The 71,516-nt window shown below is 43.0% G+C and overlaps 2 protein-coding genes, 1 long non-coding RNA gene and 1 pseudogene across 5 annotated transcripts; 1 reads left to right on the plus strand and 3 right to left on the minus strand.

Moving 5' to 3' along the window:
- Positions 1–4,337: 4,337 nt before the first annotated feature.
- LOC107306139 (uncharacterized) lies at positions 4,338–6,452 on the minus strand. 2 transcript variants are annotated; one of them, XM_015849002.3, is made up of 3 exons: positions 6,290–6,452; positions 5,556–5,607; positions 4,338–5,387 (listed from the first exon to the last, which is right to left on the minus strand). In XM_015849002.3, the coding sequence occupies exons 1-3, from the start codon at positions 6,407–6,409 to the stop codon at positions 4,501–4,503; spliced, it is 1,059 nt and encodes a 352-aa protein (XP_015704488.1). In that variant the 5' UTR covers positions 6,410–6,452; the 3' UTR covers positions 4,338–4,500. The 2 variants fall into 2 exon arrangements, with proteins under 2 accessions (XP_015704488.1, XP_015704487.1); XM_015849001.3 differs by having other exon boundaries at positions 5,556–5,610.
- A 7,793-nt stretch (positions 6,453–14,245) lies between these two features.
- Positions 14,246–20,558, minus strand: LOC146753957 (uncharacterized). 2 transcript variants are annotated; one of them, XR_014939119.1, is made up of 3 exons: positions 19,589–20,558; positions 15,102–19,224; positions 14,246–14,433 (listed from the first exon to the last, which is right to left on the minus strand). It is a non-coding gene; the product is annotated as an uncharacterized LOC146753957 (long non-coding RNA). The 2 variants fall into 2 exon arrangements; XR_014939117.1 differs by having other exon boundaries at positions 14,552–19,224.
- Positions 20,559–20,587: 29 nt separating this feature from the next.
- Positions 20,588–21,860, plus strand: LOC146753958 (uncharacterized; annotated as a pseudogene).
- Positions 21,861–23,977: 2,117 nt separating this feature from the next.
- Positions 23,978–27,464, minus strand: LOC107306153 (uncharacterized). Its single transcript, XM_085528913.1, has 3 exons — positions 25,506–27,464; positions 25,327–25,387; positions 23,978–24,962 (listed from the first exon to the last, which is right to left on the minus strand). The coding sequence occupies exons 1-3, from the start codon at positions 25,692–25,694 to the stop codon at positions 24,172–24,174; spliced, it is 1,041 nt and encodes a 346-aa protein (XP_085385039.1). The 5' UTR covers positions 25,695–27,464; the 3' UTR covers positions 23,978–24,171.
- Between the last annotated feature and the right edge of the window lie 44,052 nt (positions 27,465–71,516).

A 71,516-nucleotide genomic window follows, 5' to 3' on the forward strand; every position in this document is an offset into this window, starting at 1 on the left:
TTCTGCTAAAGGCAGCAGACTCTGTGAATTTCTGGACACTTTAATAAATGTTCTTATGACATAAGCAATCTAATTAGCAGGACTGCTGTCTTCATTTGTAATTGGAGTACACACTAGCCATCTCTGCCCCAAGTGCATAATCCAAAGAGAGGTCAGAAAGGGGAAAAATATACACAAGGATTTTGTTTATAAATATATACATCTAGGTTTCATCGAATCATAGAATCATAGAATGGTTTGGGTGGGAAAGAATCTTTAAGATCATCTAGCTCCAGCTCCCCCTGCTACAGGCAGGGACACCTCCCTCTAGACCAGGTTGCTTAAAACCCCATCCAGCCTGGCCTTGAATGCCTCCAGGGAGGGGGCATCCACAAACTCTCTGGACAACCTGTTCCAGTGTCTCACCAACCTCACTGCAAATAATTTCTTTCTAGTATCTAGCCTAAATCTACCATCTTCCATTTTAAAGCCATTTCCCCTCATTCTGGCACTACACACCTTTACAAAAAGTCCCTCTCCAGCTTTCCCGTAGGCCCCTTTCAGATACTGGAAAGTCACTATAATGTCCCCTGCTATCTTCTCCACGCTGAAAAGCTACAGCTCTCTGATCTTCTTTGTGGCCCTCCTCAGGATTGACTCCAACAGCTTGATGACTTTCTTGTGCTGAGTCCCCAGAACAGGATGCAGTACTCCAGTTGTATTCTGGTGGCCAGAGTGTTTTCTCCATGTACTTTTTTGACCATTCTAAAGGAAGAACATTCTCCTTTCCCTTCCATATATGAAGTGTCTCACAAATATGACTGACAGTGACTCTGGAGTTCCAAATGCATGAGAATATAGCTAAAACATAAAACCAGCCACAAAAAAAAAATAAATAAATAAAAATTAGTTCAAGACTTGAAGTACAAAGTCTGCACTTTTCCACATCATGTGATACAGCTTATGAATTAAAGAAAAAAGGAGACACCATTAACCTTAGATATACAGACATGAATAAACACGAAATACCCCTCTGGTGTCTCATTGAATTTATTGGGAAATTGTTTTTACAGTGCCTGGTAAATTTAGCAGCCTCTGTCCCCAGTTCCTGGCTTACTTTTATATTACTTCCTCAATGCATTTTGTCTGGAGCTAACTAAGTTCACAGATCCCAGATCTGCAAGAGTTTTTGTCCATACCTTGATAAAGACTCTAAAACTCTAAAAACTGAGCAATGAAACTGAGTAGAATACAAATTTTATTTGCTTATATCATGCTTCCATTTTGTTATCCTGAAGTACAAGATGAGAGAATGGATCTTTACTCTTTAAAAGTATGGACAACGTGCTGAAGGCCTGTTGAAAAGGAGGTATATGGTAGAACCCTGTTAAGCTTTTATGGTGGTATTGCTTCCACATAGGCACAGATAGAAGTGAGATGGTTCTGGTAGTGCTGTACATTTTGAAGGTAAATGGTGTTAAATCCAAAAAGAAAAAGAAAATAAGTTAAAAAGAATAAAATTTAAAAAGAAAAAAAAAAAAGAAGAAGAAGAAGAAGAAGAAAGCAAAAAAGACAAGTAATTAATTTTATTATTCCCCAATCTAATTTAAAGATTAAATAAATAAATAAATAGTTTTTTAAAAAAGAGGGTAAAAAACCTTTAACTATTTAATCATGTGGAGGAGGTGGAGGAAAAAGGGAGTGGAAAATATATTTACTTTGTATTGATTAATCCTTTTTTTTGGTCCCAAATACACATTGCTGTGCTAGTAAAAAAGTGCATCAGCAGAGGTGTCTTACTACAGATGTCACCACTGCCAAAACATACCGCCCACTGCCTCACTGTGCTCATCTCCACTATTTGGTCTCAATAAATGTTCAGTAATTGTCAGTGAATATCAGTGGGTGCCATTTATTCCACATGGAGGAATTCAATTCCACACCTTTACTCCACCCACACTTCCATGTCAGATTTCATTCTGTTACATTGCCTATATGCTGCCATCTGTCACATGGCAGTAAAATGTAATGGAATATTGATGGGAAGGTTCATCCCCAACTGGCAGACCACTAACATCCGCCTCTGACATTGTGAGTCAACATAATAACATGGGAGGCTTTTGGAGCAGCTGTCATATATACATATTCTATAAATATATACATTATATACATACACATGCATATATGTGTATATGAAACTGCCCCAGGGCTGGAATAACAGGCCTACCATTTAACACATTTAATTTAATCCAAGCTGCCCTGGAACTGAGGGAAGCTTCTGATCATCTGCAATACATTGATGACACCATAATGTTGGGAAAAACAGCAGAGAAAGTTTTTGAGAAAGGGAAGAATATAATCCAAATCCATCTGAAAGCCAGTTTTGCCATAAAGTCAAAGGGCCTGCAAAAGAGATCCAGTTTCTGAGCAAAAAATGTCAAAATGAATGTCTTCAAATCTAAATAGAAGTGATCAGTAAAAATCTTGAATACCTAGAAGAGGTGGAGATGTCAAAGTATCATGTAATCATGGAGTTAAAGGGATCAGAAGGAACATCTAGAGATCTTCTAGTCCAATCCCCAAGCTAAAAGCTTTCTACAGTAGGTCACTCAGGAAGTCATCCAGACAGGTCTTGAATATCTTCAGAGAAAGAGACTCCACAACCTCCTTGAGCAGCCTGTTTCAATGCTGTCACTCTCACATTCTTCCTTGCATTGCCATGGAACCTCCTGAGTTCCAGTTTCTGCCTGTTGCACCTCATTTTGCTGCATGCCACCAAAAAGAATTCCCCCTCCTTCTCCTACCCCCCTTCCCACCCCTCCTCCCATCCAATTTGACTCCCACACTTCAGATATTCATAAGCAGCATTTAGATCCCTTCTCCTCTCCAGACTGAGCAGTCCCAGATATCTCATCCTTTCCTGTGCACTTGCACAGGACACAAATCATTTTTATGGTCTTCCCCTGGACTCTTTGTAGAAAATACTTTTCTTTTTTGAAATCAGGAGTCCAGAACTGGACACAATATTCCAGATGTCAACTCATCAGTGTAGAGAAGGATCACCTCCTTTGACTGGATGTCCATGCTCCTTTTAATGCCTAATCATAGGCCTTCTTGGCCACAAGGACACTGTGCTGGATCGTGGACAACTTGTTGTCCACCTTCCCTGCAGACCTCCTTTCCAGTAGGTCATCCCCTAACCTGTACTGATGCATACAGTTATTCTCCCTACAGTGCAAGATAGTACAGTTGCCCCTGTTATGTTCATCAAAGTCTTCTCTTCCCAGCTCTCTAGTGTGTCCAGGTCTCACTGAATGGTAGCACAGTCTTGTGATGCGTCAGTCACCCATCTACAAGCTTGATGAGGGTGAACTCTGTCCTTTTATCCAAGTAGATGATGAAGATGTGGAACAAGACCAGATCCAACACCAGCCTCAGGGGAACACCACTTGTTACAAGCCTCCAACGGGTCTGTGCCACCAGTGATGATCCTCTGAGCTCTGACAGTCAGCCAGTTCTCAGTCCACCTCATTGCATATCTATCCCATGCTCTTAAGTTTCATGACAGGGATATTAAGGGACACAGCATCAAATGCCTTGCTGAAGGTAAACAGTATTCACTGCTCTTCTCCTATCTACTCAGATTTAATTAATTGCCAGATTTATTTCTAAGTGAGCCTTAAGCTTCCTGGTTGCATCCCTGCAGGCCTGAGAACATTCCAATTTTCTCCCATAGTGAATGGACCTTTTTTTCACGTTTCGTTAACTTTCTTCTTTTCTTTGAGTTCATGCATGAGTCTCTTGCTCATTATTACACTTTGTGCTCAACTTCTTACCCTTAGAGATGCACAAATTCTAAGCATAGCAGAAGCGATTCTTCAATTTTGACCAGCACTCATAGGTCACCTTTTCTTCCAACTTTCTAGCCCATGGAATACCTCTAACCTGGTCACTGAACAGGACAAAGTTGGCTCTCTTGAAGTCCAGGGCTTCAGTCCTACTCATTGCCTTGCTTCTTCCATACAAGACCTTGAACTCAACTCCACTATCTTGAGATCAGTGCATCCCAGACTTCACCAGCTCTGACCAGTCCTTTGTTGTTTGGAAGAACAAGGTCCAGCAGCACATCTTTCCTTACTGCTCTACCTCCTCTACAACCTGTGTGAGAAAGTTACCTTCAACAAATTGCAGGAGTCTCCTAGACTGTGTATGTCTGGAACATGTCCAACAAATCCAGGATGGTTTAAGTCCCTTATGAGAAATAATGCCTGTAATTGTGAGGCTAATTTCAGCTATGTGTAGAAGGCCTCATCAGCTTTCTCATCCTAGGCTGGTGGCCTGTAATAAACACCCACATATGAGAAGAATGACTTTAATATTTTTAATAGGAATAGGAAAAGTCAGGGAAGCCTCTACTTTAACACTGCAGGCAGCAGGAGTTGGTTTCTATCGGACACCTTACCAAGTACTCAGACCCAGACGCCAAAAGTGGGAATGGATGTGGAGTGCTGCATACTGCAGTCATGGGGATGCTTGCTGTACCTGAGGCTTTGTCAGCAAGCTCCCAGGCAAGCCCCACTTGTGGTGCAGTTTCTTCTCACGGATGTGGAGCTCCAGGGCCTCCTGCACTTCTTCCTTCAGGAACAGAGCCTCCAGTGAACAGAAGAAAATGGGGGCAGTGCTGGAGTGGTGTGGTGTGCGAGCTGTGCGGACTGCTATCCTCTGTGTGTACATCCTGTGTGACTGCTGCACAATGGTGGGGAAGGCCCTCAGCTTGGTCTCTATGGACTTCCTCAGCATATGCATCTTCAGAAGCTTCCAGAAGTCCAGTTCTTGTTCTAGCCTTGACACACAATGAGAATCCATGCCAGGGGGAAGATTGCCACGCTTATTAGAAGTGGAAACCGTAACAGGGAGTGATCTGGTCTTGTGGCAAACATCACTCATTGGCTGCACGGGATCTGTATCAGTAAGTTGGCTGGCCTGGCTGAGAAGTCCAGGATCAAAGGTGATTGTGCCATCTGGTCCCAGAATTGCCAGTATTTTTTGGTTTATTGTTGTGTGCTTGAGATGAAGTTTCCTCTGTTTTCTTAACTTTGTCTCTGGCTGACATGAGAGTTCAAAAGAGGTTAGGTAAGTTTGGGTGGCCGAATTCCTCCTGGCCGAGGAATGGGATGAACTGTCTGTGTTCACATCCCTGCAGGAGGTAATGGAGTTTGAAGATGAAGAGGAGTGCAGATTGTAGGAGGCCCTCATTCTGGCCCATTTGTCATTGTTCCGTAATAGCCTCTTCCTGATGGCCTGGTAGCAGTGCTTGCACTTAGGGTTATAACACAAGAACTGGCACAGTGGCATGCCATCCAGGTAGAGCAGACCAAGCTTACTTAGGTTTGTGTTCACCTTGCCACCTGTAAAAGATGAGGATGTGTGGCTCCATGAACAAGTGCATACCAGGCCTCCAGCCTTAAGCCTATGTCTGGTGGCCAGATGATAGCTGAAGACTGGGCCATGATGCCTCCAGTGTGCATGTGGCCAAGCCTGGGGGCCCCAGTACCCAGGGCCAAGCAAAATTTTACCTGATTTCTGTGTGTTCGTGCACCCTGCCCTGTGCTGGCTCCTCACAGAGACCTGCTAGAAGAGAGCAGCACTCATAGAATTATAGAATCAAAGAGTCATAGAGTGGCTTATCTTGAAATGAACCTTGAAGATTATACATTTCCAACACTCTGCATTGCACAAGGATGTCACCTACCAGATCAGGCTACCACTTATCCAGACAAAACAATACCAGCTCCCTCAGCTTTTCTCTGTAGGAGAGATGCTCTAGCCCTACGATCTTCTGTATGTGAGCTGCACTCCCTTACAACAACTTCATGTCTTTCTTGTGCTGAGGCCCCCAGGCCTGGAGGCATTACTCCTGGTGAGGCCCCACAAGGGGAAAGAAGATTGGGAATAACCACCTCCCTTGCTCTGCTGACCATTCTTTCAAGGTAGACCAAGATAAGCTGGGCATTCTGGTCTGCAAGGGCACACTGCTGCCTCATGTCATGCTTTTTGTTCACCAGAACACCCAAGTCCTTCTCCATAGGGCTACTCTCAGTAACTTTTCTTAGTCTGTACACGTATCTGGGATTGTCCTGACCTACGTGCAGCACCTTGCACTCAGCTCTGCTGAACCTCATTATGATTCCATTGATCCTGGCCCCAGCTGAGCCCACCAAGAGGCTCATGCCCCATTCAGTGGTGCACATGAGTCCCCACCTGCTTCCCAGCTCCCTGGGATGGGCTGAGCCTGGAGCCTTTCTCCTACCTGGTAACATTTTTCAGAGAAGCTGATACAACACAGGGCAGTCCACACCACCAGGAATGTGAGGAGGCAAGAGCCAAAGCACGGCCAGTCATGCAGTGCGAGTCTTATGGCATTCAGCATGCTGGGATCGGAGCCAAGCACATCCTTACACCACCCCCTGGAGATGCAGATCAGGCATCTGCTGCTGTCACTAAGGGAGCTGTGAAGTCACTGTCAGCTCCATGACATCCTCAGGCACACCAGAGACCCCAGGAAGAAGGGCACAGACCAAGGAACGGAGAAGACCACCCAACTAGGCCAGTGGTTGTGGCTTCTTCAGGGGGACCCTGGGAAAGAGATTTGGGTAAGCCAGGGCTTTCTGGGCAGAAAAAGCCATTCTCAGCTGACAGAAGAGGACACTAATATTAAGAAAACAGCATGCTTTAGTGTGCTGAAGGCTCATAAAGAAGTAGTCAAACACTCCTTTGAACCGAAGCTCCCATCTTCCACAGTGTTTCTAACACTTTCAAGTTCCCTCAACAGAACTACTTTAGGCATTTATCATTCTGCTCTTCCTAAGAGCTGGGAGGTTCTGGAGAGTTTATGAGATTGTTTCACTGGATGATCTCTATCACTATGAAGGCACTGAAATGCAACACAGTGACTCACCCAGGATGATCTCTGCCATGCTGTAGCCTTGAGTGACCCTGTAACCAGTGCCATATGTCAAGCACGGTGGACACGGATAAGCAGCCAGATGCCAGGGCCCAGTAGAAATTTGCTGTCACTCACCATCCAGAGGTCAGCACAGACTCACTGGAAGATGTGACATGAGGATGCTTGACTTATGGGGATACAGTGATTAGAGTACAAGCCTGTGAGGGGAGAAACCATGCAGAGTCCCATGGCCACAGACTGCAAGATCTGGCAATCCTGAAAGCCTTTCCCAACCTATGATTCTGTGATTCCAAATTTCACTAAGAACTGCAGGCTAGAGTTAGATTAGACAGTAGGAAAAAATCTTTTACCACAAGAGTGGTGAGGAACAGCTTGTATAAAGCTACTCCATTTTCAAGAGTACTCAAAACTAGAATGGATGCAGCTTTGGGCAACCTGATCTACAAGAGCTGCTCTGAAAGCAATGCCTCTTGTTTTATTATGTCAGTGCACAACACCAGAGGCAGATGTTGGTGATAAGGCAATAGAGGTTGAACCTTCCTGCCAATATCCTGTTACGTTTTATTGCCATTAGACAGCTGGGAGCAGAGGGGAGTCTGACAATGAAGCACATTTATTCCAGAATTGGAATTGACATCCACCAACACTTAAGTAAATAGGTGACATTACTTTCAGAGCAATCTATTTAGCATAAGGTATCGTTGTTAATGGCAAAGACATTGAAATGTATGATCTTTAGTGGTCCCTACCCAAAATATTTTATTCTTCAATGGTTCTATGATTTATTACACAAATTCCACCACTGCCCCATGATGAGAGGAAGAGCAAAACTTAGAGAACTGATAAACCTATGGGCTTACTTCACCAGTAACTTCTGTGTTTTGAAGGATAAACTTCTACTACTCATGATTTCAATGAATTTGTGACCTCTTTTCAAAACTCTTGTCTAGCTGAGTGTCAGCTGAATCTTCCCCCTCAAGGTGGTCACAGAAATGGCTTTTGTCACATCTTCTGACAATCCCATGATTTGGGAAAGGACTGGATCAACTGTTACATTTATCCTGTTATGATCACTTACCCTTCAGACACTGAGACAATGTTCCCAAGCTGACACCAATACCAGTCAGCTTGTCTTTCCTTCTTGCTGAACATTGGCCTTACTTTTCCCAGTATGTGAATGGCGGACCACACTGACAAGAAAATACCAGTTCTTGGTGTAAAAGCCTCTGCATAGGGGTGTTTCCTTTCTCTGGCATGCTGAGAACTTTCTCCCTCACTTCTACTGAACCCCTGGTGCCAAAAGAACTGTTTCTCACATTTGAATTCCCCGCTCCTTATTCGTTTAGAAGCATTATTCCTTTTCACAGAAGGGCCACCAGCTGTATTGATGGACTCAGCTGTCATCTGTGCAGGTGCTGTGGTGAAGCTGTTTGAGACAGGCAGAAATTGGCTGAGAGTGTTTGGCACAAGAGCTGGCCCAGCCCAATCAAAACTCTTAATTTACTGTATGAGATATTCTAAGTGCAGTACACATTAAATACATTCTGGGCACGGCAGTCTGTGTGATTCCTTCTTCAGAAAATGTAAGCCCATAAGTAAGATTATTTTTCCTTAGAGACATGGATGCATATGATGAGTAATATGGCAGAAGAGAGTGGCCCAGAGTGTACTTCAGGGTGATTTGATATTGGGTAAGGATAGCCAATAACTTGAATTGTATAATGGTAATTGAATATCATCATTTCTATGATTGCTATATACCTTTATCAATAGTATTACAGTAAGTATCACCTAGATCTAAGAAAAATCACAGTCACAGAACTTTGGGGATTGGAAGAGACCTGTAGAGATTGTCTAGTCCAACCCCCCTGCCAAAGCAGGCTCCAGGTTGCACAGGTAGGCATCCAGGTGGGTCTGGGATATCTCCAGAGAAAGAGACTCAACAACTGCCCTGGGTACCCGTTCCAGCTCTCCATCAGTCTTATTGTGAAGAAGTACTTTTGTAAGTTTGTGCAGAAATTCCTATGCTCCATAATGAATGAATTCTGGTGGAGCCAAAACTGATTTCAACACACAACAATCAAATAATATGTATCAAACACCCTGCCCTGAAGCTTTGTTATGACAGGTGGAGTCCAAAGTCAAGGACTAAACGAACTTCATGGGCAATTTAGAGGGATGGCCAATAGACTACAGGAATGGTATCTGTGTGTATTAATCAATAGGTATAACAGCTGATGGTAGTTCACAGGGATGTACAGCAAATGTGGGGACCTGAGCATGATGTAAATGCAAATGAAAGAATAGGTGGGTACTGTCCTGATTTCAGCTGAAACACTGTTCATTTTCTACATAGTGGTTCATATCTTGCTATATTTTGGCTTTTGGAGAAAGAGTTGTTAATGTATCAGTGTTTTGGTGGTTGTTGAGCAAGTGCTACACAGAGCAAAGGATGGTTCAGTTTCTCATACTGTCCTGCCAGCAAGGGCGCAAGGAGGGAACAGAATAAGGACAGCTGACGTAAGCTGGCCAAAGTGGTATTACATACCATATGACATCATCAAAAAACTATAAAGCAGGGGAGAGTTAGCCAAGGATGGGCAGATGCTACTCAGGGATTTGCTGGCCACTGGTCAGTGAGTGGTGAGCAATTGTATTCTGTACCACTTGTTTTGCAAATATATATGTATATACATATTATTATTACTGTTATTCTTCCTTCTGTCTTGGTAGATGACTTTTATTTCAAATATTTAATGAAGGAAGCATAGTCACAGTTTTAGATTGTCACGGGTTACTTAGATTTACCTATGCCCGTGACAGGGGAAGCCACCCCGTGGCCTGCCCCCCTTCCCCCACCTCCCCCCCCCCCGGGGCCCGGAAAGGAGGGGGAAAAGGGGAAGGGGATAAAAACAGAGGCAATCTAAGGAAGAAAAACTTATTTTACTAAATATGATATCGAAATACAAGATAACACAATATAATATAATTGAGGCTAACAAAACGAACAAAACAGAGAGAGAGAGTCCCCGAAAACCGAGAGGCCTACTGTGAACTCTAGGCGACACGGCTGGAACGCTTCCCACTCTCCGAGAAGTTTGAGAGAAGAAGAAGGAGGGTACTCCAGCCTGGGAACGAGATTATATAGCATCCTGGTCCCGTGACTTATCATTACCCCTGTTGTTCTGTGGGATATGTAGTCATCTTCTGTGGACTGCACATTCAATAGAAGTATCCATACTTTACATGATGTTATGATGTGGAATACTGATAGCAAAATTACAAAATTACAAAACCATGACATAGATAAAATCTGGTAATAGGACTTCTGAAATGCACAGTTTGATCTGGTGTAAAGGACAGAACTGTTTTTCTTTTATTGTCTCAAAGCTTGCTTTGTGAGGCCTTTCTGATGATAAGACTCTGACTGGCGACTGCTAGCTATCTAGGAGGGTGAATGGTGGGTGTCATCGTGACACAGCACCTCTGCTCATGATTGCAAGCAGGACAGTCAGTCTTTCTCAGGGGTGAAGCTTGGAGGAGCTGACCACTGCGAAAGGTGATAATGCTTGTGCCTGGCAACAAAGGCACCACTCCCTTCTGGCTTATCTGTTGGGCCAGGTATGTCACACTAAACTAAGGAGAAAAACAACCCCACAGAAATGGAGGATAATGGGCCCTTGCTAAAATTGGGACTTTGGAGACAAACTCCCAAAGACACCTTTGACAAAGAATTCCCTGAGGGGAAAACCTCGTCGGAAGAACCCCCGGGACCAGCTTGCTGCAGAGCTCCCTGGCTGTCTCCCGTCCCCTGCAGTGATGGAGATCCTGAAATCATCGGACCTACTGTGTACATCGCTGGACCCACGATGGTGACTATCTCTTTTGCTCTCTGCAGAGACTCCTTGCTTGTATTTCCTACTTTTTCTATCACCTACCTTCCCTTCCCCATCTCCCTAAAAATGGCTAGGACTTTAATAAACTGGTTGAACCAACATTTGAACCATTGCTTCTTAATCTCACGATGGGTATATACACATATCAAAGAACCTTTCCTCCCTCCTGTAAATTGGAGCGAGACAGACACCAAATTGGGAGGTAGTTTTGGTCTGCTTGAAGGTAAGGTAGGCCCTTCAGAAGGTTCTAGATAAGCTGGATCGCTGGACTGAGGTGAATGGGATGAGGTTCAACAGGGCCATGTGCTGGGTCCTGCACTCTGGCCACAATAACCCCATGCAGCGCTATAGGCCTGGGGCTGAGTGGCCGGATGACTGTGAAGAGGAAAGGGACCTGGCCAGCAGGATCAGGGAGGTAATCATCCCCCTGTTCTCAGCCCTGGTGAGGCCGCATCACAAGTACTGTGTTCAGTTTTGGGCCCCTCACTGCAAGAAAGACATTGAGGCCCTGGAACATGTCCAGAGAAGGGCAATGAAGCTGGTGACGGGTCTGGAGAACAAGTCTTATGAGGAGCAGCTGAGGGAGCTGGGATTATTTAGTCTGGATAACACAGTCTGGAGGAGACTTAGGGGAGACTTGTTGCACTCCACAACTTCCTGAAGGGAGGTTGTGATGAGGAGGGGTTTGGCCTCTTCTCCCAGACAACAAACAGAACCCAAGGAAATGGCCGCAAGTTGTGCCAGAGGAGGTTGAAATTAGACATAAAACTTTTTCTCTCAGAGAGTGGTCAGGCACTAGAATGGCTGCCCAGGGCGTTGGTGGAATCGCCATCCCTGGCATTGTTTAAGAGGTGTCTGGATGACGAACTATGAGGTACCGTTTAGAGGCCCGTGGTAGCAATTGTAATTTGGTTAGACTAGATGATCTTGCAGGTCCCTTCCAACCTTGTGATTCCATGATTCTATGATTCAAATTTGTCTCAGCATTGCTCAGCCTCTAAGACAGCAGCCTCCTGTTTGGGCCCTCAGAGCAGCTCCCAGGAACAATGTGGGTGAGTAGTGCTGGCAGGTGAAGAGTCCACAGCTCCCATCTTTGTGTCAAAGCAGAGTGACCAGCTGTATCTGCACATACTGGAGAGTTGGCAACTGGTCCGTAAGAGAACAGAAGTTACTGTCAGATTACTGGGAGTGACTGGAGGCTGCTTCCAAAATGTGAGAACTGCGTTCTTCATATGTGCATTGTTTAGCCAGTGCAAGGGAGAATTTGGGCAACAGAAGCCATTCTGCAGCCTTGCCTGCTGCTTCATGCTACCTTTCTCATCCCTATCCCCACAGACCAGACAGGGCTGACTCCTGGATCGCAAGCCAAGGTGAGCCAAAGGACTTACCTGAGCTACCTCAAGCCTGCCTGCCTGTAGAAGGAGCTGATGGCCAGTTCCTGGTGCCGTGGGAGCCTGAAGTCCCCTTGCATCAGCTATGAGGTGGTGCAGGACTCGCTTCTGTGGCTCCAGATGTGTCACAAAGCCCCAGGCTGCTCCCAAGGCATAGCCATTATGAAGAAGCAGCTCCAGCCAATTGGCACTGGCTTATCCTAATCTCTGTGTCCTCCTATGGGACAGCGTATCTTCCCTGGTACTCCTGAGCCCATCTCCCCCCTCGATCCCCAGGGAGGCTCCCATAGACAAAGCTCTTCAGCATAAGTAAATAAACTTATTTATTTTGAAAAATAAAGAATTTTTTTTAAAGAGAAGGGGCAATGCTGAGAGTGGCCCTTCCTCTCCTTACAGGCAGTTTGGATGGGCTTAGAGACAGAGATACTTGTTGTCTAGGGCATCCATCACATCTCCCATCAGACTGTGCGGACCTTCTTCTCAGTTGGTATGGCTGCCGCATCCTGGGCATGGTGCAAGTGGCATGATTTCTTGGAGCCATGGACAGGGTCACTGCAGGGCTGTGACGATGAGCTGCTGTATGTGGTGGTGTTCTCTTGTGCTCTACAGAATGTGTTGGTGCTCAGTCGAGTTAGAGAGCTCTCTTACTTTCTTGTAGCATCAGAATAGTCCTCTTTACTGTTTTTAACATACATCTTATATGCCATTCACTTACAAGCAAGACATTCCTGTTCCTTTAACAGTTCTTGTAATCTCCTAATTGGTTCTAACTTCTCCCAGACAACAGTGATAAAGGATGAAAGCTTTATTGAAAGTAACAGCATTAACAGTGCATATAAAAAGATACTGCTGTCCACATTTGGATGCAAACAGACAATGCTTGCCCTTTGTCTCATGCTCTGGTCTTCCGGGGCTTCACAGTGATAAGGTGTACCAAACAGTCTGATAAGGTCTTTGCTGACTTGTTCATGGTTACATCTTCCCCTACGATGTTAAACTGGCAGGTGGGGGGCTGCTGCACTCTGCATGGGTGCTCCAGACCCTCTTGAGTCCCCTCGGGCACGTCTTCCACCAGGGCCACCACCTGTGTCTTTTGGGGCCTGCCTCAGTACAATCTTCCTTGGTCCAGTCCTCAGACGGTGCAGTCACATATGTGCAGGTGGACTCTGTCTCCGAGGACTCTGATGGATGCCGGGTACGAGAACGAGGGAGGCGGAACCATGGACACTCCAGCTTTTTGGCGCGGATGTGCAGCTCCAGTTTCTCACGCTCCTCCTCGGACAGGAACAAAGCCTCCCGGCTATGGAAGTAGGTGGGAATCGGGCGGGATCCTGGTGCCCTGGCCGCACGCCTGATCCGGTCACGATCGAGGGGGTACTTCTTCTTGTCTGTGTAGACTGGGGCACTCTGTGTTTGCTGCAAACGTTGCAGCAGTTCTATGGACTTCCGCAGTCTCACAGGGAAGAATTGAAGCTTTATCTCCAGGCATTTTCTGGCTATGTGCATGGAGATCTTTCTGGATCGTGCCTGACTGAGACACAGTTTTGAGATGACGGTAGCCACTGCACTGTGTCTCTGGCATCTGATACATTTAGTGTCCGCTACACACAGGCATGTGATGTCCGTTTGAGTGTAGCTGTCCCTTAGCAGCGCTACTTTGGCTGTGCCAGGCTGGCAGCCAGGCAGCCCTGACAGCCTCTGGTCCGCCTTACTGCAGGAGAGCAAAGGTTCACACCGAGGGCTGCTCTGCTTGGTGGCTGCTCTTCTCTCAGCACCTGCAAAACAGGGAGAGGCCCTGAGCCATGCTGGGCCGGGGGCTCAGGGGATGCTCTGGGCCTGGCATGTCCAATCCACGGCCTGCAGGCCTTAGGTAGCCTGCCACATCTGTTACCGCAGACTGGCTCCTGCCCCTCATCACCCGCAGCTCTGCCCCGCCACAGGGCCCGGCCCAGCCTTGAGCATGCACTCACCACGGCCCAGGCAGGATCGGATGCCCATACCATGGGCTCATCCGGCCAGGATGCACTGTACCAGGTTCTGGGCCATGGATCAGTTGCTCCCAGAGGCTGGGCCCGGCCTGCCTGGGGATGGATACTCCTGGGCAAGCCTGGGGCTCAGGCTGACCCTCAGAGGACTCACCTGGCTCTGGTGCCACTGCTCTCTGCCACCAACTCCTCCACCGCAAGCGTCGTCTGCCAGCCTGTGGGCACGCGGACATGGCACAGTTACACTCCTGAGGGGTCCCACAGACCCTGCCCTGACTCACCCAGCACAAGTCCCCTAGCCACTAGTCTGCCCCTCTCTCAAATCTCCCCTACCTTTATGTTTTGGTTCACCGTGAACAAGAAGATTCCGGCCACCAAAAACATGAGGCCGTAAAGAAGGACAAGGGTAACAAGGATAAAGAGAGAGCTGCCAACAACCATTGCTAAACGCCGGTCGTGACCGCAACAGCAGAGGTGAGACCACCGCTCTGAACTCAGAACTGAGTCCAACTGTGTTGACATCACAGAGCTGCCTACCCACCCCGGAACCGTGACACATTGTGAGACGGAGCCTGGGTGGGGCACTCTGCCTCCTGCTGTCCACCCCGTGCCTGCACACACTTCACGCTGGCCTCCATCTTGTTATGAGGGCTCCTCTGAGATGGCAGCAGTTGAGGTCCATCTGCCACTGATTTGTCTTCCCAGTAGCCTAATCTCTTCCATTTCATCTCCACATTTCCCAAGGATTCCTCCTGCATATCTTATGTTGCTCTGCATGCAACTTCCCATCTGCTACCCCATCACTACCAAGGTCAACAAACCACATCCCCAAGAGACACATCTACGCAGTTCTTGAACACCCCTGGGATGGTGTTTCCAGTACCTCCCTGTGTGGCCCAGCCTGTTCCAGTGCCATTCTTGATCTTCGCCGTTCTTTCAAAGAATACATTTTCCCGCGTCCAACCTGACCTCCTTTGGTGCAGTTTAGGGCTTTTCCTTCTCATCGTGTTGCTGCTACCTGGGAGAAAAGGCCAACCCTCACCTTGCTACAACCTCCCTTCTGGTCGTAGTAGAGAGTAGGGGGAGGAAGAGAGGGGGTGTTTCTGTCTCCATCAGGAAGGGAATAGAAGATAAAGAGGTGTCCCTAAAGAGCAGTCATGAGCAAGTCCACAGCCTAAGGGTGACAGTCAGAGACCAAGGCATCAAAGGGAGTCTTGTGGTGAGTGTCTACTGCAGGTCACCAGATCAGCCAGAGCCTGTCGATGAGGCCTTCTACCTCCAGCTACAGGAGGTGTCGCAGTCGCAAGTGCATGTCCTGCTTGGGGACCTGCAGCAGGTTGTAAATGGCCTGTGCCTGTACTTGTGTCCTTGCGCCCTAACGCAGGGCGCTCTTCCACAAGTTTCCCAAACCCGTCTGACAAGCATCTGTTGTGTACAAGTTATTTCGGCACCTCTCACATCAAATTTTTGTCCTGCAATCTTACATCAAATGACCCTCCTTCTCCACACTGAAACAAAGCCTCTTCGCTGCCTTTCCTTTTGCCTCCCCTAATGGTTTCAAGGCTGCAGCCAGAGCGGCAGTAAGTGATTCCATAGAGGCCATAACTGAGGTCTCTACCACCTTAGCCACCAAAGCAGAGCTGGCATCACTGCTCGTCTGTTTTACCTTTTCTAACAGTTCTGCCACTGTGTCTGTACACAGCATTTGCAACAAAATTGCCCACGTTTTTGTATTTGCCTGCTCTATCGCTAGTGCTCTCAGCATCATTTCCTTAGTTTCTGCAGTAAGTGGGTTCTGACATCAGCGCTTCTGTTAACTGGTCAGTGAAGTTCCCAAACAACTTTCTCTTGCTTTGCTTAATAGAAACATAACACTGCTGTTGTTTCTCTGGTGGCACTAATTGCAATGCAACTTTTGCACACCGCATACTCTCCCCTAAAACTGCTGCAGGAAAGGTCATTTGAACATGAGTGGTACTATAGGGCCCAGTCCCCATGAGCATTTCCATGGTAATTGCATTGAGAGGGTCCCCCATCGGTCTCTGTACCTGAGCAATAGTCCCACATTCCACACACTATTTTTTTTTATTTTTTTCAAATATTAATTGTGACAGTCTACATATTACCCGGGCAATTTGCTTTATATCCTCTGGCACCATAACATTAGAGGACCATATCCATTGCAGAACCTGCCTGGCTTCAGACCGTAACCCATTTTCTGCAACTGTATTTCGTAGCTGCTACAGCAGTTTCCAATCAAAACTAACATATCGGGCCACCTGGCCCTCATCTTGTTGTTGCTGAACCACAGGGAGTGCACTGTTGGATAACTCCCCCACCACACCCCATTCACCTCCTAGCACTGCGTCCCGCAAATTATCTAACCATTCCCCCCCCGCCCCGGGAATTTAATTGCAGCCACCCCCTGCCCCCACCCGCCGCTCCTGCTCAGGTGGATATGCATCCGTGGGGTGAGGAGGGCTCATCCGGGACAGCTGGTGGCATGGCCGGGGCAGTAGGCGCCGTCGCAGGATCCGGCGTGCCAGACGCCGCGGCAGGATGGGGCACCGAGACCTCAGGGACGCTCGGCGAGGATGGTGGGGGGAGGGATCGAACAGGGACCGCGGACCGGCCCCGAACGTCGTATCCGACGAGACTGACGCCTTCCCGTCGGCTCCCGCGCTTAGGACCTGCACGGCGTGCTGAGCGGTGGAGCGTTCCTATGGTAACGTTTCCGTTAACGACGGCACGACAGGCTGGTCCGCCGCTCCACCATTTCCTCCATGTCCCCCCAGGTCGCCTTCCAGAAGTCAGGGCCCGGCACAGGCTTGCAGCCAGGCAGCCCTGCTGTCCACACTTGGATGCAAGAAGACACAGCTTGCTATTTGTCTCATGCTCTGGTCTTCCCGGGCTTCACAGTGATAAGGTGTACCAAACAGTCTCATAAGGTCTTTGCTGACTTGTTCATGGTTACATCTTCCCCTACGATGTTAAACTGGCAGGTGGGGGGCTGCTGCACTCTGCATGGGTGCTCCAGACCCTCTTGAGTCCCCTCGGGCACGACTTCCACCAGGGCCACCACCTGTGTCTTTTGGGGCCTGCCTCAGTACAATCTTCCGTGGTCCAGTCCTCAGACGGTGCAGTCACATATGTGCAGGTGGACTCTGTCTCCGAGGACTCTGATGGATGCCGGGTACGAGAACGAGGGAGGCGGAACCACAGACACTCCAGCTTTTTGGTGCGGATGTGCAGCTCCAGTTTCTCACGCTCCTCCTCGGACAGGAACAAAGCCTCCCGGCTACGGAAGTAGGTGGGAATCGGGCGGGATCCTGGTGCCCTGGCCGCACGCCTGATCCGGTCACGATCGAGGGGGTACTTCTTCTTGTCTGTGTAGACTGGGGCACTCTGTGTTTGCTGCAAACGTTGCAGCAGTTCTATGGACTTCCGCAGTCTCACAGGGAAGAATCGAAGCTTTATCTCCAGGCATTTTCTGGCTATGTGCATGGAGATCTTTCTGGATCGTGCCTGACTGAGACACAGTTTTGAGATGACGGTAGCCACTGCACTGTGTCTCTGGCATCTGATATGTTTAGTGTCAGCTACACACAGGCCTGTGATGTCCATTTGAGCGCCGCTGTCCTTTAGCAGCGCTGCTTTGGCTGTGCCAGGAAGTGCTGCTGTAGCTGTCTCCTTAGGCGCTGTGCACAGAAGTGAAGGAATTTTGCTTACTCCTTGTGGTGGCTCTGTTGGGGCTGCTGCTGCTTCTTCCTGAGAAGTTCCTGTGCTTCAGCCTGACCATGGAAAAATGGAAATAGACACACTGTGAGATTCCCAGGAAGCCCCACATTCTAGGGAAGCAGAAGCAGTGGCAGGCATGGCACCAGAAGCTTCTGTGAGATCTCAGTTGGACTCGGACTCTCGCACTGTTTCAGCTCATGCTTCTTAAGCATGCTGTCATGGTTTAATAATTTTGTAATTTTGCTATCAGTATTCCACATCATAACATCATATAAAGCATGAATAATTTTACTGAATCTGCAACTTACAGAAGAAGACTACATCTCCCAGAGAGCAACATGGTCAGAGATAGATGGGTCACGGGACCTGGACACTTTGTTTACTCTGCCGCAGGCTAGACTGAGGTCTTTTCGAGTTCTGGCGTTCAGGGGAGTGTGTGGGAGCCTTCACCGTTTCACCTAGATTTCACAGTAGGCCTCTTGGTTACGGGACTCATTCTCTCTCCTATTTTGCTTGATTCGTTAGATCAGTTTTCAATTTTATCGTATTATATTGTGTTATCCTGTATGTCGATACAGTATTTAGTAAATAAGTCTGTCTCCTTAGATGGTTGCCGCTGTTTTTCTTTTCGTAATTAACTTTTTCCTTTCGGCCTAGGGCCCCGGTGACGCCCACGGCCCCAGTCACGGACGCAGGTGGATTTTTCATTCAAACCGTGACACATGCTGCCTGCCATGCCAACACCCTTGTCCTGTAGAAGGAGGCTAAGATGGTGCTGCAGCAGAAACTCAGTCTGCCCCGGCTTGTAAAGCTCGGGCAGGACACAGAGGCGTTGCCTTCTCCCTGCCTGCTGCTGGGAGAGCAATAGCCATTTGGGCAGGGCCTTCAGGTGCACTTCCAGGCTTTTTTATGCCACATGCATGCCCAGGGCTTTGTGGGCTCCAGCTCTCCACACGAACCAGGGGTGCAGACTGCAACCGGCTCTGTTGGTGCTCTGCTGGGCACTGTCAAGTAGTAATCATAGCCTTTTCTGGGACAGCATCAAACCTCATGAGAGCAGCAGCAAAGGCACGACAGGTGGGTCCGCCGCTCCACCATTTCCTCCAGGTCCCCCCAGGTCGCCTTCCGGAAGTCAGGGCCCAGCACAGGCTTGCAGCCAGGCAGCCCTGACAGGATCAGCTGCTGGGGTTCCTGGTCCGCCTTACTGCAAGGGTGCAATGGCTCACGCCGAGGGCTGCTCTGCTTGGTGGCTGCCTGTCTCTCAGCACCTGCAAAACAGGGAGAGGCCCTGAGCCATGCTGGGCCGGGGGCTCTGGGGATGCTCTGGGCCAGGCATGTCCAATCCACGGCCTGCAGGCCTTAGGTAGCCTGCCACATCTGTTACCGCAGACTGGCTCCTGCCCCTCATCACCCGCAGCTCTGCCCCGCCACAAGGCCCGGCCCAGCCCTGAGCATGCACCCACCACGGCCCAGGCAGGATCGGATGCCCATGCCCTGGGCTCATCTGGCCAGGATGCACTGTACCAGGTTCTGGGCCATGGATCAGTTGCTCCCAGAGGCTGGGCCCGGCCTGCCTGGGGATGGATACTCCTGGGCAAGCCTGGGGCTCAGGCTGACCCTCAGAGGACTCACCTGGCTCTGGTGCCACTGCTCTCTGCCACCAACTCCTCCACCGCAAGCATCGTCTGCCAGCCTGTGGGCACGCGGACATGGCACAGTTACACTCCTGAGGGGTCCCACAGACCCTGCCCTGACTCACCCAGCACAAGTCCCCTAGCCACTAGTCTGCCCCTCTCTCAAATCTCCCCTACCTTTATGTTTTGGTTCACCGTGAACAAGAAGATTCCGGCCACCAAAAACATGAGGCCGTAAAGAAGGACAAGGGTAACAAGGATAAAGAGAGAGCTGCCAACAACCATTGCTAAATGCCGGTCGTGACCGCAACAGCAGAGCTGAGACCACCGCTTTGAACTCAGAACTGAGTTCAACTGTGTTGACATCACTAAGCTGCCTACCCACCCCGGAACCACCCGTGCCTTCACACACTTCACTCTGGCCTCCATCTTGTTATGAGGGCTCCTCTGAGATGGCAGCAGTTGAGGTCCATCTGCCACTGCTTTGTCTTTCTAGTAGTCTAATCTCTTCCATTTCATCTCCATATTTTCCAAGGATTCCTCCTGCATATCTTATGTTGCTCTGCATGCAACTTCCCAACTGCCACCCCATCACTACCAAGGCCAACAAACCATATCCCCAAGAGAGACATCTACACATTTCTTGAACACCACAGGGATGGTGATTCCAGTACTTCCCTGTGTGTCTTTTTGATCGCCGAAGTCGCCTGACTCGGAGCCGTCCTGGACCGATCAGCAGCGACTGACCGCGTGGTTCAAGGGGGATTTTGGGCGTTTCCTTCAAGCAGGGAACCCCCGGGTTGAGGAGAAGCCTGGCAGCTCTCACGGGAGCAGCTGACGCAGCCGCTGACGCAGCGTGTGGGCGTTGCCCGGCAACGGCGGGAGATTTATACTGGCACAAGGAAGGCAGCGGCTGGCCGCTGCCCACGAGAGACGGACAGGAGGAGTCAGGGTTCTTGCACCGCCTGACTTCCTGTTTCAGTGCTGCTGAGTCTTCTGCTTTGACGCTGTTGCTCCCCGGCGGAAGGCTGCTGCCAGAAATACTGAGGAGGCCCAGACAAGGGTTCCAAGCTCTCAGAAACGGGAGGCAGCAAGCAAGAAGACTACAGAGACCCCGACTGAGGTCCTGCACATTCCCTATAGGAAGGCTGCTGCCAAAAAGTCTCAGGAGACTCAGACTGAGCCCCCAACCCGAGATGCTTGTGTGCAGGTCTCTGACTGTACTGAGTGCCCGAGCCTGGCCCTTTCAGTGCTTGGTGAGGGAGGCATTAATTGTGTTCACTGCGACCAGGTTAACTCCTTGCTCAGCCTCGTAGTTGACCTGAAGGAGGAAGTGGAGAGGCTGAGGACTATAAAAGAGTGTGAGAGGGAGACTGGCTGGTGGTGTCAGTCCCTCTCAGCCTCAGGTTCTCAGCACATGGATGAGGCTACAGATGGAGCATGTCAGCCCCTGCCACCTTACAAACAAGTGGCAAAGGGGAACCAGCCAGCTGACAGCAATGCAGCGAGCCCCCTGTCCTCTCTTCCCCCTAGCAACAATTTGAGAAGGGAGGAGGAGTGGAAACAGGGACCTGCTCGGCGGAGGGGGCATCCCCCATCCCGACCATTCCCGGCTCCACAGGTGCCTCTGCGAAACAGGTTTGAAGCACTGGAATTTGAGGGGGGGGACGGGTGAGAGCGTGGAGACAGGTGCACCCATGAGGTTGCCTCAGGTGAAGCGGTCGCCCCTAAGCCTCAAGACTGCTTCCACCCATAAGGACAGAAGGGTGATCGTTGTAGGTGACTCCCTTCTGCAAGGAACAGAAGGCCCTATATGCCGGCCCGACCCTACCCGCAGAGAGGTGTGCTGCCTTCCTGGGGCACGGGTCAGGGACATTTCAAAGATAATTCCTGGGTTGATTCGGCCTTCAGATTACTACCCACTTTTAATAATTCAGGCTGGCGGCAAGGAAGTTGATAAGGTAAGCCTGAGGTCTATCAGGAAAGACTTCAGGTGAATGGGGCGATTACTTGAAGGAGCTGGGGTGCAGGTGGTCTTTTCTTCTACACCCATGGTGTCAGGGAAAGGTACAGGGAGGATCCAAAAAACCCAACTCTTAAATAGATGGCTTAAGAGCTGGTGCAGACGCATGAATTTTGGCTTTTTTGACCACGGGACAATCTACACTGCACCCGGCGCGATGGCTGCTGATGCAAGCAGCCTGTCCCTGAGGGGTAAGAGGATATTAGCTGAAGAATTGGCGGGACTCATTGACAGGTCTTTAAACTAGGAACGAAGGGGGAAGGAGGCAAAATAAGGGCTACTGGGGTTGAATGGGTCATTCGAAGGCTTGTACCAAACTCCATGGGCAATGATGGCAGAGTGCAAAGGGATGGAGTAGGGCAGGGGGATGCTGGGGATGCTGCTGTTCTAGCAGATCCTGGATCCCTGGATCGCTCTGAACTCAGAACTGATTGATTACGGTGCAAACAAACTTTCATGCCCCAGCTGCAGTCGTGGCATAATATGATTGGATAACCCAGACACGGCACAACAAATGATTGGCTTCCTTCCACTCAACTAATCAGTTTAACAATATCCTGACACCATGACAACTCGGGAGCCTCGTGGCCTAGTCCCCGCCCCTCTGCCCCTCTTCTTCACAGAATTACCCGGGTTGGAAGGGACCTCAAGGATCATGTAGTTCCAACCCCCCTGCCTAGCAGGGCCACCAAACATACACATTTACTAGATCAGGTTGCCCAGGGCCCTGTCCAACCTGGTCTTGAACACCTCCAAGGACGGGGCATCCACAGCCTCACTGGGCAGCCTGTTCCAGGGCCTAACCACCCTTCTAGTAAAGAACTTTCCCCTAACATCCAACCTAAATCTTCCCTCCTTCAACTTAAAACCATTTCCCCTAGTCCTGCTATTATCAGCCCTTTCGAAGAGTTTACTCCCCTCCTGGGAGTAAGTTCCCTTCAGGTACTGAAAGGCTGCAGTGAGGTCACCCCGCAACCTTCTCTTCTCCAGGCTGAACAAACCCAACTCCCTCAGCCTGTCCTCATAGGGGAGGTGCTCCAGCCCCCTGATCATCTTTGTGGCCCTCCTCTGGACCCTTTCCAAAATCTCCCTATCTTTTTTGTACTGAGGGCTCCACACCTGGACACAGTACTCCAGATGGGGCCTCACAAGAGCAGAGTAGAGAGGGACGATCACCTCCCTATCCCTGCTGACCACCCCTCTCCTGATGGAGCCCAGGATCCCATTTGCTTTCCGGGCTGCCAGAGCGCACTGCTGGCTCATGTTAAGTTTCTCATCTATCAGGACCCCTAGGTCTTTTTCAGCTGAGCTGCTCTCAAGGACAACTCCTCCCAGCCTTCTCACAAGGTCGTCATGTCCTTGAAGCTGTCATGTCCTCCCAGTTCTCTCAACCAACTGCCAACATCACAAGCTCCTCCTGCTTGTTTCCCAAACTGTGTGCATTGGTGTAGAGGCACTTCAGCTGGGTAGGCAGTCTTGTCACTTCCTTAAAGGATAACTCTTTCATTCTTTTCAGGTATTTCCCTCGATTTTTCCCTTTGCCTTCTCCCGTTGCTGCAGCAGTCACTGCCTCGCCATCCAAGAGTTTTGTACGTACTACATGTTTGTCAGCATCTCTCAAGTCAGCAGGTGCTTCCAGCCCACTGCCAGTGCCCTCTAGCACTGTTGCGTCTTCCCACACCTTATCATGGGAACACTCACTATCCCCCCTGCCCATTCAGATCTAGTTTTAAAGCCCTCCCAACGAGCCCTGTTAGCTTTTTCCCAAGGATCCTTCTCCCTCTTTGAGAAAGGCAAACCATACCCAGTGCCCACAGACTCAGTGCTATGTAGGCTAAGCTGCTGTCAAAAAGAACAAAGTTCTGGTAGTAGCTTCAGCCCCGAAGCCAGGTATTTAAATCTGAGATCCTTAGGATTGTTTCCCTCTTCTGCCACACCGCGCCCTATTTGCCTAGTGTCAAGTTTTATACGCACGGGGGCTTGCCAATGTCACCCCTGGCTCCGCCCACACTGTGTCAGTGCTGCTGAATGCCAGGGACTGCTCACTCCCTTCCTAACCGTTTTTTCTGCAGTATTTTACCTCGGATTTACCTTTCTGTGAAGGCTGTGGGTGCAAATTTCTGCTATGCAGCTTACTCACAAAAAGTTTTGCTAAGGTAGTGGTGTTCTCTTGTGCTCTACGGAATGTGTTGGTGCTCAGTCGAGTTAGAAAGCTCTCTTACTTTCTTGTAGCATCAGAATAGCCCTCTTTACTGTTTTTAACATACATCTTATATACCATTCACTTACAAGCAAGACATTCCTGTTCCTTTAACAGTTCTTGTAACCTCTTAATTGGTTCTAACTTCTCCCAGACAACAGTGATAAAGGATGAAAGCTTTATTGAAAGTAACAGCATTAACAGTGCATATCAAAAGATCCTGCTATCCACATTTGGATGCAAACAGACAATGCTTGCCCTTTGTCTCATGCTCTGGTCTTCCAGGGCTTCACAGTGATAAGGTGTACCAAACAGTCTGATAAGGTCTTTTCTGACTTGTTCATGGTTACATCTTCCCCTACGATGTTAAACTGGCAGGTGGGGGGCTGCTGCACTCTGCATGGGTGCTCCAGACCCTCTTGAGTCCCCTCGGGCACGTCTTCCACCAGGGCCACCACCTGTGTCTTTTGGGGCCTGCCTCAGTACAATCTTCCTTGGTCCAGTCCTCAGACGGTGCAGTCACATATGTGCAGGTGGACTCTGTCTCCGAGGACTCTGATGCATGCCGGGTACGAGAACGAGGGAGGCGGAACCACAGACACTCCAGCTTTTTGGCGCGGATGTGCAGCTCCAGTTTCTCACGCTCCTCCTCGGACAGGAACAAAGCCTCCCGGCTATGGAAGTAGGTGGGAATCGGGCGGGATCCTGGTGCCCTGGCCGCACGCCTGATCCGGTCACGATTGAGGGGGTACTTCTTCTTGTCTGTGTAGACTGGGGCACTCTGTGTTTGCTGCAAACGTTGCAGCAGTTCTATGGACTTCCGCAGTCTCACAGGGAAGAATCGAAGCTTTATCTCCAGGCATTTTCTGGCTATGTGCATGGAGATCTTTCTGGATCGTGCCTGACTGAGACACAGTTTTGAGATGACGGTAGCCACTGCACTGTGTCTCTGGCATCTGATACATTTAGTGTCAGCTACACACAGGCATGTGATGTCCGTTTGAGTGTAGCTGTCCCTTAGCAGCGCTACTTTGGCTGTGCCAGGCTGGCAGCCAGGCAGCCCTGACAGCCTCTGGTCCGCCTTACTGCAGGAGCGCAAAGGTTCACGCCGAGGGCTGCTCTGCTTGGTGGCTGCTTTTCTCTCAGCACCTGCAAAACAGGGAGAGGCCCTGAGCCATGCTGGGCCGGGGGCTCTGGGGATGCTCTGGGCCAGGCATGTCCAATCCACGGCCTGCAGGCCTTAGGTAGCCTGCCACATCTGTTACCGCAGACTGGCTCCTGCCCCTCATCACCCGCAGCTCTGCCCTGCCACAAGGCCTGGCCCAGCCCTGAGCATGCACTTACCACGGCCCAGGCAGGATCGGATGCCCATACCCTGGGCTCATCCGGCCAGGATGCACTGTACCAGGTTCTGGGCCATGGATCAGTTGCTCCCAGAGGCTGGGCCCGGCCTGCCTGGGGATGGATACTCCTGGGCAAGCCTGGGGCTCAGGCTGACCCTCAGAGGACTCACCTGGCTCTGGTGCCACTGCTCTCTGCCACCAACTCCTCCACCGCAAGCGTCGTCTGCCAGCCTGTGGGCACGCGGACATGGCACAGTTACACTCCTGAGGGGTCCCACAGACCCTGCCCTGACTCACCCAGCACAAGTCCCCTAGCCACTAGTCTGCCCCTCTCTCAAATCTCCCCTACCTTTATGTTTTGGTTCACCGTGAACAAGAAGATTCCGGCCACCAAAAACATGAGGCCGTAAAGAAGGACAAGGGTAACAAGGATAAAGAGAGAGCTGCCAACAACCATTGCTAAACGCCGGTCGTGACCGCAACAGCAGAGGTGAGACCACCGCTCTGAACTCAGAACTGAGTCCAACTGTGTTGACATCACAGAGCTGCCTACCCACCCCGGAACCGTGACACATTGTGAGACGGAGCCTGGGTGGGGCACTCTGCCTCCTGCTGTCCACCCCGTGTCTGCACACACTTCACGCTGGCCTCCATCTTGTTATGAGGGCTCCTCTGAGATGGCAGCAGTTGAGGTCCATCTGCCTCTTCTACCACACCGCGCCCTATTTGCCTAGTGTCCAGTTTTATACACACGGGGGCTTTTCCACTGTCACCCCTGGCTCCGCCCACACTGTGTCAGTGCTGCTGAATGCCAGGGACTGCTCACTCCCTTCCTAACCGTTTTTTCTGCAGTATTTTACCTCGGACTTACCTTTCTGTGAAGGCTGTGGGTGCAAATTTCTGCTATGCAGCTTACTCACAAAAAGTTTTGCTAACGTCTCCCTTCCTTTAGTTTAAAACCATTCACCCTTATCCTACCGCTATCTAGCCATGTAAAAAGTTTTTTCCCCTCCTGTTTATAATCTCCCTTTAAGTACTGGAAGGCCACAGTGAAGATTCCCCGCAGTACTCTCTTTTCCAGGATGTTGGCAGGGGTGATTGCTGACCCACTCTCCACCATCTACCATTACTCCTGGTAATCTGAGAAGGTCCCAGAGGACTGACGGTTTGCCAATGTGACTTCCCACCTACAAGAAGGGCTGTTAAAGAGGATCTGGGGAACTACAGGTCTCTCAGCCTGACCTCGGTATTGGGGAAAGCTATGGAACAAATCATCTTGGGATCACATGTGCGTGGTGTCCAGGGGATCAGGCCCAGCCAGTGCAGGTTCATAAAGGGCAGGTCGTGCTTGACCAACCTCATTACCTTCTACGACAGGGTTACCAGACTGGTAGATGAGGGAAAAGCTGTTGATGGAGTCTTCCGAGACTTCAGCAAAGCCTTTGACACAGTCTCTCACAGTATTCTTCTGGGGAAATTGGCTGCCCATGGACTGGACAGGTATACCTATATATTCTTTGGGTAAAGAACTGGCTAGAGGGCCGTGCCCAGCAGTTAGTGGTTAATGGAGTTAAGTCCAGCTGGCAACCGATTATGAGTGGTGTCCCCCGGGGGTTGGTACGGTGGCCCATATTGTTTACTGATTATGTAGATGAGGGGATTGACTGTACCCTCAGTAAGTTTGCAGATGACACTGTAAAGGACAGACCTGTTTTTCTTTTATTGTCTCAAAGCTTGCTTCCTGCGGCCTTCCTGATGATAAGACTCTGACTGGCGACTGCTAACTATCTAGGAGGGTGAATGGTGGGTGTTGTTGTGCCACAGTACCTCTGCTTATGATTGCAAAGATAAGCAGAAGCAGGATGAGCAGTCTTCTTCAGGGGTGCTGCTCGAAGGAGCTGACCACTGCAGAAGGCGATAATGCTTGTGTCTGGCAACAGAGACCCCCTTCCTTGTTCTCTTATCTGTGGGCCAGGAATGTCACAAAAGCTGGTTTAAAATCCTATTACAAAGTGTGTTTACCTTCTTGTTTGGATGTTCAGTGTTTCCTCGAGATACGTTCCCAAAAATGCTGAGTCAGACTTCAAAGAAGAAAAAAAACGCCCACCGAAATGGGGGATAAAAGGCCCTCGCTAAACTGGGGACTTGGGAGACAAACTCCCAAAGACACCTTTGACGGAGAATTCCCTGAGGGGAAAACCTCGTCGGAAGAACCCCCGGGACCAGCTTACTGCGGAGCTCCCTGGCTGTCTCCCATCCCCCGTGGTGATCAGATGAGTTCCTGAGATCCACAGACCTACTGTGTACCTCTCTGGACCCACAGTGGTGACTATCTCTTTTGCTCTCTGCAAAGACTCTTTGCTTATATTTCCTACTTTCCCTATCGCCTACCTTCCCTTCCCCATCTCCCTAAAATGGCTAGGACTTTAATAAACTGGTTGGACCAACATTTGAACCGTTGCTTCTTAATCTCACACCGGGTATACACATATCAAAGAACCTTGCCTCCCTCCTGTAAATTGGAGCGAGACATCTGGATATGGCTGAAAAATACAAAAAGATTAGGTCAGACCTGTAAGTTTCATTTCTTCTAAAAGTGTTCAATAAGCCATTCAAAGCTGTCTTGTTTGTTTTTTTCTCTCTGCCTAATAAAGTTGTTGAGTTATGCATGATGAGAACACAGAAACTTCCTGAAAGAGTACTGGTATTTCTGATAATTTAACCTTAATTCCAGAAAATGTATATTTTAAAGTGCATATGGTTGTAATCATCTAGTAAAATGGTTTCGATCTAGAAACAACTAGCAGAGAAAGGAGGAAAAAACTGAGAACAGTGCAGGCTCCAAGAACATTCCCAAAGGACAATGTTTTCAACAATAGGAAGATTAACATGGGAGAATGAAAGATTCACACTGGAGTTGCAGCCTTTTCAGGCTCTGTTATCAGTTATTCTAGGATCTAGATTTTTTTTAGGAGTAATTTTGTTTACAAGCATGAGGTTGACTGTCAGATTTAAATGAAGGGTAGGTATGTCAGATTCTTGGCAAACAGACAGAGCTACAGCTTGGGTAGGGTCAAGAAGGGTGGGAGGAACAGCTCTAAAAAGACCTCAGTGCTGCAAAAATTCCAATTGCAACCCATCTCCCTAGGTATTATGTCTCTATAGTTTATTTCTTGAATCATGAAACTACAGAATTGCAGGTGCTGGAAGGGACCTCTGGTGATCGTCTAGTCCAACCCCTCTCCTAAAGCCGGTTTCCTGCAGAAGGTCGTACAAGTAGGCCTTGAATATATCCACAGAAATTTTTAAAAGCTATGCATATACAGTGTTGTATAAACTGGCCAGGTTGGTCAGTGCTTTTTGTTCAGAACAGTTTGTACGCTCTATTGTATTTGTCACAGAATGTGGTAATTCTCATCCCGCATGTCTTTTCCTATATTTTTTTTAATAAGAGAGTAGCTTTACTTCCTTCTTTTTTCTTCCCCTCTCCCTTCACCCGCTTCACTTCCCCCCCACCCTCCCCCCCCATTTTTGTGATCATATTGCTGTTAACTTACTACTAAAAGCAGCTGAACAAAAATGACACAGTATGCTTACCCAAGTATTTGTGGACTTCACTGTTTGACATTATTTACAACATTTTTCATTATAAGAAGACTCCAGTTCTGTTTCTCTGTAATGTACAAACAGGGACAGAGCAGTAGGTGTTGGCTAGTCTCTACTGTTCTTCCAAACACCAAAAACAGAGATAGAGAAAGAACTCAGACTCAGCACAGATAAGCTTAAAATAATAATATAATAAAACAACCAAGCAATATTTTGCAGATGTCTAACACAGAGTAGTTTACACTGGCATGAACCTTGGTCTGGTGAAGGAACTATATTTGGCACTGCACAGCAGACAAAACTCAACAACAATGGCTGAGCTGAAGCCTGTGTGCTTTACACATTTGTCTAGTGCTTTACATTTAAAACAGAGTCAATGTGGAAAAAATAAACTAATGTGCTTAAATTTACTTGTAGGTTACTCTGAAAGTAGAGTTTCCTATATAATTCCAGGGAAACTACAACATACAGAGAACATACTATTTGGTAAATTCTCAGCTACAGAACACTATTCATCAACATACTAATTATCGTTAGTTATGCATTTTTGCCAGTGATGAACAAGAGCCTGCATGTGGCGCTTATAAAAGTTTTAACCAGCAGAGATGACCAACTATTGCTGTCACCACTCCTGAAATGCACAACTCACCACCACACTGTGCTTGCATCCACTGTTTGGTCTTCATAAACATTCAGCAAGCATCAGTGAATGCCACTGGGTGAAATTTATTCCACATGGAGGAATTCAGTTCTACACCTTTGCTTTATATGCACTTCTGTGTCAGGCACCATTTTGTCAGAGTGCATCTCTGCTGCCATCTGTCATGCAGCACTGAATGCTGTGGAATACTGATGGGAAGGTTCAACCTTTACTGCTATTCTGCCAACATCTACCTTTGATATCGTGGGCAAAAATAATGAACTAGGAGGCATTACTTTTGTATCAGCCCTAATATGTTCAATTGTTAAATACTGATCTACTGTCATATATGTGCATGTGGGCTATCAGTACTTTTGTGTTCATGGTTAGGACCTACAGTGTAGAAGTATGATGGAATCAGACTCAATCTTTCCCAAACTTATCACCTAAGGTAACTGCTTTAGTAAAAGAAGAGCTACCAGTACATCTCAAATAATTCTGTCTAAACAGACAATCTTTTTAAATACTTTGATCACAAGACTGCAGAAAAGAGAAATGATGTAAGTGTACAGCAAGGTAAATTCAGCTTTCTCCCAAGTATGATGTGCATGGGTGTTTTTAAATTAAGTAATAGTTTAACAGGAAAGATTTAAGTGTCCCAAGAGGTGTCATTGGATCACAAGATAAGCTTCTGTTCACATTGCAACTGTAGATATCATGTCCTTCTAGAAATCTGTGTTGGGTTGATTCAAGATGTGTGCTCTTCACCTTATAATGTATTTAATAATTTCAAGCTCAGCAGGAACAAATGAGCTTTTCATCAAGATCTGAATGAGTGGGGAAAAAAAAAAAAAGAGGATGAATGCAAAGGGAGTTTGAAAACCATCTTCACCGAGCTAATTTTGTTCAGTTGCCATCTCTACTCCTTGTTATCTACACTTTTTAAAAAAAGTAATTTCACCCATCTGTTCTCTCTCCATTAATGTTTCGGATGAATCATACCTTGGCTTCCAAATTAGTAATATATGACCTGGCTGTTTAAGGTATGGTTCAGTGACCAAATCTGTGAACAAATAATAAGCAAATTCTTTGTGCGTAACTTACCAGATGGAAATGGTAAAAGCCTTGTGGCTTTTTTCACTTTTCATCCTGTGCTCTTGCACATGGCAGGCTTGCCATGCCTTTCAAGTACTTTCCTAAGGGATGCAGAGGAAAAGTCAGTATTCAATACTCCAGACCAAAAATGAGCGGTTCCCATAAAATTCCCTGATAGCATGAGTAATCTTTCCCATTTCTCTTATGTATCTAGATGTATTTGTAAATATACCTGAAAGGGAAGAAACTTCAGTTATTATAATTCCCATTTGTAAACATATCGTTTTGAAGACACTCATTGCCAGGTTTTTTAAGCACATAAAAACAGACATGGTGAGCTCTTCTCATGAGTCAGAGAGAGCTCTGCCAAATGGTCATTGCAGTCATTACTGCTGTCCTCTGATTTGGTGTAGACTCAGAGCAGAGAAAGTTGTGAGTTAAGGGCATGGGTCAACCCCAGGTAAACTAAGGGTTCAACCAAGTCAACCCAAATAATTTCAGCCACAGTCTTGCATCACAAGAATTCAGCAGGTTTCCATTCCTGTGTGCCACTGTCACAGGTACTTACAACAGTGGCAGCAGCAGCTTGAAGATATGGCCCCCAAAGCTCTTTCCATGGGCACCCATGGGGGATACATCTCTGATTCCCCTGGAGTCAGAGGACTGGGGGGGTTGCTGGCAAAGATCAGCAGGCAGATGCTGCTCCCACCCAGCTGCTGCCTGCCTCCTCATCCCATCCCTTGGCACAAGAAAAGGCGTCCAGTACAATTGACAGCAAGAATCCCAGAAATCCACTGGGAGGAGATCCAAACAAAAAACAGATTTCCTGTGCTTAAAACTGCCTAAGCAGGAGGTACAGAAGGGTCTGTGAAAACAGTTCATAATGAGGGGTATGCTGAAATCAAATCCAAGTGGATTATTGAACAGGGAGGAAGTGGATGTTTGTGTGGTTTGTTTCTTTCTTTTCTTTTTTTTTTTTCTTTCTTTTTTTTTCTTTTTTTCTTTCTTTTTTTTCCTAATTTGCTCAGGTAGCTGGTGACATGCCAAAACCAGGGGAGAACAGAAATCTTTTTCATAGATCATTAGAATTTAAATTATGAGTATTAGTATTGTTAAAAACCCAAGCTTTCACCTAACCATCACTGCCATCCATCTCTAAATAGTTTTAATCTGTGTAAAACAGTACTTAAATCAGTATGACATTTACAGCATATCACAGAATCACAGAATGGCAGGGGTTGAATGGGACCTCAAGAGACCATCAAGTCCAACCCCTCTGCTAAAGCATATACCCTACAATACGTCACACTGGTAGGCATCCAAATGTGTCTTGAATATCTTCACAAAAGGAAACTGCAACCTCTCTGGACAACCAGTTCCAATGCTCTGTCACCATTACTGTAAAGACGTTCTTCCACATCTTATTGCAGAACTTCCTATGTTCCGCATGTTAAGTGTTTTGTTATTAATATCAAGACTTGGCTTAGTATGTTAACAACCCTACTGTAAGAGTGACACTTAAGAGTTTCCTTCTCTCCCACCAGTAAAACAAACAAAAAAACAAACAAAGAACACCAAAAAACCCCACTTAGAATTAAACTAATAACTTTTTATTTTATTTTATTTTATTTTATTTTACTTTCCTTTAGCACAAATATGCTATACAAAAATAAATAAATAAGTAAATAAGCAAATAAACCCAACTCCTTTATTTTGTGGACTACTCAAGTGTGAAACTCAGCATTTTGATCCTTGTACTTTATAGCACCTATTATGTGTTTTTTTCTTCCCCAAAGACAACTCATTCCAAAAGAAAATACCCAACAACCATCCTCCCATCTCAATTTTTTTATTATCTAAGAGCTTCTTATTATTCAATTTTTATTGCTACTTTGTGTGAAAGCTCATTAAAATATCATGAGGCTCACAACATAATTGCTTGGTAGCACTAGCCAACAAATAACATCTGCAGCAAGATGTATGTGTATTTATTTATTAATATGGCCCATATGATGTCAAAGGCAATTGCTGGTATGGCACCCCAATATTCTGTTACAGCTGTGCAAAAGATGGGAGCAGAGAGGCACTCTGTCAAAGTGTCATCTGACATTGAAGTGTGTATGAAGCAAAGGTGTGGAACTGAATTCCTCCATATGGAATAAATTTCACCCAGTGGCATTCACTTCATTCCTGTCTGCTCACTACTTTTGTTTCCCTTCTCTGGATACTCTCCATGGCCTCAGTGTCTTTCTTGTAGTGAAGGAACAAAAACTGAACGCTGTACTCGAGATGAAGCCTCACCAGTGCCAAGAAAGAGAGGCACTCCTCCCTGCTCCTACTGGTTACACTGTTTATGATACCAGCCAGCATGCCCTTGGCCTTCTTGTCTGCCAGGCCACACTGCAGGAGTACGTGCTATTCTGACTTATCTCTCCAGGTCTTTTTTCTACATGCAGCTTTCCTTCTGCAGACACCATATAACACAAGGCTACACAAATGAACTCCTACCTGAGTTCAATACAAAACAATGTGTTTGTCTTATTTTGGAAATCATGTCTTAACACGGCTTTGTAACAGAACATCATCACATCCTTTTAGTTGGCATTATTCTCCTACATATATCCTGGGAAATCTAAAACTGGAAGCTACTTCTGGCTTTGGTATAAGGTCATCTACTTTTAACCAGGGGAGCTGGAGGGCAAACATGGTTTGACATGTGACAGCCTTTGGCTGAGCATTTTCCCAACAGTTAGCATGAAGTGCAAATACATCTTGTAAAGTATGTATCATAGTCTTGTATCACGATCCTTTTGATTCTGACAGACTTGCCAAGCAGGACCAATGCTTGCATTTGGATGAATTTGGATAAGCAGTTTAGCATTTTAGGAAAGAGAAAGTCCTGCTTTCTCTGAAGTAACATTTTCAGTTTTCTCTGCCTCAAAGAGAAGAGTTTGAGATTCATTTCAAAGTGCAGGTGTCCAGGTATTCCTGTTATACAGTTCATCTTTTGTAGCCTTTTAGAGTGACTGTATTAGCTATTTTTCTAGTCCATTATAAATTTAAGATTAGAATTACTTTCTTGTTGCCATTTGTAAATCTGTTGTACATGTCTTAAAACCCCTTACATGCATATATATTCTGTTACTCTAAACACCACGGTGCTTGTACTATCATTTTAAAACAACACATATTTGGGTCATGTTTATTGTAACCTGAAGTCATGCTGAAATAATTTGTCTTGCTCAATTTCAAGGTGCCAGTTTTGTATAAAACTGTGTCAGCATGGAGGGCAAGAGCAGTAATTATGTGGAAATAGACTTGGTTGATCAGAATAAAAAGGATGATATGAAAAGAGCCCAAAGAAAGGTAACAAAAACAACAAGCACATGAAAAGGAGGAATAACCTTGTTTTGTTTAGTTTGAAAACCTGAGAGGAAGCTGAGATACAAAGATAATCTTTCAGTATGCAAACAGTTTTTCAGAGGAGGCTGTCATCAGTTTCTTTCTATGGCTACCATGGGACCAAATTTCTTGTTTGGGAGAGTAAAAAAATTAAAAAGATTAACATGGGATATCAGGAAAAGCTTCCTTCAACATGCAGAAGTGAAACAAAATTAAGTTACACAGTTGTGCATTATGTATGGGATGTTTTAAGAATAAGTTGGATAGATATCAGTTGACAATGGCCTCAATATACATATTCTAAGAAATGAGCTAGTTCTACAGATATTGTGGTGGTTTTATAACCACGATTTTATCACCATTCCTACAGCTATTCAAAACCTGCTTTGGGTCTCTTTGCCCATGCTTATGGTGTTGTCCAACGCTGCAAGCACTGCCTCACTGAAAATAGACTAGCGAGTGCCTTCTACAGTTCTTCATCTTCAAACTCACAGACTGATCTGCATATAACTTTGGGGAAAGGAACAAAAAAACTGAATAAAAACAAACAAATAATCACAGAGTTAGTTTTCTGGTTAAAAATTACAAGAGATATAAATTAATTATTTCATGTGGTTCCATTCTGAAGAAAGGTCAAGATCTGATTATTTGTCTCAATAAAACAAGAAGAAGGTATATAAGAAAACAGGGGGGAAAAAGAGAGCAGCTAACAATAAATTCCATGTATTTCTTTTTTTCTTGGTCTGTCCTTCCATCTCTAGAGCTCCATAACTCCCTCTGTTCTTTTCACTATCTAAATGTGGCAATTAATAAGCTATGCAGAACAGGAATGGCCTTGGTCACTGATGCCCAGAATTCATTTTCTAAGTTCTCCCATATTTTAATTACTTTCCTTCATGGAAAACTTTACAAAAGTAGCACCACTGCCTCAGGTTACAGGAGACAGAAAACCAGTGTGCTTTTCCTCTCCCAATAGAGCCTGCAGTAAGCTCCAGCCATGTCTCTGGAAAGAGCTGAATACTCATGTTTTAACTAGATGTTCTGAAGGCATACCTTCCAAATGGTGACATTAATTTGCTAGAACATTAGAATCAATTTCTCTTTTTGCAAAACAGGTAAATGAGAAATCTGGATTCATGAAAGGCAGGTCCTGCTTGACCAACCTGATCTCCTTCTATGACCAGGTGATCAGCCTGTTTAATATTATTATGATCTGGATGAAGAAATTGAGTGCACCCTCAATAAGTTTGCAGATGACATCATGTTGGCAGGAAGTGCTTGTATTCCTGAGAGTAGGAAGGCCCTAGAGAGGGATCTGGACAGGATGAATCGATGGGCTAAGGCTAATGGGATGAAGTTCAACAAGACCAAATGCTGGATCCTGCACTTTGGCCACAACAACTCCAGGCAGTGCTACAGGCTTGAGGTAGAAAGGCTGGAAGAAAACTCAGAGGAAAAGAACCTGGTGATGCCTGTTGAAGCTCAGCTAAACATGAGCCATATGTGTGCCCAGGTGGCCATGGCCAATGGCATTCTGTCTTGTAAAAGAAATTGTGTAACCAGCAGGAATGGGGAGGTGATCATCCCCCATACCTAGCTCTGGTGAGGCCACACCTTGAATATTGTGTTCAGTTTGGGGCCCCATTACTACAGGAAAGATATTGAGGCCATGGTGAGAGTGTCCAGAGAAGGGAAACAAAGATGGTGAGAGGACTCGAACACAGACCTTATGAGGAGAGATTGAGAGAGTAGAGATTATTTAGTCTGGAGAAGAAGATGGTTGGCAGAAATTTTATTGTCCTGTAGAACTACCTGAAAGAGGCTGTGGCAAGGTGGATGTCAGCCTCCTCTTCTGTGTAAACAGTGATAGAACAAGAGGGAATGGTCTCAAGTTGAGCAAGGGGAGGTTCAAGTTGGATACTGGGAAAAACATCTTCTCCAAAAGAGTAGGCAGGCACTAGAATAGGCTGTCCAGGGAGGTGACTGAGTCTTCATCCCTGGGGGTGTTCACGAATCATGCAGATGAGATACTAAGGAACATACATTAAGTGGACAACATTGGTGGTAGGTGGATGGGTGGACAAGATGATCTTAGAGATCTTTTCCAAACTTGAAGGTTCTATGCTTCTATAAATAAGTAAGGAACTTTACAATGAAATGACAATGTACTCCAAAAAGTGGATTGTACTCTTTAACGCTTATCTTCTGAATATTTCCAGTCACTTGAAAAGCTCAAGGTATATTTCACTATTAAGTTTCCCAGCCACAGACTGACTCAGAACTCAGGTTTTCACTTCAACCCATTTTTGGCCCAGAACCATAAAGCAAGCACTCCATCTTGCAATGCTGTATCCAAACTGGCCTCTTCTCCCCCTCCTTCCATTCTTACCTCCCACACACACCTGGCTCAATGCTTGCTTGACCTGGTAGAGTAGCTATGTTCACAATAAACTTTAGAGACTCTTTCTGATCTGACGATGTACTTAAATATCATGGCACTTTTTTCCAGATAAACAAATAGAAGCATGGATAAATTGAGTGTTTTTCCATTAAATACTTCAGCTGCCTATTGTCAGTGCACTTATAGAAGAAGGATGATCTTGTAATTCCTCCCTTGAATTACCAACTGAACATCCCCCCAGTACTAAACATTAGGTGATTTGTGGTAAACCAGAAGGCCAGACTACAGAGAAAGCACTTATACAAGCTCATGTTCCTTTGGCAAATTGTAAAGGAAGGTACATAACTAAAAGGTGGTAAAGAAGCATAGTTTACATTTTGGCAGAGCACGAGATGAATTGGAAATGGTTATCTGCAAAAACATTTTGCTTCAAAGTTGTTGCAGAAATATAATTTTCCCCTCCAGTGTTTGTTCTAGGGAAATAACATGAAGTTAAAATAGTAGAAATAATTTAAAAACTCAGCAATGCACATGCAGCATCAATTTTATCCCAGTAGCATTGCTTAGCATAGTTAATACTAGGATTTTGAGCCTTTTGCTTAAATAGCTTGACTGCTCAACACAGATGAGGGTGTGTTTATTACCAGTTTAACTTGACTTAAATTAGTGGGTATTTAAGTGACACCAAAGCAGTTTATGGTCCAAACCACAGAAGTGTTTGTTCCAGAATATCCTAGTATTAATGAAAAGTCCCATTTTAAACCTTTAGTTGAACTCACTGCTCTATAACAGACAATCATTTTGTTTTGCTGGTGAGTGTTACCAAAATAATGTTGACTGACCTCAGATCACATACATCACCTCTCTAAGAACCATCATAGTTCACTCTGAGAGCAGGGTCTCAATTAGGCAGTTTCTTAAGACCTTCATGAGGGCTGCAGATGAACGGTCCAATTGGAAAACAGGCTGTGAGATTCATTATTCTCCTTAAATGAAAGGGTTAATCCGTGTCTTTCAGCACAAAAAATATATCTACTGAAGTTAAGATTATTAGTTTATTTTTTGTTGTTACTTCAAATGAAGATTATGATGATTAGCAGATGGAAATAAAGCCTCTAAATTTACTGTCCTCCTCTTAACTTATCTACTAGAAAATGTTGGGTTTTTTTTGGTTTGGTTTTGTTTTGTTTTGTTTTTCCCCCAACATACGGGATGAATTATTCACGAGACTTGATTTCATATGCCTATTGTGTTCACTGATGAGGAGGCAGCAGTCTGCAGCACCAGGAGAGATTTTCCTTGCAGAACCGTGTGATGTGATGTGCCAGCCAGGGCCTCACATGCATTCAGGTTAGCACCAGGTAAGCACCAGGAGTTAACAGTGGAATCAGCTGTAGAGGCAGCTGTGCTAGGAGAAATATGCTGCAAGGTTTTTGCTTTTCTTCTTCCTTTTTCCCTTCCCTTTTTATTTTCCCATTCCTTTTCCCTTCCCTCCCTTCTGGTGAAGTGGGATTGAGAAAGGGCAAGGGGTCTGGTGGATAAAAGATAGATGCATGTTCCACAGTCTGCATTGCTATCTTTTCCTTTCCTCCCTCTCTCCCCATGTCTGCAAATGCAATTCAACCTCCAAACTGCTAATGAATCATTTCATTCTGGTAGTTTATATATCAGAAGTTTTTGTTGATGGATTTCAGAAGTCATTTATCCTTCAGTTATTCCTTTATTTACTTACCTGAGAGTAAGTATGGATTGATTGATGTGTCAGCATCCCTCAGGCAGCAGAAGCTCTGTTTCTGCTATTGCTAACAGACAAGAGTTTCACAAACACTCTAAGTCAGACCTTCCTTATTGTTCTTTGTTTATAGTAAGTTCCTGTTGGCCCACTAGAAGTACCTGTCACTGCCTATTTGTTTAAACAGAATCCCACACCAGGCTACTGAGAGCTGTGGTGAAAACTGGGTGAAAAAATATGGCAAAAAGCTGTGGAACACAATGTTTTTCACTGGTGTGGATGCTTACAGTAGGCAGCTCTTTCAGGCAGAACTTTCCTAAAAGTAGCAGGACTGTTCCATAACAATGGGAACTATTACAGTCCCATCTGGTATTGCTTATTTGCAGATGAGAAATGTGTAGGCACAGTGGACTGCACTATGACTTACTGGAATTGTGATTTCACACTGTCTGCAGCTTTGTGCAATTACCTAGCTCACTCTCATTTTGAACTGCTTATTCAACACTGAAACAGAGGCAGCAATCACTAAGGATAAGGGGAGTCAAGAAGACATAAGCAAGTGCTCACAGTTTATCACACTCCTCCACCCTTCTCACCCTCAACACCCACAACTTACTATACGTCCTCTAGTTAACACATTTCTTCTTCTGTCACCTTGTAGTGGACCACAGTATATTTTGAAGGGGAAGTGCAATATAAATCCTACACAGATCTGCACTTGTGAACATGTTGAAGTTACAGATTGAGCTGGCCTCACTTCCACCTTAGTTATACAGCCGACTGAACACCTCTAGAAGTCTGTCCCCTCACAACAAGATGCATGAAAGCTGTAAAAGGGATGAGGGTGAAAATAAGAGCAGAGCAACAGAAGGATGGATCTTGGATCAGAGTCTCCTGCTTTCCCATAGACTGTGATTTTTAAACTAATTTTAAAGCGTTCTGCAAATGTAACAAAGGAAGTCTCACATTACTCCTCAAAATAGGTCACAGATAACTTCACAGATAGAGTACATGAGGGATGCCCTGAAAGTAAAACCCCCTATTTTGTGATGCTGGTCCACGATGTCAGGGGCAGATGTTGGTGGTACAGCAGTAGAAGTTGAACCTTCTCACCAATATTCTGTTACATGTGGTTCCTATGTGGCAGATGGCAGCAGAGGGGCAGTCTGACAAAACGACATCTGACATGGAGGTGCATATGAAGCAATGGAGTGTCACTGAATTTCTCCATGCAGAAAAAATGTCACTAAGTGACATTCATCTATGCTTGCTGAATGTTCATGTGGATACCAAACAGTGGATGTAAACACAGTGAGATGGTGGTGCTTTTCAGTAGTGGTGACAGCAAGAAAGACAAGATGCTTTCTGGACATCCATGCAGGTTTTTACAAGCATCTCATGCAGACTGTTGTTCATTGTTGGTGAAAATGCATGGTTAGTGGTGGTAACTGTGTTGAAAAATACTGTTCTGTAGCTGGGAATTTGTTCTATCAAATAACTTTACTGTGCTTTTTGAATCTGTTTTAATTTCAGTGGAAATAATTTCAGAATGACCTGTGTAACCATGATGCCAGCTTTCAACAACAGAAAAAGATGCTATCAGACCAGGAAGAGATCCCAGACTTACATTAGGACTATTTGACTGTGATTCCCTTGATTCAACATAATAGAATAACAAAAGCAGCACAGCTGATGGCATACACCATAGTGCATGTTATTTGATTCAGTTCAGACTCGAACCACCTGGTCCCCAGCAAATCTGAGAGAGCATCTGACTGCTCACAAATCAACAACCACTGCTTCTCATCAAACTGTCCTTGTAGCTGTTTGGCACCTTGCTTTACACATAGGTATGATATTGTTAGTATGGGACCGAATATACTAATGATTAGGCAACATTTCTGTGGAAGTATCTATGCTAGTAGGTGTGATATATAAATACTTATAATATTGTTATAAATCTGAAACAACAGTAACAACAACAAAGCCCAACCTACTGAATAACTGTTCTTTGGCATCTCAGCTTTCATCAAGAATATTAAATACTTGCCTTATGACTTGAAGAATAATTATTAAAATGAGAGTAGAGCAAGAGCCAGATTCTGTAGCTGCCCTTACACACACCTTTTAGATCACTGCAACTACTGCCATTGCTGTCATTATCATATTAAATCAGAACACTACTGACGGTACTTTAATAGCTGATACTACTTGATACATCAATAGAGATACTACTAAGCACGTAGTTAGCTATGCTGCTGGTATTAAGAGGTATTCCGTGGTTAACATGAAATCCAACTCTTTCTTCCTAAGGTCCACCCATCATAAAAAAAATTAAAAAAAAAAAAAAAAGAAAAGAAAAGATCAACATTTTTAACTAAATTACTGGTAATTAATTCCTTTGTCAATACCTAGAAACCCAACTCCAAAGTCTTCCTGAAGGTGAGGAGTTCTGCAGTTACCCAAATGCTTTATCTATCACACCAGTGCACAAGGCATTTGTGCTTTTTCTCCTTTCCAGTCTCACCAACACATAGAAATAAGGCAATAGAAATGAGAACCAAATAAGCAGTTACTTATATAGTAGCTATTTCCCCAATGGTACAACATCTGATAGAAAAGGCTCAGAGGATGATTTAGCAGCAGAATAGATGTTCTCCGTTGTGGTATTACAGGGTTCTTGCCAAATAAGGTGGATCTACTATACAAATACAGGGCAACAAGCTTCTGAGTATGCCCAGTCATGTCGAAATGCTCTCAAGTTTCAGTGATGCACAGCTAAAAAGCAGCAGGTAGTTAATAAAACTTTCACCTTCCAAATACTCTGCCTGCTTTAATAAGCATGACTTCCTCCCAGAAACGATTTCAAAACAAACATGTTTGTTGAAGGAGGATGAAATATTGAGGTAGCAGTAGACATGTAAGAAATAATCGTGTTTGGAACTTTACAGGTAAAGTTTGCTTTTTGGCAAGTGAGATGAAGTCAATTAAATGACTGCAAATATAACATTTGAATATTTCAAGTGTCTGGAAATGCCATGTGGTATTATTTCTACTCCTGGAACATTTCAAAGAGTAATACTATACATTTTTTTGAAGGATTACAAGATCCTGGCATTGTAATAAATTATTTTTTTTAATTTTGGTTGTGAACGAATAAGAAAATTTATGGAAGTTCCTTATAAAGATAACAAAAATTTCTGAGTTTCAGAAAGTTTAAAAACCAGTGTAGTAATCATTATATGTATTAGACAAAAAGCAACATGAAGTACCATATACACAATATAGAGTAGATGTGCATAACTTTTACAATCAGATTAAATTCTTTCTCCATATGTTGAAAGTCAACAGGCACTTTAGGGTTTAGCTGGAAAATGTTTTCATTTGGCATTGGACAGATATATACAAAAGGCATTTTTAAATTAGTAAGACTTGGCTAATCTGCAGCCTTATCAGTGTATCCTAAGAACTCAGTGCAAGGCAGTCTTGGTCACTGAAAAAACATCCTGCTCCAAATTGCAACTCTATAGCAAAAGACTTGCAGCAGGGTTGTATGGCTGATCACAGAGTTGCTCATTCCTCTGCTCTGATTCTGCCACATCAAGGGCTCTGCTTCAGGAATATTTCCCAAGGCACTAACACCTTTCTTCTTGAGTGTTCATGGTAGATATATGAGGCAGTATTCAGCAAGACCCCCGATGAGATTTATCTGCAGTAGAAAAGCTGTATTTGCATGTAGATCAGCAAGCAGGGCCAAAAAAATCCATGCTCAGACTGAAAATAAATAAGTAAATAAAATAATAAAGAAAAAAAAATGGCCTATTGCTAACAGCATCAGCTTTTCTTTAAGTGCAATAGCCATGTGAGTGATGAAATTATGTAAACTAACTGGAAAAACTTCCAAATCCTTCCTCCCCCTCAACACAAAATGAAAAGATTTTAACATTCTACTATCCTATACATGCTTATGAAGCCATAGAAGTGTGTGGCTGATGTTACAGCTCATGTTTTAAGAAAAAAGACCTCACAAAAGTCATCCTGCCAAATAGTATGTCTGTTGTGGGACTGAAAATAAATGGGAAACCAGTTGTGTTTCAGGTACCATGAGATGCTGGTGCTGAAGGAAGCTCTGAACACTGAGCCACTGCTGATGTGAGACTAATGTCACAGTATCCAACCAACCAGAAAGTTTGACACAGCCAAACCAGAACAATTCATGTTGGTCTCATGTTGTGAGACAGGCAGCCAAGTGCTAAGGAGACAAGATCCAAGCAGCACAGACTAAGCAGATAATACCTTAGATGTTATGCTGACCAGTTTCATGCTGACCCAAAGGAAACACTGTCAGAGATCATTCAAATAGCTAAAAGGGATGTCTAGGTGTGTGTGCACATGTGCTCGTGGCTGGGGAAATGTAAGTCTGAAATATAAGCTTACCAGTAAGAGAATGGATATGTTAATTCTGCTGTGGGTGGGAATCACGGCTACGAAGTGGTCAAGAGCCGGGCCTCTAAGCATGTCCAGTGTGAAATAGACATTTCCAGAAGCTAGAGAAGACCCAGCTGTGGTAATGATTCATGCCATTAACAAGTGCTGTTGTTTCTTTCTAGCCAGCCTGCCTCCTGAGTACTTATTAAACATTGCAATCACAGCTAAACCTGCTTTTGGGGAATAGCTTTATCAAAGTGATGAAATTATCAGAGAAAAGATTCAGAAGCAGCAAAAGAGCATGGTGATGAATGACAACCAAAGACTGTTCCAATAGCTTACAAATCTGGCAAAGCAGTAGTGGGTCCTTCACTTATGAAGGTCAATTAAAAATTCTAGCTGTACTGTCAACATCATTTTCCATATAACAGTGCCACACAACGTCCAAAGTAGTCCCCTAATACAAAATATCAATTTGATTTTCCTCGAGAGATTAACGCTCTTTTTGCAATGCAAATATTTTCAAGTGTACTAAACACATTCTAGCACCTCAACATAGGCACTAAACTATTTGCATGCAAAATTACCCAAAGTAGGCAGACTGGCACAAGCTTATGCTTCTGCCATATGTGCTGAAGAATTTGAGCCAGGAAACCAGTAGTATCTGGATACTATTTACAATTTAAATTTGATTTTATGTTATTCTTCAAAATAGAAAATAAATAAAAAGCTTTCATTAAAATTAATGCTGCATGTGATGGTAAGTCTACCCCCAAGTTATATGATTACACTTCTTCCCTGCTGAAAACATCCAGGAGTTGCAGAGACTTTACTCAATGCAACCACAGCTATTTTTTGTTTGGCTTCCATGGTGTCTTCATTTTGTCCAGCATCTGTGTCCATGAGTATTTCTACCACCAAGTGCTGCAGGTTGCCTCAGACTTCTGCAGTATGACAGAGTAAAACCGGAACCTCGGTCTTCAGAGTCTTCTGTCTGAAGAGGGACCCTGGGCCCTACCATGTCTGACTTTGTGTGCACCACAGTAAGTTCAGACACAAGTTGCAGATTTTGGATGAGCTGCTGTGGTTTTGTATTGATGAAACAGAAAAAAACAAAACAAATCAGAAAACCAATAAGACCTGCTGTACTTATCACTGAAACACCAGTCATGTGAAAAACATAAACCTTGTGTTTGAAAAGTTAATAGAAACACCATTTTCCAGAAACAACAACCAGCTCCAAACAGGATGAGGGCAGGAGCGGGGAGAAGGGGGTGTTGGCAGCCATTCCAGCTGTACTTGTGCTCTGACTAGAGGTCTGTAGCCTCAGTGGACAAATATTTGACTGATAGCAATGGCCAGCTCGTACACCACAATGGCCTGAAGGCACAGCTATCATCTGCCAAGGAAACTGGGGCTTGTGCAGCTGTGCCATGTCACCCAGCCACTAGAAGTATCAGGGCTGATTTGACTGAAGCTGTTTTTCTGCCACGTGCAAGTTCTGGACATATAAGTCTCAGATGTAACTTCTGTGTCTCCAAGTACCATCCCCTCGAGGGACTGGGTGTTTAGTAACATTTCCTGTGCCTCAGTGCAAGCTGATATCTGTGTAAGTATCTCCAGGAAGTATCTGTCCTTTATGTTGGAATAACTTTTAATGGGAAGAAGTGCCTTGTCTTTTTCATTCTGTTGCACTCAGAGGAAATCCACGGAACGAAAACCGGTGAGGCCAAAACAAAACAAAATTTAACCAGTGCTTCATCAAAAGCAGTTTTAAATTCTGGGAGCAAAATAGTTTCCAGGCACATCTGTCAGATTTCTCTTTCTTTCCTAATTAATTTCCATGCTCTACCACCACTGAGCCTGGCGGAGTGCTGAGCAGACCTGAAGGCTGGTAGGGAAGGGGAGATACCTACAACTTCCTTCATGGAATCACAGAATGGCCGTTGTCAAAAAGGACCATAATTAAGCATAGTTTCAGCCCCGCTGTTATGACATACATTCTCTGGCACTTTAGGGCTGTTGCAGAGGGCAAATAGATCATTGTTATTACTGACGTCGCTGCTGTTGTTTTATAATTATTATTGCTTTTTAGCATAATCAAGTGTGTTTGATCTCATCACAAGCGTGGCATCTAAGTATGCCCATTTGTTTGTCCAGCCTGCGTTGGTACCACTTAGAAACTCTTATCCCCATGCCTCCCTCCCTTTAAAATAGTTGCAGTGTGTCTGCTACATTCCTGACCCAAGCAATAATTGTTTTCAGTCTGATACCGTGTTCCTAAAAATCGCCATGTGCGATTTGCTTTCAGTCTGAGAAATGCTGAGCACACGCCTTGGTGCATGAACTCTTTTCTGAGAAGATTTAACTCTGGGAGCCAACATCCTCGCTGCAGCGACTTTACAAAAACATCCCACAAAAAAATAAATAAATAATAATAACACTCAAAATTTGCGGTTGTGTAGAAAGTTTAATGGAAATTCTCCACGTTACATGTCTACCCTGGCGTATTAATGCAAGTACATTTCAAACGGTGGTTTGATTTCAAACGCTGAATTAATTAAGCGGCAGAGCGCTGCGCTGCCAGGCGCGGCACCGCACGGCGTGCTAACACCGCCCTCTAGCGGCCACTGTGAGAAATGCAGCGTTGTAGTGAGGGCACGCCTGCAGCTCGTGCAAGCGCTGCTAAAACAGTCGGCTCGGTGCGCTGCTGAACGCCCCAGGTGCGTGATATTGAGCTGTTTGTTGGCTTGCTCCATCTAAAAACAACAAAACAAACGACAACAACAAAAAACCCCGCCGTCAACTTGCAGGTGCATGCCAGGAGGTATCTGCATCCTCCGCAGTGAAAATCCAAAGAAGAAAAAAATAGAGGAAGAATCTCCGTTTGAACAGTTTGATAAACTTTTAGCAGTCTCTCTGGCAGCTTCAAAATGCTGAGATGGGAGTGAAAGATGACTTTTGCATGCATGAAGGGAGTGTCAATGTTCTTGGAAGGCAGGAGGTCAGGAGCAAGGTCAGCCTGCGCCTAGCTTTGGAGCAATCTCATCCCCACGGATATCTTCTTGCTGGGAGGGAGAGGGGATCTGTGGGGCACAGTTCCCCCATCACAGCTATAGAGAAAACAGTGCCTGCTTTCTCCTCTAAAAAGTGCACAGTCATTGCAGGAGCCTAACAAGAGCCTCCACAAGGGCTCTCAGCTGTGACATTTCTGCCCCTCTTGAGTCTGAGATGAGGCTCAAATTAGTCTTCAAAGGGTATGACTCCAAGAGGAGAATCATACCCTTTTGTTTCTGTCCCGATGATTAAATTTTCTCTCTTTATCTAAACCCATCCAAACCTGTCAGCCGCATCACCCATCTCTGCTTGGAATTGCTATCCTTTGAGCACCTGAAATAACATATGACAGACCTATCCAGTCTCACTCATTTGAAGTGAGCTGTCTCCTCTTACTTTTGGCTTCATTTTCATGCAGCCGTAAAGATTCACAGCATATATCAATGGAAAATGTAATATAACACTCAGAAGTTTTCAAATCTCACTCATTCAAATGAGTGTGACTTGACAAGTCTGATGTGATAAAATAATGCAAGGAGTTTTAAAGATTTCAGTTAAATGCACAATTAAATTAGACCTTTTATTTTTTCTTTCCCTAATTCTACTTTCTTTTCCTTTTCCTTTTCCTTCCCCTTTTCCTTTTTCTCTCTTTTCTTTTTTTCTTTTTCTTTTCTTTTTTTCTTTTCTTTTCTTTTCTTTTCTTTTCTTTTCTTTTCTCTTCTTTTCTTTTCTTTTCTTTTCTTTTCTTTTCTTTTCTTTTCTTTTCTTTTCTTTTCTTTTCTTTTCTTTTCTTTTCTTCTTTTCTTTTCTTTTTTTAGTTTAAAAATGAATTCTAAAATGCTGCATCAAACTGACAGAAAACAGGGAGATTCTTAGAGCAAAGCCTGTCATTTCTCACGTCAATATAAGAACGTTTTGCAGTCCCCTTTAGTTATACTGGCAGAGTTTTACAGGGGGAGGTGGAGAACAGAGGTTGATGGAAGCAGTTGCTAAAATGTGAAAGACTGAGGAGATGCAGGCCATGAAGTAGTGACTTTATCAGAGAAAGCTTGCAAAAACAAAAATGATTAAATTAACTGCAGCATAATTTGGCTCGATCTCTGGGACTATAAGCTGTTTGTTCGTGCTTATCTTATCATGTGCCAGGAATTTTTCAGCAGAGCTTCTCCCCAGGCTGCTGGTCTCCTGTTCATACTCTTGCAGGGGAGTAGGCCATCCCAGGAGCAGGATCTAGTCTTGGGTTTTGCTACATAGAAAAGTCTCCATTGGATGATTCCAGCAGTATGTCTAGGTGTGTCTGAACAGCAGTCTGAGATGTACAGGTAAAGTGGGAGTTTGTGATGCATGTGCCTCAGATTCTTTCTTCACATCATTGTTAGAGATGTTGATAAGGATGAGTTCAAAGAGGGACTTTATGTTACTCTGCTTGATATTATCAGAAAAAGTGTCCCTCACTACACATACATGGAATCTGACCATCCAGACAGGTTTTTAGCCATCCTGTAATGCATCTATCTGTACAGTAATGTCACAGTATGGGTATGAAAATGCAATGATAAGCTCTGTTGAAACCCTGAACTAAAACATAGATAACTGCAACATTTTGCTATCTTGTGTCATTAGAAGATTTTCCCCAAAAACTTTCAAAGATGATGGAAAGCAGCCTTACTGTGACATCAGCCATCTTGCTCACCATCCTTTGATGCAGCCCCATCAGACCCCTGGACCTCAGGGGTCTTTGCTGAAGATTTCTCAAAAGATTCCATAGCTGATACTCACTGCTGGTAGTGCATCTTCTTGAGCCCTGGCTGGAAGAATACAGAGTACATCAGCCTTTTCTTCCATTAAATTGCCCTCCTCATTTATCTGAATTACAACACATTCCTATTTTATCCTTTTACTGCAGAGAGATGTTCATCTTGTTGCCCTTGGTGTCCTTTGGCAATTTCAACCTTATCTGAGCTTCGTATTTCTTGACAATATCCCTGCATGCTCAGCCCATGTTTCTATAGTTTCCTTTTGTTTCCTGTTCTCATTTCCATCAGTGTAAAATCATTTGCACTGGTTCTCAAGACGCACTCCTTTTCACTTGAGGCAGATCCTCAGTTTTTCCTGAATGTCTGAATGAACAGTTCATGAGCTTGGAGGGGATTCCTCCTGAAGATTTGCATTGCCACTTTGCTGCAGCAGTTCCTCATTGTTTTCATCATTCAGACACAACCTTGCCTTAAATCAGCAACAGTTGTCCCTGCCATCTGGCATTCAGATTGTTTTTCATGTACTGCTACATTATTTACCACTGTGCAATAAAGGCAAAATGCTGACAATATTAAAAATATGACAACTTTTCCTTCTGTGTGATTAGTTCATGAGATACCTATCTTTCTATGCCTATGCTTCAAGATTTGGCTGGGAGTTGCTACGGTATCAGTCCCGTAGTGGTCTAGATACGTTCCAGTTATAAAGCCACACTCTGTGATACAGTAGTGGAGAGAAAAGTGCTTTTCCTTTGGCTGTAGAGCATTTATAGTAATTACAAAATGTGCCTGCATGCCTTGACTCTGTGTTGAACACAGGGGTAACAGCAAACATGGAAGACTGTCCTGGAAGGAAACTCTTACAGACTCTTGTACAAATGGGAATTTGAGAGCTTGCCATAGTTACAATGAACAGAATGAGGGCTTTCCCATGCATGGTAATCATAAACATTACTGAGAGAATGAAAACACTCTTGAGAAATCGTTCTGAGCCCATCAGCATGAAATCAGAGACCACATGGTGTGGGTATGAAGGTGAATCTGGAAGGAAAGGTAAATATAACCCCACGTTGCTAATTTACAATGTGATCTACCTTTTAGACTAAAGAAAGTGCTCAAAACACAGCCTCAAATCTCTGTGGGAAATGAGATGGTTAATCTAATTCTTAACCAATATCTGAATGAATAACAGGCATCTTACCGGCTATCACACTCGATCAGCAGCCTGTACTAGAAGGCCTCGAGAGGTAATCACACAGTTTTGAGACTGGGTTGATGTATTCTGTGAAGGATGATTATGCACACATGTGCAAGTGTTTGAATGTACGCACGTAAATTTTTGAAGGGTTTGTTCTAAAAAGCTGCCTTGTGTGACGTTAGCTTTCATTGTTGAAGATGTTCATCTTTTAATTGAAGCAGAAAACTTTGCAGAAAGCAGGTATGAACTGTCTGAGAAGCAGTGTTACAATTCAGCAGTTTGCATCATTACCATCCTTTGTGGATATAGCAATGTATGCTGTTCGTGAACTGAAACAGAACATTCTAATGTGACTGTTGAGTACTTTTCTTGTTTAACCCAGCACACCATTTTGTGTCATATGCTCTCAACTTTCTTTTTTCCTTTAGAACACCATTAAGTGACATTTCCTTCCCATGAGGAATAAGCTGCCCAACTGCTCCTGTTCCTCACCTATCTACATTGATTGGCTTTTTATTTCCCTCCTCCTTTGTACTGACTGCATTACCACTATTTCTCAGTAATTTGAAATTTCATCAGATTTCTGCAAAAAATAAAATTTAAAAAAAAAAAAAAAAAAAAGTTCTTTTTTCAAAGATACTGCTATAAAGACCTAAACAATCTTGTTACCATTTTTGTAGCTCTTTTCAGATTTGTATGTTTCATGCAGCAGATTTTAGGCACAAGTGCAGGATACATTTGATATGAAAGCTAATTATTCTCAAGTACTTTATTACTGGCACTACAAATTAATCTTCTCAGGCTTACTTTAGCAGTCCTGCACATAACCCTTTTGTCTTCTATGCCCACTTCCTTTTACTGATTTATAAGTCTTTGCATGCTGTGCATGGTATTTCAGTTATCAGCCCCATTCCTGATTTTAAAATGAACAGTGACTATCTGTAATTTTTCCACTGTTTTAGTGCAGTCCTTCTGGTACCATCCGCTTTGGAGTCATGCAGCATATTCACTTGTAAAATGGACGAAAATAATGAATACTAATATTTGCAGTCTGCCTGTGAGAAAATATTACACCAAAGAGAGAAAAAAGGGATAGATACTCAACTGAGTGTAGTTGTATATGGAACAAAATCTAGATCTGATTCACAGAACAATGTTTTGTTTGTATAATTAATTTTGCTTCAATTGCTGCCATTGTATTTCTAGTCACTGATATCAGTTATTGAGCTTGACTTTAGCCCTTACATTAGAATATAGCACTGCATTAAATAGATCTATATTACTTGAGCTCTGTATTCTTTTAAATAAAATTGGAACATTCTAATATCTACTCAGGGATAAGCAACAAGCAGCAAGTGTTCACTGAAGCTTATTTAAGAATCCTTCAGTTCCTCTGTGAGTACTGGTTGGTTTATAGGATGTTCTGCTGAGCAGAACAGGAGTCCTGACAGTACTTTAATTTAACCTGTAGACCCTGCCAGCTCACAGAGAGCACAGTGGCATTAAATCAAGTTTGTTCTGATTTCCCTTGATTTTTACTTCTCCTCTTCATATATACTCTGTACAGGTATAGCTCAGAAAGCTAAACAGCAGCATTTCACCAAGCCAAATAAACTTCTATAACTTCCCAATGTTGTGTCTTCTCTGATCTTTGCTCAGATCAGACTCCTTTCCTAATAGCTCCAAACTGAATTCACACTCCCAAACATGAGAGAAACAAACTGGTTTGCATGCTTCATTCACGAGTCATGAAGCAGTTGTACCACCACTTTCAGACTGTGAACAGAATAATGGGGGGCAGGTCTTCTTACAGAGGACTCTTGCCTGCTCTTGTCCTTCCAGATTTCCAATGGTATCTTGATTGGCTTACCTCCCAGACACATACAGTAGTAGCTGTGCTCAGATATTCTGTTGTCCTCTCATGAGATTTGCCTATGAACAGCCAGGCAGATGGGGAGAACAAAGCATCTCCTGTTTCCAGGGAGACAGAGTTACAGTCTGGTGTTTGGCAAGCTTTAGGTGCTGGGATGGTTTTGTGTCATCATGATGTGGACTCTCTCCACTTTCTCTCCTCCTCAAAAACATGAGACACTCCAGAAACCAAATTCATGGTACAGCTCTGCTGAAGGCAGTGCTGTGAGGGAGTGTGGGGCTAGGATGTGACTTATATTATAAAAAACAAACTGAATTAAGGGTTGTTGCCATCCTGTCGCTCCTCAAAACCACCACCCAGTTCACTGTGTCTGTCAGCTGAGTATCTCCAGAAAGGTGAGGTCAATTTTTGGCTCAGAGATACATGGTGAAGAAAACAGTCCTTCCATTATATCCTTCAGGTGTAGGGGGAAACTGATATTTGTCCCCTTCGCTGTCTCTACAACTTCAAAGACAACACAGATGTTAAGAGGTTTGTTGTCTCCTTTGTTCATACTGCAGTTGCTGTTGTTGCTTTTAGGATCTCTCTTGCTAGTGCAAATCTTAATTGCTTCATTCCTCATCAGTATTGTCCGTTCTCTTTGTCCACTCAGCCCACCTTCTCCTCTGTCTCTTCATCCAACCTTGGCAATTTCAGTGAGTCACTGAGCTGATAACTCAAAGAGTTATAGACCTCCAAGATCATCCAGACCAGCTGCCCACCTACCACCAATATTTCCTCATTTCCTGTCACATTTGCATAAATCTTGTTCAAAGTGAGACCCTGGTGGAGTAATCTAATCTGGAACGAGCTATTCGATTTTAGCAGCTCAATTGTATCAGCCATTCGCCGAGCTTCACAGTTTCTCATCAGCTTTGGAAGGTAAATATAAACCCCATCAAGGCTGGTCTGGAAATATGAGCAGTAATTTCACCATGAAGCCATTCCAAGATGAAAATAGCAGCAGGAACCCACTGAAAACACCCTACTGACTTTAGTCATTGTTAATTAGCGACTACTGACAACATCAGTTTTAGACATTCTTCTGCAATCTGAAAAATTTTATTGGCAAAAAAAAAACCAAATTATTTTTTTGCCCAATACAAGCAGTAAAAAGTTCACCTCCAGACAGTGTCCTCATGTCACTCTCTTTGACAACAACTGCAGTGTCCTCTCTGCCTGGGACATTGCATTTATGAAAGACCTACAGTTACTGTGTCAATACCAGAAATAACTACTTTGTGAAGGACATAATTATCCATCAAACAGAAAAGGTTGGCTTAGATTCAACTACTCTCAACCTCGTACATTCTCTTCATCAAGAATTCTTCATTTGGAATCTGCAAGCATCCCTGTCCTCATAGAGTGCTTGATGAGCTGAAGCATTCATACCTCTAGATAAAACAAACTGAAGAAATCTCGTAAAATTCTTTTTATTTTATCTCTTCAAACCTAGCACTTGCTCCTCATGCTGCATGAGCTCCTCTAGTTTGACTCGCAAGTTCCCCCGGTGTCATGTTCGGTTCTGTTTTTAAGTTGGACAATTGTACAGTATTTGTTCTATAGGCTGTCCATTTCCTTGTTAAGCAGTGTGTGATGCTAAATATTTAATGTGTCTTCTTTTCTTCTTCCCTGATCCCAGGAGACACATTTCTTTCTCTCTCTCTTTTTCTCTCTCTTTTTTTTTTTTTTTTTTTTTCTGGCTTACTCACTGAGACTCAGTCTTCGGAGTTTGACAATCTGTCAACAGCTTCTTAAAGTATTTGGAGTGGAGGTGGAAAGCTTGCTTGAGTTCATGACCACTTTTTCCTGGAACTGAGATTCTGGGTTCCCCTCACCCACTTTGAAGCTATATTCAAATTTAAAACTTGCTAGATAAAGCCCTGTGTGGATAATATAATTCTTCCAAAATGCATTCTGGCAAAACTACTCACCTTGTGGTCAGCAGATGCTTTACTTAGAACAATTAATTTTTATTTTTTTTTAGTATTCCTTCCCTGTCCTCCTCACGCTCTTTATCTCATAGTTTTGCTTGTGTGTATATTGTGTCTCTATTGTGTAGAAGGAAATCTTACTTCAGTGATCAGATTTTTCTTTTTCTTTTTGTCTTTTTCATCGATAAACTACAAACTGCTGAACTTCTTGTCCAATTTTCAAACTGGTGATGTAAGACCAAGTTCAAATTGAGCAATATATATGAGCATGTGAGACTTAAAAGAATGATTTGCCAACTCATGACCACTGAATTTCAAGTTTTATACTTGAAATTTTACCAAGGAAAACAACTTTATGAGCTTTTATTACTCTCCATTCCTAAAGAAGAAATGACAGTTCCACTGATATCACCTCTAAAGTGAACAATAAGTGGCATTTTCCTTTCAAATTTAGAATAGATCAGACAAATAAATCTTGGTTTAAAGAAGAATTCTGTTGAAAATTCAGGAGTTTGAGTTTGGTCATATACTCTGATACTTCAATAGGCTATCAGTTTTTCATACTATAAAACACAGTGCTCTGAACAGCAAGCAAAAATAGGTATATTCATGACATACTACTGGGTAGCAGCAGTACTCTGTGTTATGAATGCTCAGTAATTTCTTTTAGATAAAAAGAGTTGTATGGATAATAGCCAAACCCATGGAGTTACTCCCCTCCTGCTTATTTTAGTTTTATTCTTTTGTAAATCCTTGAAACTATGTAGGATTCAGTTATTTATACCTTTGGTAGCAACCTGAGAATGAAACAAATCCCATCACAGAAAGAGGAGGCACAAATTTATGCAGTCTTTTTTTTTTTTTTTCCCCTATAATTAACACGTAAACACATCTTGAAGTTTCTACTTTGTTCTTCAGGCAGGTGTATGGTCATGGTCCCCAGCTGGAATGGCTTAGATTTGGGCTGCCTTCAATTTGGGAACTGCTTTGCTGAGCACTGACCGCTAAGAAAGTTTCATCCCTCCTTCCTTCCTGCCTGATTTTACAAGATTGATGAACATAGGTAGATTTCCAGTCATGAATTGTAGATTCTGCCTTTTATCCTTTGTGCTTATCTTCTTTCTTTAAAACAAATTCTGCAAAAGATCCTGCAGTTCCTCTTTCCTCTAAAGATAACCACTGTTACTTGCTTTTCTTCTCCTTCTGGAAAGCTCCATCGTCTGCAATGCAGTCCATTCTGCTGGAACTGGCTGCTCTTTGCAAGTAGATGAAGTGAAGATTTATTATCGTCAGAACACATGGAAATTAGAAAATGGACTAATGGAAACCATTAATGTCCTCCTCTCAACAATCAGATGAATGGTGGATCAATGCAGTATATTAATGGATTGGAAATGATTTAAGACAATATAAACATTAAGTCCCAGATATTAGATGGGAAGAAAGCAAGCAAGACTAAGATATTACTCTATCAAATATATGAAATATATATATATATATATATATATATATATATATATAAAACAAAATACCATCCTCTAAGATGTGTTTCCTGACCAGTATTTTGATTTCTTTGAGGAGATAATACTGATAAGCTGTACTGTATCTTTCCATATTACCACCTAACATTCAAATGAAACTGTCTTTCTACTTACAAAAGCAAATAATATTGTAAGCCTTTAACAATAAATAAATCCTGTGTCACGTATCCTACATGTAAAATAATAACAGTAGCCATAGCTTGCAGAAAATAATTGTGTTGGCTTTTTTGATTGTGGGTTTTTATTTTATTTTATTTTATTTTATTTTATTTTATTTTATTTTATTTTATTTTATTTTATTTTATTTTATTTTATTTTAATATCAATGGCTCTTTTGTTTGCAGTTTATGCACAACACTGTAAAAAGAAGTGATTAAATATGATTGATATAACAGTTGCAGTCCCCACACACAGTCTACATAAACCTCAAAGGAAAACCTCAAAGAGAAAAAAAAAGAAATCTAAAGGAAAATTACTGCAAAAGTACTTTATGCTAACCTGGCATTGTGCATAAAAATAAAATAATGTCTCTAAGTGAACGATTCTTAAGCTTTAGATTCTAATTAAGTTTTTAATATTGCCACATGCTTTGGAAAATATTAGAAGCTTTATGATTCAAAAAACTTTTCTTCTCAAATAAAACTCAGTGGAGGTCAGTTCATTCACATCTTCAGGACTTGCTTTTAATCAAAATTCCTTTATAAATTCCAGTTGAATCACTTTGTGTCATTACCTGAGGGAGCATTTATGAATATAGAAGATGATTTGAACTACCACAAATCCCATAAATGAGAGGTCAGAGAGGTTAGATTATGGCAGTTCAGTGAAGAAATGAAAACAAACTGTAAATTATCTCCACCAGAAGGACAGCATGTTCATCCAGACATTACACGTTTTGTTTTTCAATGGCTAACAGCCCTCTAACACCCTATAATGGTTCTTGATTTTAATGGCTTATAATAGGTCGCTGTGTTTGGAAGGACTGCTTGGTACTCACATGTATATACTTAACACGACAAACTATAGCTTGGCAAGTGTAGTAGTACTAATTGGTTTAATGCTCTGATTATACTGAAATACATATTTTGATTTGGTTTCGTTTGAAGTTGTAAGTAGTAGAGAAAAACCTGAATGTTTCTGGTCCAGTTAAATAGAATGGGAGCTTAAAATGGCAAAACCTGGTAAAATTAGTCTTGTTCTGCTGGTGTTGTTACTGTGTACATCAAAAATAAAACTACAGAAATTTTAAATGCTGTTTCTTGTTACTTAGGGAATTTATTTTAAAAATGCAGTGAAGGAGGACCTTGTTTAAGGGTGTCATGTCATTATTATCAGTATGAATTTATTTCATAGTCAGGCAGATACTGTTAGTGCTCCCATTGCTGTTAATTTATACTTCAGTATATGTTAAATGTGCTATTAAAATCATGCATTACTGACACAGGCAATATTTATTTAATTAATTTTATGACACATATTTCAAAGTGGGCACAAAGAAATATTTTCTAACCTTCCTAGTGGTCAAGAATTTTATTTGCATTGTCAAACTGACTCAGCATCAAGAAACTGCACCCATTAACTTCAAAACCATCGGTATTATGGGATCTTCTTTATTAACAAGGAGTAGAGGGATCACAGAAAAGAGAGAGTCTGCTGCTGGCTTGACATTAAGAACAGAAAGGAGATACTGGAGTATCTCTGTGCATTCTGGTTTACGGAGGAGCAAAATTTTGGTTCAGGGAGGATGAATAAAAGCAGAGACTGAAATGGAAAAAAAAAAAAAAAAGAGAGATTTAAGGAAGTATGTAATGAAAGCAGAGATGATAAGACAGGTGTACTAGACACCTCAAGAGGCTAAAATCCTCCTTTCATCCCCATGAGCCTGGTTCAAATCCAACAAAAGGCAGAAATGACAAGGAATTATTGCCACCTGACATCGATCCAAGGGACTCTACAAAATTAGATGGCGGTCACTGTCAGACTGCTGTCAAATAAATAGCACTGCAGCAATCATTAACCAGTCTTTGCTTGCAGGCTATCTTCCAGAGCAACTCAAGACCTGGATGATCTGAGTAAGGAAAAAGAGTCACACAGCTAGGAGTGTTTTTTTCCAGGGAAGGTTGGGGTATGCTGGCTGATCAGAGCTGGGACAGCTTGCAGCACTGCCTGAGCTTGTAGCTATTCCCTGAATAAACAGAGGACTTCAGTTTCCAGTGCTGTCAAAATGCCAATTTTGGCAACGGCTAAAAAGGAACAGGCAAAGTGGATCATGGAGTATAATCACAAAGGAATGGAGAGCTGAAGTTATTCTGGAATCCAAAAAAGCACATTGAGAACTAGTGAGGAAATGCTGCTGCGAGCAGCTCGGACTGCAAAGAGAAAATGGCGCTGAACTGCTAATGCATGCTGGAGGACATGCTGAATGCTAGAATATGTGCTGCAAGATATGTCTGTGACAATTACTTATGACCATAAGGCAGCACTGGCTTCTTGCTGTCAGACCCAGATGTCTGAATGCAGTTTATGCATATTTGTTGGCTTTTTAAAAAATGTAATAAATGATTAATTTTGAAAAATGAAGCAGATTATCCAACCCTGTCCTGAATACTGAAGGGAAAAAAGAAAAAAAATAAAAATAAAAAAAATTAAAAAAGCTATGGATTAGTGGGATTAGTGCCAGTAACTTTCATATAAGAGCCAATTTAAAATCTAGAGGTTATAAAGAAGCAGCCTACAGGTAATTCAGATAGAATTTATGTTACACTCATGTAAGTTTTGGGCTTAAATTGTCAAGAAAAGGCTTGTTGACACAGGTTACAGGAAGTGAGATATTAGCACTGATTGTGTTTCGCGTCTTTAGATAGGCATGTAAGGACAGATTAGTAAAGGTATGCAGGCACCTAGAGAATCTGAGAGGTATCTTAAACCTGTCCAAAACTCACAAGGGAGACCAAAGCAAGACAAACTAATTAAATGCTGACACTCGCTCCTTTAATTTAACTGTATATATGTACTTAAGCATTTGTGAGGATCTGGGGGCTACACGTCTATCTGCATCTGTGTCTGCCTACATATTTTTGAAAACCTGGCTGATTTCAGTATGCATGTGCCAATTTGCAGTCACACAACCTACTCATGTCTTTGGAAGTAATTTGCTTTCTGCAGCGAAGTAACTGGTTTCCTTCTTTGCACAGCAGTGGAACTAAACTGCCCCTCTGAATTACTTCTCCTCCTTTCTCTTTACGCCTGTTTCCTCTGGGGTCTCAACAGGGTTCTGTGTTGGTGGCATGGAATGCCTTGTCCCCTGGAGAGGACACAAGCTGTTGTTCTCCCTTCCTGGTCTGCACCAGACATTCAGATGTTGCTGAACAAAAATGTTTCTGCAAAGAAGGCAAGCAGGGCCCTTCACAAGCGGGTCTAGTCTGAGCCTGGCTGCTAGGCCTTCACTGTTAAGGGGATGCAGGAGCTGCAAATTTATTTCCACCTCTTCAGGTGCTTCCATGGTAAAGGACTGTCTTGTACAAAGTCTCAGGTTGCCTTTTAGCACAGAAGCACTTTTGAGCACCTTTTCCCTAAAAATGAACTGGAGATTACTTCTTAGAACACAGTGGAGTCAAGGGCACTAAATCCTGATCATCATCACAAAGTGCTCACCACTCACAGATTTAGATGACATTGTGCAGAAAAGTGCTTTAGTGTTATACTATCAAAACAACAAGAAAGTGCACTTTCTCCTGTTCCTCTGATGTCTAACATTTCTGAGGTTTATCATGCTAATACCAGAGAGCCTCATTAAAAACAATCAAATGAACAAATAAAAAAAGGAAAAAAAAAAAAATTAAAGTTGCTATTAGTGTCGCTCTTTCCCTGGATGTATGAGGCCTGCTCTGAAAGTAGTGCCTTCTATTTCTATTTGATCATGTTGGCCCATAGTGACAGAGGTGGGTGTTGCTGGTAAGATAGTAGAGGCTGAACCTTCCCACTGATATTCTGCTACATGTTGTTGCATGAGACAGATGGGCAGCAAAGGGGCACTCTGGCACAATGTCGTCTGACATGGAAGTGCATATGAAGCAATGGTATGTCAATGAATTTATGCAGAAAAAAATGGTGCTCATTGACATTCCTTGGTGCTTGCTGAACATTTGTGGAGATCAAACAGTGGATAGGAGCACAGTGAGGTGGCAGGTGGTGCATTTTAGCAGTGGCAACAGCAATATGGAGGACAAGCCACGTTCTAGATGGCCATGAAGATTTTTACAGGTATCGTGCCCAGACTCTTTTTCATTGCTGGTGAAAATGCACAGCTAGTGGTGGAGACTATCTTGATGAAGAGTGTTTTGTAGCTGAGAATTTATCAAATGGTATTATTGTGCTCTTTGTATCTGTTGTAGTTTCCATGGAAATAAATAGGTGGCGTTATTTTGGATCAATCTACATATATCTGTATTTTGTTATATATACATGCAGGCATACACCATGTGCTATCTCTGTGTTTTCTGCTGTAGCAAAAAGAACTGGAATTCCCTAAATGCTGCTGAGCTATGTGAGATACTTTGGTGTCCAGATGGGACCAAGAGAGTAAAAAACTGCCAATTTTGAGAAGTCTCATAGCTGCAAACTAAGTCCTTTTGAAAACCTTGCAGCCTTAAAATCATAATTTTTTCATGCCCATGCTCAGTCTTTGCATCCAGGACTAATGTAAACTTTCCTCCTCCTCCTGAAAGCTGAAAACCTTCAGGACAAATTGAATGATCCATTTCTCCAAATGCCCCATCAGACACTACAAAAGGCTGGTCTACCATATCTTCAGCACTTCATGTCCCTTTCCTCACTCTCAGTGTATCTTACACTTTCAAAGCTGGTGCTACGATTTCCAGTGCTCCAGGCAAACCATCAAAAATCTGTTCTCACCACAGGCACCCCGACAAAAATAGTCACAGGGTCGTTTTGCTGCTCCTCCTGTTTGCTGCCCTGGAGATACAACAGTTCGTGCAGTTTCAGAAGTGATTTGATTCTAGGCTGAGTTTAAACATAGGTTTTTTGGTTGATGAAGAGTTAGAATAGAAATGAAGATAGTCTGAAAAGTGTGCGGTGGAAACCTAGCAACACAATGCCTCAATGAGTTGGAGATGAGCACCTTGAGGGGTTTGTTTTATATTCTGTTGTATGTTGAGGTCAATTTTACTTTTTTCACCCTTACCAAGTTGTAAACATTTGTCCAGCATTACAGAATACAGCTGTGGCTTTACTTTCCCCTGTAAAAGGCTGTCTGCCTGTCCAGGTAGGATATTTCTGCTCTGCTGTGTTCAATTGCTTGCTAGGCCAGGATGCATGTGATACATGCATGCAGATACACGTAGATTATATTTTAGATAACTGCATGAAAAAAAATAAAAAAACCTGTTTTTTGTCATGCTCAGACACATCATACTAGGATTTTAAATCTCCCTAAAGTCAAGCAGTTTCCAACTCTAGATGAATCCCTAGAGTATAAAAAATGATGTCTTTAAAATGATTAACTGTGTCAGCTGCCGATGACAAATGCAGAGAGGAAAGGAGGTAGTCTAATTTATAGTAATACTGTTGTTCCTTCCAGTATCAGAACTAAGGCATTGAGTGAGGTGATCATTTGGCTGATTTCTTAGGTGCCAGCAATCTTAAATATATTGATAAGTACAGTATGGAGCTGGGCCCTGAGTTCTACTGAGCAGAACAGTAGAGACATGCTATATACTGACTGTGTAACTGTGCATTGTCCTACTCTTCTAATTATGAATCTGCTCACTAGGAAGCAGCTGTTGTCATTGTCTCACCTGCAAGTTTCAAAATGCGTGGGCTTTTTGGAGCATGCTGGGACAGTACAACCAGCAAACAACAGATGGCATGAGGGAGTCCCTAGTCAGAGAATGCATATGTGCTCAGTCCCAAAATCAAATCCATGTTGTTATAAATCAGGGAGCTGCCAGGCAGAGCCCAAGACCATGTGCAGATGCCAAGAAAAACTGGGATATAACTATTAACTAAGTTCGTCATTTTTAGCATGGCCTCAGGGTTGCTGTCATTCAGTGGGATGCTGTAGTTTAATGCTGACTCATTAGTAGGCCCCTTCTCATTTTTATCGTTATCCATTGTAGCTAAAGGTATTGTAAGAATAAAGCGCTGTGGGACAGCATGCTGGGTGGCTGCTGGATCTTGGCTATTTTACAACATCCAGGAGAGACCTCAGGAGGAAGCTGAAGGGTGGGAATGAAATTTGGAACATAGCATGCAGACAAGGTAATTTGTCTTGCTTGCAAAGAAATGCCTAAATACAGACATTTCCTGTGTAAAGAGAACTGAAAAATATTTGAAATTTAAAATATACTTAAATACAGAAACCCAAGTGACAGTATGCAACTGGGAAGCAGGTGCTAGTTTTAAGCAAACCTCAGGGCTTGTTTAATAGAAGCACATCTGGTCTTTAAAAGTCAGCACAGGTGTTTGCATTTTAATTGCACCAATCTATCCTGCTGCCCCATGTTATGCCCTGGGAAAGTCAGAAGTCAACTTTGAGATGGCTGTACTGTTAATACAGGTGTTGCTAATTGATCACTTTATATGTGAAATACTGATCTTAGAGCTATGATATTGCCTCTGTTTTCTCTTGTGGTTCTCTGTCATATTTCATTCTAGAAAGATACTCTTGTTAATGTTCCACAGCTTTAATGGTTCCTTTGCCTTTATGAAACAGGCAATGCTTTTATCCTAGCACAGGAACATCTGCTGTGATCATTGTTTTATTTCAACGCTTGGCAATATAATCATCATTGATTTTTATAGATGTTTTGAAAGTTCTCTGGCTGTTTTCTGATCACTGTATGAGTTAACGTGAAAAATAAAGGATAAAGAGAAAAATACCCTTTGAATGCAAAATTTCTTACAATACCATATTTAATATTGATAGTAAAAGAACATGTTGAGAAATCACAGGTGGGTGGAGATATGATTTATGAACTGTAGATTAAAAAACAGTGCTGAAAAACAATGAAAGACAGATACGTTAAATAAAACTCAGTGATGAGCAGTGAAGCTGATAATGGAACTAAACTGGTTTGGTTTAAGATAACAGAGTCCACTAAATCTGAGTCCTTACTAGGCACCTCGGAAGGAAAACTGCCTGTGTATAGAATTATTTGTACAAATAGAACAAAAGAGGTGTTAGTTGGAAATACTGGAAATCATGCATCTGAAGACTAGAAATGTGTTGAAAGAGTAGCAGCTGGGGTAATCGGGATACCTATATTCTGCCAAAGACTTATGACACTAGGATGAGATTCAGAGGGAAAGAAAGGATGGCTATAAAATATAATAAAATAAATAAATGAAATAATTAGGCATTAGGTGTATTGGTAAAGGAATTGGTAAATTAGCAGTTTTGAATGATGATCCATAAAGTTAGAATCTTAACATTGATCCTCACTTTCCAAGTCCAAAATGTTTATTTTCCTTGTGAGATTTCATTTGTTTTGGAGTTTTTTTTTTTCTCCTCTCCCTGTGAGCTTCTGAGCTGGAGGTCTGGATGCAGTGTTTTTTTCAAAGTATCCTTTGCAGGTGGCATATTTGGAATGAAACCGGTTTAATAACTGAGGGATTTAAATCAGATTAATTGAGATAAAAATAAGGATAAATTAAGCTAGTTATATTTCCTTCCTGCCTTTACCTATGTGACACTTCAGTACAACTGAAATTATGGAGGAATGAGGCGTTTCAGATGAGAATAAAGCAGGCACATGATATAAGCTTGAGTGAAGAAGGAGCTATTTTATTTTAATTTCAAACCTGTCCTTCCTGCTGAGAAGGAAAACAAGGTGAAAGAAAGGTTTCCCATTGAATTTGGAGGTGGCAAAATCAGCCTGGAGGAGTAAAAAAAAGTTTCTCACAGAAGTGAAAGTCAGTCACTAAATGTTTGAAACTAAGAGTATGACAGAATCAGATGATGTTTCAAGACAAAGAAATACATTTTATTGCTGGGAGACGATGGGGAAAGGATGGGGATCTCAATTTACATCAGAAGTCTCATGCATCTGGAGAATGTCTGACAGGCACAGAGTACAAAAAGGGGCTGTTTTAGCCATGGGGACCTCATTGTGAGGTTTGAAAGCACGGCAGGCTTTTGGAAAGGGATGGGAGCCTAGCTCAGAACCAAATTTAGGTTATTCAGCACAGTTATCATCCCAATGACAAATGTGAGAACCGAGTGAGCACAAATACAATGGAAGGTATTTAAATTTGGATGGGTTTGAAAACAAATGCTTGATGAGATTCATAAACGTCAAGTGAACAGATGGAGCTGAGAATGAAACCAGCAGGGAGATAAGGCAGAGATTGCTGTGAGCAGGGGTGGAAAACAGGAAACTCCAGTTGGTGGGCTGCAGGGTGAGGATGAAGGAGTGGGGCCTGCCAAGATAAGAGCTGAGACAAAGGCGGATGCGGATGGTCCTCAGGCTGCAAGGAAGAGCAGAGGTCAACACGATCACTTATGGGAAGAAAGACCCTTGCTTGCAAATCCTGGAACCAGAGGAAGGTTGATCAAGGAGCAGGAGGGGGAACTTGCTTGCAGCCCAGGCACAGTAAAGTTTCTTTGCAGATCGGTTTGATGGCCCCACCATCAATGAATGTGTGGCTCCGCTTACAGCAGGCTCTATGTAGTTCCACATGATCCTGCTTTGCAAACAGCCATTTTCATGCATGTAGCCCAAGTAGTGCAGGCAATAACATTTTCCTGTAAAGTCTGAGCTGTCTCATAATCCTAATGAGCTATTGACCCTGACAATGCTCTACACTAACTGCTGCACACTGAGAGCATACTGAAGGCCCAGATGAATGCAGATGTTGGGTACCTGGAATTTCTGTTTGTGTCAACTGTAGCAGGTTTCAGTCAGTTCCCCAACGGTGCTCTATGGTGGTCTGCATTCACAGTATCAAAGATACATTCATTCTTCTCATGGCATCAAACATTATGCTTTTGTTCAAGTATAAGTTTACTTTACCTGTAAAATCATAAACATATACTATGTGTTTATTTGTTTTTACAGTCAGATTAACAATAGCACACACAGATACCAAAATTTAGAGGTGAGACTCGTGTTCCCAAATTGCAGCTGCAACGGAATGCTAGCAAATTTAAATACTCATTTCCCTTCTGTTGTTTTTTTTTTTTTTTTTAAATCTTTTTCTCATTCCTTGCATTCCTAACACATTTTCTTTAAAAACAATGTTACTAAAGAATAAGACCCATTTTTATATCAGATTGCTCCATTGAGTTAGAGCATAGCCATTTTCTACCCTTGGATACTGTTTAGGAAGGAGTCCTGGCTCCCTGGGACATTGTGAGCAGCACTGCTTTGCTTACTGTGCTTTGCTTTGGAGGTGAGCAGAATGTTGCACGCATGAGGTAAAAATTTTATATTCATCAAAACTCAGTAAGACATGACACCATGCTGACTTATTTTCCTTCATACAGTTATAATACTAATGCATGGCACTCCTGAGTAATTTATGTTTCTTTCTTTTTCCTTTCTTTCTACTTCTATATATATATATATTTTTTTTTTTTACGTGAACTCATGACTGTGACAAAGTGCCTCTCCTTTTCATCCACCACACAAGGTGGGGTGCAAGCAAGATGGAATTGTAAAAAGTGTTTACTGGCTCCAACCACTTTTATCTTGACACTGTTTACTTGTGACACAGATGTGTTTCTCTTTAGAAGTAATGTATTTAGGCTTCTGTGCTATTTTAGAATGATCACCATACGTAAGTAAGTGTTAGAGGAAAAAAAAGAGACTAAAAGTAAGTAGAAAAAAATAATGTATAAGAATAAATGTGTTCTTTTCAACAGTCACATAATGGCACTTGCAGATGTTCTTGCATGAAGGCTGCTCCACAGTTTTTATTTCACTAGAAGTGGTTCCAGTCCAATATTCCACCCTCCTTACTCTCATTTAAAACTGAATCAGAATTTAAATAAGGATTAACCACCCACAGAGTCTGGCACAACAATAGAAGCACTTGTTAACTTTTTCCTACATGTTATTAACAGAGGGAATCTAGGTTAAAGATTTTCATTACAAAACATAATTTTTAATTCTTGACTGTTCTTTTTTTTTTTTTTTCCCTTTTCTTTTTCTTTTTCTTTTTCTTTTTCTTTTTCTTTTTCTTTTTCTTTTTCTTTTTCTTTTTCTTTTTCTTTTTCTTTTTCTTTTTCTTTTTCTTTTTCTTTTTCTTTTTCTTTTTCTTTTTCTTTTTCTTTTTCTTTTTCTTTTTTTTCTAGCTGCTTCTTTACAGCTGAAAATTTCCTCTTGTCCCTGTGGCCCAGGGTAATCTTTATTCAATAAAGGTTTCAGATAGTGAATAGCAGACATGTTTTTGAGCAAGAGAAGTTACCACCAAGAAAAATAAATTGTTTTAGCTTACTGATATGGAATCTAGTACTTGGAAATGAAAGGGAATAATGTCTTGTGTCTCCTTAAACATTTGTTCTAAATAATTAAAATCAAAACCATAAAATATTTCTAGATGCTTGTCTTACATTTAAGAGTAGCCTTTTTTTCAGCTGTTTTGATGTTTTGAATTGGCAGTAAAGGTATAAAGGAAAGATTAAATTTTAATTATCAAATGTGGAATGTAATTGGTTAAAAACCAGCTTTCTGATTATATCCTATTTTTCAAATTAGAAATAATAGATGGCTGGATATTGAACACACCAACTGACACTAAATACAGCTAAAATTACTGCTACTAAACTTGAGAAGACGTATCCAAATGTGAAATCTAGCCAATTTGTTCAGTCTTCAGACCATGTATGTGATGCACATACAACATCAGTACTGAGATTATAGAGGTAATGGCATATGAATACAAACATCTTCACTCAAGTTTGGAGCTTTAATTGCAAAATATCGTGACGCTGCCTGAAAATGTCATAGTGAAAGGGATGGTCTGACAAACTACTTTAATCAAGACTACGGTAAAACTCACTGTTTATTTAATAAGGCAAGAATTTCACCTTTGAGACAAGAACAATGCATTTTTTCCTGTAAGGAAACCACAGTAGTGCTCTGTGTCACTTAACTGTTCCTCTTGAACTACCTGACCAGGAAAGTTAAGAAGAAAGCACGGTCCAGGGTGTTGGCTTCCAGTATTTTGAATGAAGACTCTATCAGGTGCTGTCTACATAGGTGCACTAACATATGTTGAGCAGTAGTGCTACGATGGAGCTGACAGAACTGTTCAGGTGGCAGGTTGAAGGAGATACACTGTCCTGGTTTATTCTACTACCTGCGCCTTTCACTTGTATTGTATTGTCATGTAATTTTTTAGGTGTGATCCTGTGGTTTTCAATTACATCTGAAACTAGCCAATATACAGCAATATTTCTCCCTTTCAGTAGCAGAGCTTTGTTTCTAAATCTTGTCCCCACTTTCTGTTGTTCTGTTTTCTACATTTATTTTGATTGCTTTGCAGCTAGTTCCCAGTGAGGGCTTGTATAGTGCGGAGACAGATTCCTCAGACACCAATATAAATTGTATACACCGTGATTAATTCCACTGAACACATGCAGATGGAATGGGGCTAAGCTTCTGTGGAGTCGGACCTGTAAGTTATACCACTGAGCATGGCAAAAGGAGATTCAGTGACTAGATCCTCTTTCCCGCTTTTGCCTATGTGGCAACGTGGTAAAAGAAAGAAAACAAAAAACAAAACAAAACAAAACACAGCACAACTCAGCTGGAAAACTAGATTTGGAAATTGATCTTTCAGTTGCTGATATTCTATTTAATCAAGAAGAGGGCAATGTTCAAGGTATCTGTTTTCACAGCTCTGAATTTCTTGTCTGAGTACTTATTTTGCAAAGACACGATGTTCTCTGATTCAGAACCAAACCAAACAAAAAATCCCAAACTCTACCAAAACTAATTTCCTTAAATTTCTCTTGGCCAGACTGTTATATGTCTATAGAATTACATCCAGTCCAGAAAAGAAACTATGCAGTTGTTTGTTGTTGTTGTTGTTTTTCCCCCAAATTCATTGCTTTTATTGTCATTGTATAAAGTTTCTTCCTGTGCAATTAGCCTTTGCGGAATCCAGTCATACCTTACATGCCATGTAATATTTCTGGGTGGAGAGAGGAAACAGAACAAAATTTTTCAACAGTATTCTGAGAATTCTCAATTGGCCCTAGAGAGATCTTACTGAAACCAGGAAGTGAAGTGACTCCAGTATTCATCTTCATGACAGCTTTATCTCAGTGCTGTGAGATAGTAAGAAACTAAGACACATTTTAAGCGCTGAATCATTCTGATGAATTGTGCCAGCATTTTTCGTCAGTGTCCATAGGCTTCTAGTACTAATTTGTTTTCATTTCTTTTACCTACTTTCAATGTTCACTCACTGACAATACTCTGCCATAGCTTACTACAGGAAGATACAAATTTTAAGCCAGTACTTTAAAAAAACAACTAATCAACCAATCAACCAACCAACCAACAACAAACAAAAAACCTGAAAAGAAGACTGAACTTCCAAATGTGAAGTCTTATCTGTAGCAGTGAAAAAGACATACACTTCTCCCACTCAACAATGACTATGGGGTGAAACATGGGGGATCTGGATGCAAGAATGCCATTTGCTCCATTTAAACAAAAATGTAAGAATAAGCTGCCATTCCTTCAGCATTGTTTAGGTCACTTGGAGGATTGCTTTGCCTGTTTGATGGTCACTAGCATGTGCACTGACAGTGAGGTGGGGTGTACCTTTCCATTACCTGTTCAAAGCCCAGCTAGAAACCAGCACTCGGGAAGCATGATTGTTGAGGCAAGTGAGAGTGAACATTGAGGTATGCACAATGACACATAGGCTCAAGGCTATGAGCTAGATAACAAATCCTAGTTTTTAGTCCTAAAGAAATATACTTACATGGGGAAGTTAGAGGATGGGTGGAGCTGACTTTAACCTTTCTTGGGGCAACAAGTATTTAACCAATAAAGGCTTAACAGTACAAGCTGAACTTCATATTGCTAAGGGATCAACTACACTCTATTAGGTGACTGGAAAACAAGAATTGCACACAGGAAGACCTTAGGCAAAACTTTGCAAGGAGGATTTTTAGGAATGGGCAAAAACAAACAAACAAACAAAAAAAACCACCCCAAAATTGCTGGTCAAGTGTTTGTCTATAAAGTATCTGCTTCCTTTTTATGGTTATAAATCTGTTCAGTCCAAAAGCACTTGTCCTTCAAGTTTGTGTTGTATTATGGACCTGCAAAGAGACTGAAAATTATCAGCTTGTTAGAGAGATGGGTGGAGCAGAGAACCTTTTCTCTTTTTCACTTCTTTTCACTTCTTTTCTCTCTTCCTTCCTTCCTCCCTTCCTTCCTCCCTTCCTTGCTTCCTTTCCTTCCTTTCCTTCCTTTCCTTTTTCCTTTTTTATTTTTTTTATTTTTATTTATTTATTTATTTATTTATCTGTAAGAGAAAGTGTAAAACAAATTAAGTATTCAGATTTGAAAAATCATGGAATCATTTGAGTTGGAAATGACCCTTAAAGGTCATATAGTCCAATTCCCCTGCAATGAACAGGAGAAGCTATGGCTACATTTGCTCAGAGACTCATCTAGCCTGACCTAGAATGTATCCAGTGATGGGGCAATCACCCCCTCCTACCCCCTCTCTGGGCAACCTGCTCCAAGATCCACTACCCTTATCCATAAAAAACTTTTTCCTTATCCAGTTACCGCGTCCAACTTATGTATGCTATTTGCATGATTTGCTAACACTTTCACACGTTTCAGGAAATGTATATACCTTTTAAAAATGAGGCAATATCATTCAAATGGAGTACCTAGCCTTCACCTCCGTAGGTACCTGATAGAGCAGAACAGCTGCACTGGCTTGAAAAGAGTTTCTGTTGTGAATTGCTCATTATGGTTCTGAGGGCAAGCACTGACTGCTGCCAGCCAGCATGGCTCTCCATGTTCACTGCTGGTAAGTACTTGCAAGTTAAGGAACTGATGCTGCTGAGTATTTTCCCCTGACTTTCTTTCCTACAAGGCTGTTATGTCTCTATGGAGAAATCCCACTTGTGGTTATCATCCTGGAAACAGGTGTATTGTAAGCAGTGCTGTTACGAGTGAAAGAGATGAAAGATGAAGCACTGACCTCTGCTACTTCATCACTGGCTGTGCCTTTTCCCTGACTGTAATCCCTTGATGACGCTCCTGGCTAGGTAGCATTAAGTAAATACTTGTTATTTGGTCCACATTGTAGCCCATCAGGAAAGAGAAGGACATTGTTTTCCAAGTGCTGACTCATTCTGAGTGCCAAGTACAAAAGTGCTAACCACAGAAAAATAATAAAATGTTACATTCAAATGAACACTTCATTCTCCTGACGTGCGCTTTAAAGTGCTGTATTCCAGCTAGGCAGGAGGCTTGTGTCTGATGATGGCCAGTGCTGGATTCTTGCTCAGCTGGCTGGCAGGTGTGAGTAGTCTTGTAGAGGCGGCACAATCAGCCCCTGTGGAGCACAGTTCTTCACACCACTCAGTGGCAATCTCTCCTGCCAGTTAAGGGGGTGTGTGGATGAAATCCAAGTGAAATTGCAACCCCTTCACCTTGGCTGGAAGAATGAAGGCTCTGGCTTATGCACGCAAGGCTGCAAGCAGGATGAAAAGGAAAGATCTCTGCAAACAGTAGGAGAGACACAAATGAACTGGAGGCTATTTTAAGATTAATACAAAACTAGTATTTCTTGAGGAACAGGGAAAATTTTTAACCCTTCATCTCTTGCTTAGCTTGGACCTCTGTACAGCATAGCATTTCAAAATATTCACTCTCGCATTGCAGTGTGTCAGTCACATAATCACCAAGAATTCATGCACTATTTATTCTCCCTTGCCTGAAATGACATGGCTTTGATCAGAACATAGTCTGGAACAAATACAGCACCATGAGATTCTGTCAAAAAGTGAAGTGGATGTCTTCTATTGCAGTAGCTGAAAACAGTAGGAGAAAACCCTGAAAGGTTAGCTGTAGGACTAATAATGCTTTCCATGGCCAGCTGAGACCAAGTGTAATATTATTCATTGATTTTACCTGTGTGGATGATACCAGCTAGAAAAGCTGCCAATATCTTAACTTTCTCACAGTCCAGGGTGCACAGATTCATTATGGTTTTGAGGATTTGGGAGGTACATTTGTCAAATGAGGGTGGTTTTTTGTTTGTTTTTGCTTTTCTGGTTGTTTTTGTTTGTTTATTTTTGTTTTGTTTATTTTGTTTATTTGTTTTGCTGTTCAGAGAAAGCAGTACTGCACTGTGATTATCTGGTTAGATCTGGGCCTGAGCTAAAACTCACCAGATATAGGAAGAGGCTTATCCTTATCCAAAACCAGAATTCTCATCCTGTCTTTTGGAGACCTTGAGTTAGTGAAATCAGGGAGACCATGTGGTAGTGCTGATATGTGATGACTAATAATCATTATTATTTTGTGTTTCATGAAAATCTGAATTTTGATATTGTGAACTCAGAGCAACCTCATGAAAACAGGCCTGAGCATGGTCAGTTCTGCACTTTTGTATTTCAATTTTTAAAATACTACACGTTAGGCCCATTATGAGTCTTAGGATCAATATCCATTTTCCCTTGTGCAGAGCACAGCCATCAAAACACCTTCTTTTGTAGCCAGCAAAAATCAGTGGAAGAAAATAATTTGGCAATTACCAATTGCTGATGCATAAGTCTGCTCCAGTCTGGGTGAAAGACTTTGCATTTTCCTTTGCTGAAATTCACAAGGATCATGTCAGCCCAATTCTCCAGACTGCTGAGGTCCCTCCGGACAACACAGTCAGGCAATATAACAGCCACTCCTCCTGGTTTTGTACCCTCATCAGCTTGCTAAGGACACACCTTGTCACATCATCAAGGACATTAGTTTTCTTAAATTTTCACTGTCTTTAGGCACCAGCAGAATTATATTTCACTTGCCTTTTCTGCAACAGCATCTCTTGGCCTCCGAGTTAAGTACCACTTGGGTTTCTGTATTTAAGAACCAGGATATCCTCATACATAACACCTAGAAATGCTCTGGGCTGCTTGCAGGTGTGTCTGTGCACAGGAATGTTGCACTGTGAGCAGTGTGGAGTCATTTCCTTGAGAACTGCTAACAGTGGCCTTTATGTTCTGCTTGTTGCCCTCTTCTTTAGCACCTACATCTCAAAGTATGAGATGACCAGCAGGACTTTTCCACCACTATGATGAAAATGTTAATTACAGGATTATCTTCATCTCTCCAGGACCTATGAGGCCAGCTGAGCTCACTTCAGTGTACGGATAATAAATACTATGCACATTTCCTGTTTCCTGAGCTCACACTGGGTATTTATATGTACATAGATTTGATGGTTGAATTAAGCATTTATCACCCTTTCCCAGCTCATTTCCGTCTTTCCTTCTCCCAGAAGCACACTCTTTCCTGATTTATATCAAAGCAAAATACATTTCTGGGTGGTGAACATTTGTTTCCGGGCAGGTAACACCCAGCAGAAGCAGATAACTTCTCAGTCTCAATGTCTCAGCATGGATTTATATTTGAAGATCTACTAAATCCCAGCACAGCTCCTGCATGTCCAAGTAAAGCTGGAAAAACAAAACAAAACAAAAACTGCCAGCAGATGTAGACCTAACTTTTACTTACTCTTCATTTTACATTCGACAATGTACCATTCAGCAGCTGATGGTGTACCTGAATGTAAGAGAAGAACAGGGCTGAATTCAAACAAAATTACATCTAGTCCTTCATTCTTGTCCATGTACTGTATTCCCACCACTTCATGCAATCATAATTCATGTCTACCATGTACATGATATCCTGCCTTTCCCTTGACAGAGTTTGTGCTTATTATCTTTGGAAAATCATGGCAGTCAGGTAGGTTTTCTGAGGACAGGAAGACAGCAAAAATCATTCTTTTATTCAAAACAGGCAAGAAAAGGGATATGGGGAAGCACAGGACAACAAGCTTCACCTCAGTCCCTAGGCAGGTTGCAGACCAAATAATCCTGACAAATTTCAAAAGATACTGAAGACAAAAATGTGATTGGAAGTAGTCAGCATGGGTTCATAAAGAGGATATCATGCCAGAACACTCATATTCTTCCTCAATTAGACGATGGGCTTGGTGGACAAGGAACAAGCAGTGGACGTTACTGATTTCAAATTCATCAAGGCTTTTGTCAGTGTCTTCCATGGCATCACAGACAAGCTGATGAGGAAAGGGCTGTATAAGTGGAAAGTAAGATGGACTGAAAGCAGTGCAGCTTTGTTCAAGATGTTGCAAACAGAAGCAAAAAGTCTAACCAAAGGCTAGTCACTATTGATCTACTACAGACATCAATACTGGACCCTGTTTTATTTATTATCTTCTTTAATGCCCTTTGTGATGTGACAAGGTATGTCCTTAGCAAGCCGATGGGTGTACAAAACCAGGAGGAGTGGCTGTTATATTGCCTGACTGTGTTGTTATCTGGAGAGACCTGAGCTGTCTGGTGAACTGGGCTGACATGGTCCTTGTGAAATGTCTTTCACACAGGCTGGAGCAGCCTTGTGCACCAGCACAGT

The sequence above is a fragment of the Coturnix japonica genome, chromosome Z (assembly GCF_054131305.1).
Source record: "Coturnix japonica strain WE chromosome Z, WE-NBRP24, whole genome shotgun sequence".
Lineage (NCBI taxonomy): Eukaryota > Metazoa > Chordata > Aves > Galliformes > Phasianidae > Coturnix > Coturnix japonica.

Excerpts from the sequence above, each read along its gene's own strand:
- LOC107306139 (XM_015849001.3), bottom strand. The coding sequence starts at position 6,409 with ATGCTGAATGCCATAAGACTCGCACTGCATGACTGGCCGTGCTTTGGC. Across the intron at positions 5,611-6,289 it reads TCTCTGAAAAATGTTACCAG|CAGGTCTCTGTGAGGAGCCA; the intron begins GTAGGAGAAAGG and ends GCTCTCTTCTAG. Across the intron at positions 5,388-5,555 it reads CACGAACACACAGAAATCAG|GTGGCAAGGTGAACACAAAC; the intron begins GTAAAATTTTGC and ends CATCTTTTACAG.
- LOC107306153 (XM_085528913.1), bottom strand. The coding sequence starts at position 25,694 with ATGTCAACACAGTTGGACTCAGTTCTGAGTTCAGAGCGGTGGTCTCAC. Across the intron at positions 25,388-25,505 it reads CGGTGAACCAAAACATAAAG|GCTGGCAGACGACGCTTGCG; the intron begins GTAGGGGAGATT and ends GCGTGCCCACAG. Across the intron at positions 24,963-25,326 it reads AGCAGTGGCACCAGAGCCAG|GTGCTGAGAGAAAAGCAGCC; the intron begins GTGAGTCCTCTG and ends CCTGTTTTGCAG.